The 72,089-nt window shown below is 41.4% G+C and overlaps 1 protein-coding gene and 1 pseudogene across 1 annotated transcript; one reads left to right on the top strand and one right to left on the bottom strand.

Annotated features, from left to right (window-relative positions):
• The first annotated feature begins 30,064 nt into the window (after positions 1–30,064).
• Positions 30,065–30,451, top strand: LOC109697176 (small ribosomal subunit protein eS12 pseudogene; annotated as a pseudogene).
• Positions 30,452–36,979: 6,528 nt separating this feature from the next.
• Egln3 (egl-9 family hypoxia inducible factor 3) lies at positions 36,980–63,350 on the bottom strand. The gene is made up of 5 exons (XM_020180612.2): positions 62,675–63,350; positions 43,241–43,360; positions 41,486–41,622; positions 39,763–39,836; positions 36,980–38,598 (listed from the first exon to the last, which is right to left on the bottom strand). Exons 1-5 carry the CDS (start codon positions 63,029–63,031, stop codon positions 38,567–38,569), a joined length of 720 nt encoding a protein of 239 aa, XP_020036201.1. The 5' UTR covers positions 63,032–63,350; the 3' UTR covers positions 36,980–38,566.
• Positions 63,351–72,089: the final 8,739 nt, after the last annotated feature.

The raw sequence follows: 72,089 nt of genomic DNA, 5'->3' as shown, positions 1-72,089 counted from the left end.
GAAAATATAGTATATATATATGTATATATATGTGTATATATACATATATATATATTATACAATGGAGTATTATTCAGCAATAAAGAAGAATGAAAATACGTCACTGCAAGAAAGGATGAAACTGGAGATAATCATCTTGAGTGAGCTAAGCCATGTTCCCAAAGACAGATATTACACATTTTCACTCCTATGCAGAATCTAGACCCAAAAGTAATGATAATGATGGTAATGATATGATTGTAAAAGGGAGCCAGCTTGGGAGGGAACGCACGGGAAGGGGGAAAGGAGAGGATGGTGGGAGCCTGGACTCTCCTAGCCATGTCTGCTCCCCTGAGACAGCTGTACATGCCAGAGCCCTGGCAGAGTTCCATACAACACTGCGGTAAGCTGGTGAGAGAGCCAGAATGATCAAGCGGACCAATATCCAAAGCATCAGATGCCCCAAACTGTTTATACCCTGCTGTGCACCAATGCTCCCAGGAATGGCCACAGAGTGGTAACTGGACTGCATCCTTTTGCGCTAAGCTCAGCTGTACTCAGTGGATTGGGCTTCGGAGACTCTATCTTTGCATTGTTCACCAGACTGAAATCAAGATGCCACCAATTCCAAGACTTTGCATTTATATTACATATATGAACTGGGAGAATTACAGTGATCCATGGTGACATGCAAATGATCTTTCTCACACACACACACTCTGTACCCTGTGGAAAGTCTTACGGTAGTGGCCTGCAGTGAATCATGCCTCCTGGTACCCAGACCCCTACAAAACCCTTCCAACCTTAACTCTGGCCCTTGCCATGCCACATGCTTTGGCCAATGGAACACCCAGAAAGTACAAACCGGAGCACTGCAGCTCGCACTCTTGCAACCCTGAGGCCAGCATGCAGTGAAGAAGCCTGGACTTGGAGAGGGAAGGCCTCAGTACTTCAGCTGCCTCCACTCCTGCCTGACCACAGAGCTGAGTGCAATGGCATGAGTAAGTCTAGGTGAGAGCAGCAACAGAGCTCCCCAGAATGATAAGAAAGAAAATGATGGTTTTTAAAGTCACTAGGTTTAGGGCTGGTTTAGAAGCTGACTGCAATCCCTGGATTAGGTAGACATGTTCTCTGCCCTCAAAGGCTTATGTGCTTTTCTGTCTCCCTTCAGAACTGGAATAACAGGGAGTGAGGTTAAAGTTAAGCATTTATTAATTAACAAAAATGCTGTATATGAAAATGCAAATGTTAATATAAATTAAGGTTGATTATCTGCTTTGCATAAAGTTATTCCTTTTCTAATACTGAAAATGTGTAAAGCATTGGGTCTGTAAACAAGTTTTCATGACAACACATTTATTGACTGAGGTAGCCATGAGCTTAGTCTATGGACTGTGTGAACTGCTACAGCAATATCAAGTTTGCCAATTTGTTTTGTTGTTGTTGCTTTGTTTTTTGAGACAAGGGCTCACTATGTAGCTCAGACTGGCCTCGAACTTGTGACCTCCTGCCTCAACCTCTAGAGCCATGGGATGACAAGTGTACACCACCCAGCAGGTTTGTGAAATGTTAATCTTAAAACTGTGTTTTAAAATTTGTTTACCTATGAGATGAAAAACATTGATTCCTAAACATCTAAGATAATCATTCCAATCAACTTAATATCTAGTCATAAAAGATCAGATCTACACTTTAAGTTTGGGAGATGAGCTCCATGCAAAAGAGTGTTAGAAAAAAGAGAAACTGGGCTGGACTAGGCTCTAAGAAAAAAAAGCTTCTAGTTAAATGTAGTAAACTGAACACATTCATTCCCTCCTGATACTGCCTTAAAAACGTAAACAGAATATTTTAAAGGCAAAAACAAATGACAGAAAAAGTTGAAAAAAAAAAAAAGCAGTATGTCTTTGTCCATTCATACTGCTATAACAAAATACCTAAGATTACAAAATTGATACACCACAGAAATGTATTTCTCCTAGTTCTCAAGCCTGGAAAATCCAAGATCCAGTTGCCACCAGACTCAGTGTGTGGTGAGGACTTGCCACGTGCTGTACACTACAGAAGGGGCAAAAGAGCTTCCTCAGTCCTCTTTTTTCGTAAGGGTACTCATCCCACTTGTGAGGTTAGAGACCTCATGACTTCTTTGCTTCCCAAAGGCCCCACCTCTTTTTCTTTTGGTGGGGAGTTACGGTATTGGGGTTTGAACTCGGGGCCTCTCACTTGCTAGGCAGGTACTTTACCAGTTGAGCCACTCTTCCGGACCTAGGCTCCACCTCTTGATACATTCACATTGGATGTGAATTGGGGGGGACACCAATGTTCTGACCATAGCAAGACAGCAGCAGCAATTTGTATAAATAACTTCTGACTTGGCAGCAGAGAATTGAAGCACAAGCTACAAGTGAGAGACTTCCAAAGGCAAGCCAATCCAGTTTTCAGGACCACTACTCTGAAAAGTATCTCCAAAAGTAGAGTGGAGCAGGTATGGAAGGCAGGGATTGTTTTGGGCAGTACTGAGGTTTGAACTCAGGGCCTTACACTAGATCTATATTTCCATGCAGGATTAGGAGGAATAAATACATGTGATTCAAAGGCAGGGATGTTTCCAGGTTGAATGTTTACCCTCTCCTCAGGGCTGATCATATGTTACTGTTCCTCCTAACCCTGCCGGTGCCTGGAGCTCTGGAGGCGGGCACACCAACCACAACTGAGGCCAGAGAAGCACTCTGGTAATAGGAATATTATGGGAAAAAGATCCTCGTATCAAATCAGACTTCATACGCCCCTTGTCCTTGTCTCCAAGATAACTAGCATAGAAATGTATATTTTAAAAGCAGGAGATGGATGATTTCTTCAAAGTAAAATATTTAATAAAAAAAAAAACAAAAACCTAAAGATACTGTCAGTTAATGAGAACAGCCTACAGCCTAAAGCTAAGGCCTATAAACACAGCTTCTGAAGCTTTATTTATTTATTTATTGGTTATGTTAAGGATCAAACTCAAACCCAGGGCCTCATGCATGGAAGAGAAAGCCTCTATCACTGAGCTACATCCTCTAAAATCTTATTCTAAATAGGAAGAGACAGCTCAAGAATCACCAGAGTTTTCTAGGTTTCTAACATGAAAGAAAGACCATCAAACCAAGACTTGAAAGAACAAGAAACATTGCAAGGAGCTAGAAAATGCTTAAAATAGTATAATTAATATCCTCAGGCAACCTCAGAAAAAGACTTCACATCTATTATGCTGTAAACAAGGTGGTGTTAAAAAAATAAAGAACATTTAGATTAAAAGATTAAGAGATATTTTAAAAGTTCAGTAGAAGGTTGGGAAGACAAAGTTGAAACAAGGGCCCAGAAAACAGAACAAAGTTAAAAGAGGTGAAAAATAAGAAAAATAAAAGTTAAAATTAGTTTCAAAGATCAATCCTCCAAATAAAGGAGAGGGGAAATGATGACAGGAATAAGAAATGTTTGATAATAAAGAAGTTTCCAGAGTGGGAGTGCATATGCAATTGCAACAGAGTAAGTGGGAAAAGATTCAGTGTGAGATTTTAGAAAAGTTTTGGACAACCACCATCTTTAAAACCTTCTAAGCTGGGCACAGGTAGCTCACACTTATAGTCCTAGCTATTCAGGAGACACAGATCATGCTCAAAGTCAGCACAGGCAAACAGTTTGCAAGACCTTATCTTAAAAATAAACAGGGCTGGTAGAATGGTTCCAGTGGTTAGTGGTAGAGCTGCCTAGCAAGTGTGAGGCCCTGAGTTCAAACCCCAGTACTACCAAAAAAAGTTAGAAATTAAGATAGTGTCCAATTTTTCTACAACCCAGGAAGTTATATAAATTGTACTAATGCCTTTAAATTCTGAGGAAAAGTGACTTTCAGCCTAGAATTCTATACCCAGGCAAATTAAAAGCTTTTTTCTGATAAGAGAGGTCAATGTTTTGAGACCTCCCTTATCAGTTTCCTCAGGAAGTTACTAGAGTACGCATACTAACAAAACAAGGGAGTAAACCTACAAAAGAGGAAGGTGTGGAATATGGAAGGAAGGGATCCAGTTTAGGGGAGGAGCACAGGGAATCCCCAGGTCAATGGGGGAGGAAATGAGTCACCTAAGGAAGCCCTCTGTGCTGCTAACCAAAAACTCAGGCCAGCTGATCAGAGCCCAAGGACAATGACTTTCAGGGGCACTGTTTTCAAGAGAGAGAAACAAAAAAGATTATTTTAGGATTTTCATACACATTAAGAGTAGATTTTTCCTTCTATGGGAATATTTAGAGATTCATAGAAAATTAAAAGTAGGAATTATTAACCCAAAGGAAAACAGGTATTGTATGAACATGAAAATATTACCGTAGAATACTCACGGGTCAGTTCAAATAACATTTTCATAGACTAAAAAAACCCTGAATATTTGGGCTAATCAAAAGGCATGATATTAATTTGTTGGGAAGATGGGGGACAAGCGGGGGAATGGTGGTGATGATAGATGGGAAGCAACAGGATATAAATCTTCATTTTTAAAGCCTTAGGCCAACAATATTCCAAACTTAAAATCAAACAGGAAATAACAGTATAAGCAAGCCATCTAGAAATATGGAAGTAACTAAGAAACAGCTTAGTATCAATTATTTACTAAGTGGTTTCTAGATATTTTAGAACATAACTCTGCTTATGTTCTATAAATAAAACTTTTCAATAAAAGGTATCCAATTTTTAAACCACCATAAGACCTTTATTTTTTTCACCCCAAGGCCTTTAACCAGTAATGGCATGAAATAATCCAGAACTAATGCAAAGATTCTCCTAAGAAAATTTTGTAGAGCTATGCGTCTGCTCTGATAATCTCCATTTTCTCCCTTTTTTTCTTTTTCTTTTACTGTGTTTACAAAGACTTTTGTCAACTTTAGGAAATAAATATCCCTCCAACTTCTAAATAGTGGCAATTGAATAGGATGAATTGTCTATAAGAAAAGCTGTGACAGTCATGATTTCGAATGGCAAGTTCTCTTGAGGCAGGCTAAATTAGGATCTCAGAAAAATATTACATTTTAGATTAACCATGCTTTCCCTCAGGAACCACCCACGCCCCTCGCCACTCATTGATTATTAGCTGGGAATCTCCTTTTCCCCTTCCCATAGGTTATGTAGGTTTTAAAAGCACCTGAAGAGCAGAAACACACCCTCTCTCTCGGCTCCCGGCTTCCACCTGAGCTCACCTTGCTTCCCTTTGTATTTCCCCTCCCTAACTTTTAATAAACTCCTCTTACACCCATGTGTCCTGCCATGGATTCTTCCCTGAGGGACAAGAACTTGGAAGTCTTCTGATCACAGACTGAACCTGTGCCATTAACATTTTGCCATTAAAAAGGGTCTAAAAAGAAAAAATGAAAGAAATAGCTTAAAAAGTAAAAAAATTATAATTACCCGTTGGAAGTATGAATGAGAATGGGGAACAGAAAACTAAATGACTGAAAACTATATCTACAAAATCAATATAGTTGTATTAAAAAAAAAATTTAGGAGGAATGGAGCAAGCTAGGGTCTGGCCAGGTGACAAGAAGGTAGTTCTGCTCAGTCCTGTTGCATTGAAGGTAGAATGCCTGAGCACGGAGCTTCCAGCTCAGGAGAGAGATGTCTCCTTTTGCAATGATTCCTGAGTGACAGAGCAGAGAGGTCTATTTGTTCAGCCTTAAAGAAGCAATTGGATTTCAGAAGGCTGGCAGGAAGAAGAGGAGAAAGCAATTATGGAAAGAAAGGAAGGACACAAAGGAAGGAACGACTGAGCAATCAGCCTGGCTTGTGGCCAGACCCACCAGAGTTTCTAACCTCGAAAGGGGAAATAGAACCAGACCCCTGTGCCTGGAGCTTGCAGCTCTGCACATCACAGCCCACGCCCAAAACGTGGCTGCTGATCTGTCTGAACCATGCTGACCAAAAACTTTATCACTAAGTCTACAATGAGACCATGGCAGACACTGCACCTCCCCTTCCATCGCCCTTGGTTTTCCGATCTGCCTCCCTGCCCGCAAGGTCCTAGCCTACTTCTCCTCTTACTCTGGGGGCTCATGAGTGCTGTAAGCATACCCTACGTTGTTCAAATGGCTGTCAGGATAGCTGGGACCTGGTCCTAGCCTGTCAATAACAGTCTGTTTGAGGGCTGGGGACATGGCTCAAGTGGTGGAGTGCCTGCAACTCAAGGCCCTGAGTTCAAAACCCAGAATAGCAAAAAAAAAAAAAAAAAAAGGCATTTTGCTGAACGTCAGTGGCTCACACCTAGCTATTTGGGAGACTGAAATCAGGAGGATCACCGTTCAAGGCCAGCCTGGCCAATCTCCAAAATAACCACAGCAAAATGGACTGGAGGTGTGGTTCAAGTGGTAGAGCATCTACTTTGCAAGCACAAAGTCCTGAGTTCAAACTCCAGTTCCACCAAAAAAAAAAAAAAGTCTATGTGACCTTGTGCAGCAAGAAAAACCAAAGTTTTACTTACCAAGCTCAATCAGGAGCTAAATAGAGCAGTCCTTGAGTAAAATCTGGGTCCACATTCCATTGAACAACAGCTGGCTGCAGAAACAAATGCTGCCTGGGCCTTTAAAGGTGGGGTGCTTCATGATAAAAGCGAGAGCACACAAGGGAGGGGTGAGGATAGGTAAGACACCTAAAAAATTAGCTAGCATTTGTTGCCCTTAACACAGAGAAACTAAAGCAGATACCTTAAAAGCAACTGAGGCCAATAGGAAAAGGGGACCAGGAACTAGAGAAAAGGTGAGATCAAAAAGAATTAACCTAGAAGGTAACACCCACGCACAGGAAATTAATGTGAGTCAACTCCCTGTATAGCTATCCTTATCTCAACCAGCAAAAACCCTTGTTCCTTCCTATTATTGCTTACACTCTCTCTTCAACAAAATTAGAAATAAGGGCAAAATAGTTTCTGCTGGGTATTGAGGGGGTGGAGGGGAGAGGGAGGGGGCGGAGTGGGTGGTAAGGGAGGGGGTGGGGGCAGGGGGGGTGAAATGACCCAAGCCTTGTATGCACATATGAATAATAAAAGAAAAAAATAAATAAAACAAAAAAATAATAAAGGTGGGGTGCTTTCTGGCTTACTGTAGTCCCTGCCACTCTCCATTGCTCCTAATATCTAGGCTGTCAACTGTCATTCGTTATAGTGTATATATATATATATATTTATTTATTTATTCTTAGACAGGAAACTTTACTTATAGTGGAATGTTGAACCCATTGAATTTCATCATTGGAAACCTGATGGCTTTTTGAATTTGCTACCCCTGCTCTATGATTTATGAACTTCCATCATAAATATCCTATTTTGCAAATAAGGGTTTTTACTAGGTTAGTTCTCCTGTCCTAGAAAAGGTTAACCCTACTGCAGGGCAGGAACATAGATCTTTAACAAGTAGCCCAGGTATAATAGATATTACAGTTGTCCTATTCAGATTCCCCAAGTATGGTATTGGTTATTTGTGGCTCACAACTGCCTGTTCCATGGAAAATTGCCTTTAGGGCATACCAAGGAATTAGGTTCCTTACTCCAGCTCAACCTGCAGACAGTAGCTGACTGATACAAGGTAAAAAGGCTCTCCCCTTATCTCAGTGCAAGACATTTTACCATGAGAGGCTTCTCCCTTCCCCTAAACCAGTCCAGGAATAAATTTGCCTGAAAACAGATCCTTTTTTTTTTTTTTCTTTTTGAAAACAGATCCTTGATCATCTCTATCCCACTTTTCTCTTTTTCCTTTTTTTCTGGCGGCACTGGAGTTTGAACTCAGGGCCTCATGCTTGCTAGGCAAGTGCTCTTACTTCTTGTATCACTCCACCAGCCCAAACCTATTTTTCTTAAAGAAAGCACCAATAAAATTCCTATCTCAAGTTCTGTTTCCAAGCAATCTGGCTGAAAGAGTTGGTATCAGCAGTGGTCTGAGGAAGCAAACCTAGAGATGAAATCAGCGAGACCCCACCACACGTGTCAGAATATCGACACAGCTCCTGGCTTGATGTTACAGTAATGTTATTAAAACTTTCATAGCTAGGTGTGGCTATACACACCTGTAATCTCAGCACCTGGGAGGCAGAAGCAGAAGGATTGTGAGTTCAAGAACAGTCTAGGCTACATAGCAAGATCCTTCTCCAAAAAAAATTTCACAAAGAAAATAGTGTCAGCAAGGATGTAAGGTAGGAAGCTATACTACCCATTCCTTCAAACACATACCAAGTTAGCAACAATGTTTGGATCAGAATACCTCTGTGAAAATTCTGAGAAACTTCAAAACTCAGGTCAACATAAAACTAAAAAGGGGTTTCAGCAAAAGACACAGAAAAATTCACACCATTTTACATACCTATCCGTGCCCCTTACCCTAGAAGTAAGTGCAACTAGGAAGAAACTTCCCATACCAGGCTAACTCTCAGCACAAAAAAGAATGGACTGCATTTAGCAATTGGCTAGTCTGGAGGCTGCCGGAGGGATTGATTTCTGCCTGGACCAATTCAGAGCAGAGTTTGGAAGATATTGAAAACAGCTAAGCATCACTAAACATTAGAACAGCAGTTCCACAGGGAGACACTAGAAGAGTAAGAAATCCAAAAAAGATTTGAGAGTTTCAGCTAGAACTTTCAGTCTTCCCCTGCATGAAAGCAGTATGCAAAGACTTGGAGAGGAGGTTTTTTTCAAATGCTCATATCTGAGCAAAAGATTATAAAGTATACAAAGAAACAGAGAAGCATGGTCCATAGGGTCTATATAAGAACTAGAAACTGACCCTAATAAAATGAAGATCCATGAGCAACCTGAAAGAGAACTTAAACTATTAAAGATTCTCAATGAAAATGAATACATTCTACTTAGCCATGAAGAAGAATGAAATCTTATCATTCATTCACAAGTAAATGGATGGAAATGGAGAACATCATTCTAAGTGAAGTTAGCCAGGCTCAGAAAACCAAAAATTGTATGTTCTCCCTCATATGTGGACTTTAGATCTAGGGCAAATGCAGCAATGTGGTTGGACTTTGGTCACATGATAAGGTGAGAGCACACACGGGAGGTATGGGGATAGGTAAGAAACCCAAAAAACATGATAGTATTTGATGTCCTCAATGCAGAGGAACTAATGCATAAATTTTAAAGCAACAGAGGCCAACAGGAGAAGGGGATCAGGAGCTAGAGAAAAGGTTAGTTCAAGAAGAATCAACTTAGAATGTAACACATATGTACATGGAAGCAATGCAAGTAAACTCCCTGTATAGCTATCCTTATCTTAACTAGCAAAAATGCTTTGTCTTTCTTATTATTGTTTATACTCTCTCTTCAACAAAATTAGAGATAAGGGCAGAACAGATTCTGCCTGAAAGCAGGCGGGGCGGGGGGCAGGGGGGCAGAGGGAGGGGGAAGAAATGGCCCAAACAATATATGCACGTATGAATAAATGAAAAAAAAAAACAAAAAGAAAATGAATACAGACAGGAAAATAATACAAAATGAGAATATCAAAAGAAGGATAGGAACTATCAAGATGAGCCAAACAGAAATTCTGGAGTTGAAAACCAGGATAACTAGTCAGAAAAGGTCACTAGAAGGATTTAAGAGCAGACTTCATCAAGCAAAATAAAGTATCAGTGAACTTGAAAGTAGGTCATTTGAGACTGAGTCAGAAAAAAGAATGAAGAGAAGTGGAGAGAACCTAAGAGACTTGTGGGATATCCTTAAGCTGATCAATATACACATTAGGGGAACACCAGAAAGAGAAAAGGAAAGCCAAGAGCTTATTTGAAAAAAACATTACGGCTAAAAACCTCCTACATTAGATGAAAGAAATGAACACATGAATTCAATGATTTGGAATTGGTAGCTGCTCCTACTACTGTAAAGAGAGAAAATGGTAAGCTCAGGATTACCAGTTACCAAAGTATAAAAGCTGGAAAACTCCCTCACCTCCCACAGCATTTAAAGAAATCCTCATCTCTTACAGCCAGAGGCTTGGAAGTGAAGTCAGAAGTTCATTTTAACACTATTACAATTCCAGCAGGATGAATTCTGACCCCAAGCAAGTCTTCTACACCAAATGCAAGGTCCTGGTAGGAAGGAAGTGGAAGTCCAAGACTTGGATTCTTTTTTTTTTTTTTAGTTTTTATTTTATTTTATTTTTTTGCGGTATTGGGGTTTAAACTCAGAACCTCAAGCTTGCTAGACAGAAGTCTGAGACTTGGGATGGGACTATTTGGGTAAATACACTTGCCAACATTGAACCCCCAAATTACCCTAAATCCTTAGAGCCTGAAAAGGTATCCCCTTATTAGAGGATAGAAGCTATCTCTACCTTGCCTCCAGGACCTGTTCCTATACCCCACTTGGACCAAGAACTATAGTCAAAACACTGCACGGCCCAACTAGAGTCGTTGAGGCCTGCTAAAAGATGAGGACTGTACAAGGAAGGAGCTGCAGAAGCTGGCAAAGGTGTACCAACAGGAAAAGGAAGTTGCCTGGACATGGATCTTGAGGATCCTGAATCAAGGGGGAAGAATATACAGCTAGATGAGGGGAGCTGTCAATATGGGGCCACCCTTCCATGACACAAGATTTACCACCCTGACAAAGCTTCACACACTTTTCCTAATCCACTGGTGGAATGGATCTTGGATGCTTAGGAAATTTAATGGCCTCTATTAAGTGAAAAAGAGAAATCATTACTATCATGGATGATTGGGGAGGAATGATTAAAAGGTCTGAAGAAATGTTTTAGAATGGATTCATTATAATCATTTGTACCAGAAAACCCATGAACTGACTAGAATCCTCGGAAGAGCCCAAAGGCCATTCTGGTCATTGAGACAACATAAAGGACACTGGTGATGGTGTTTTCCTAGCATCTTAGAGAAGCCTAGACATTTCTGTGTTCTATAATGTGTTCTCTACAGGAAGAGATTGCTGTCTAGTAGTGGATACATCACTAGCCATAAGAATCATAGAACCCCAAAAGTAGCAGAGGCCTGGTAGCAGCACTTTAGTTGCCAGAAGCTAGGTGGTCATAATTACAATGGTCAGCAAGTCAGGATGATAGCCAACAGCAGCCTACACCTGCAGAGATCTAGAGAATATGGTATTCCTATATATAGGAATATATAGAGATGATCAAGGGGATATTAATTTTATGAAGAAACTGAGAATGTATAGGCAGAGGGTTGAGGTCAGCTCCCCTAGTAGAAAAACTTCTTACTCTCCACAAATGCCAGACCTGAGAGAAGGAGGAGGAGGAGGAAGGAAGAGGAAGATAAAGGAGGAGGAGGAAGAAGAAGCAGAAAGAAGGAGGAGAAGGAAGAGAAGGAGAAGGAAGGAGGAGAAGGAGGAGGAAGAAGGAGGAGGAGAAGGAGAAAGAAGGAGGAGAAGGAGAAAGAAGGAGGAGAAGGAGAAGGAAGAGTAGGAAGAGGAAGAGGAGGGAGAAGAAAGGAGGAGAAGGAGAAGGAAGGGAAGAAGGATAAAGAGAGATGTATTTTAAGTGAACTTAGCCCAAATGCCCTCAGGCCTTAACATCGTGTGGCTCAATTAATAATGTTGAGAAAAAAAAATACCTCAGCTCCCTGGGTCATCATCACCTTCTCCTGCTGACACAGTCTGCCCACCTCATCTTCCCCATTCCTTCTTGGCCTAACCCCAAGAGAGGTTTGTTTGTGCCCAGGGATAAGCACTCATGTCCTCCTGCCTCAGTGTCCCTGCTGATGTCTACTTTCCACACACCACAGGAGGCTGCTGCCTCAGTACCGATGCTCTGAGGCTCCCAGATGGAGTGCATAGGATCAGGGTAGAACGGTGCTTGCCAGGGCTGGGGAGGGATGGGGAAACATTGATCAAAATTAGATGGAATGAATAAGTTCTAGAGACCATTGTTCAGCAATGAGGTGATAGATATGTTCATTGGCTTGATTTAATCATTGTTTACACAATGATTTTATATATATATATATATATATATATATATATATATATATATATATACACATATAGCATATATCTGCACAGTATATTATAAACATATATATTTCCCACAGTATAGTGTATTGTAAACCATTCATAATACACTGTAAACATATATAGCTTTCATTTTCAATTATGCCTTAATAAAGCCAGGAGGAATAAATGAACACTGCTGGAGTGTGTGGACATATAGACCACACACAAAAAATCCTGGGCTACATAGTGGGTTTAAAGCCAGCCCAGACTATGAAGCAAGACCCTGCCTCCAAAAAAAAAATAGGCCAGGCATAAGAACTTACGTCTGCAATCCCTGCTATTCAAGGGGCAGAGATGGGGAAGATCAAGGTTCAAGGCCAGCCCAGGCAAAAAGTTAGTGAGATCCTATCTCAACCAAGCTAGTCATTGTGGTGTGTGCCTGCATCCCAGCTACATGGGAGGTGTAGGTAGGAGAGTCACAGTTTGTTTGATACCACCCTGGTACAAAAATATAAAACCCTACCTGGAAGATAACCAAAGCAAAAAAGACTGGAGCGTGACTAAAGTGACAGAGTGCCTGCTAGCAATCATGAGGCCCTGAGTTCAAACCCCTGTACTGCCAAAAAAGAATAAATTAAAAAAAAAACTTCTTTAAAAAAAGAGGAAACTCTCATATATGACAGTAGCAGAGTGACTATAAGTTCAAGTAGAGTCTGTTAATTAATATGCTTGTATGATTGTTTGGGGGCTATAGTGATTTTGACAGAGTTAAACTAGAAATAGAATAGAAAATGGCTGAGACAGATGGTCAAGGTGATAGAATGGGCCCTTGGGCCCATACAAGGTGATTACACAGTCAGTAGGTATTTACAATCTAGCAAAAATAACCATCCATCATCAAAAACAGGTAAGCTATAAAAACAGAACAGGGTGAGTGCTGGCGGTACTACTCCCAGGCCCCAGACTACTGGGAGATGGACTCCATATCATGTATTACACACTCTCCCTGAGAAGGAGCTAATGAGCATACACACTTAGTGCACATGGCAACAGTGCAGCTTTGACTACTCCCTATGTAACTGCTGTAAGTGACTACTTTATAAAAGGCATTCTGTTTGTTTCCTCAAAGACACATGCAAGAACCAAGAAATATAAAACATGTTTGTTGGCAGCTACAAAAAAGCAGTTTGGGAAAAGTTCCTTGAATTTCCTAACAGAATAATGAGAAATTAAAACAAAGGATTAAAAACAGAAATGGCAATTCAATTTGTCTCCAAAAGACAAAAATTTGGCAGGTTTAAAAAAAAAATAGGAGAGTGAAACCCTGCTAAGATTTTTCCTCTTAAAATAGCTGGCTGGTTTTCAGATATTCTCTATTGATTGCTGGATAAAGAGTAGGTGACAAGAACAAAACTGTCACCACTACCAGATCAATAGTTCAAAAGACAAATCCAGCTGATGGCAGACCGTGGGTGTCATAGTAATACAAAGAACAGAGTCCATGTGTGAATGAACGTACGGAGCTGTGCAAGAGACTGTCTGGCAGAACTCTGCACTGAGCACCTTCAAAGTCCTTCAATGGTAGGGGAAGGTACTCAAGGCAGGAGGCGACAGAGGCAGCTAAATGCAAGGGTTTTGCTCCCTTGATTTTTGTCACCATGGAAAACGGGGCCACTCCATTACTACTAATAATATAGGCAGGGAAGCAAAGACAAGAATGCTTTGCTTTTGAAGGTAAATCCCCACAGGAACACTGCTTCGCTCTATGTAGGGAGAAACAAAGAGTTGCAAGAAAGTGTTCACATCCTCCACCACTTTCATCTCTTGGCTGCCTAGCAACTTCCATAGGTAGAGTGTGGAGAGGGGAATTCTGGAAGCCTGAAAATAAGCAGGTAGCACATGTACAATGGAAGCTCTAGATGCATCAGTAACACAGCCTCTGAAGAGCTGCCCTAGCAGGGGAGATTAGGTTGTCCCCTGGCCAGTAAAGCGTGGGACAGGTTCCTACCTTTTCCCAGAGAATCTGATTTGTGGTTGCATCTGCATACTTTTGTGTTGATGTGACTTTTGGGCTCATCAGTCTGCCAGCAGGCAGGGGAAAGTTGTACTAATTGAAGCCAAAGGAATATTCTGATTTAAAAATAAACAAGAGCAGGCTTTCCAGTATCTCAATATGGCAGGCTCTGTCTGCTGATGCCAAGCCAACGCCAGCTTGCTTCCTCCATTGTGGGCTCCTCTACCTCTTACAAAGAGTGTCCTAATCTTAAACCAAAATTTGACTCTCAGGGGTTCTGAGAAAACAGTAGTATGAGAGAAGGAAAATGATAATTGAATAGGAAACATCCCCTCAGCAGAGACAGAAGTATCTACCAACTACATAGCAGGGTTTAAGTTTCCTTCTTGAGAAATCTGAATTCAAAACACAAGTTCCTAGAGTTATGGAGAAGTTCTTATTTTTAGATCTAGTAGACTAAAAAGTGTAGAGTATTAGAAAATTAACACTAACAAGAATGATTTAAGGGCTGGTGAAGAGGCTCAAGTGGTCAATCACCTGCCTAACAAGCATGAAGTCCTGAGTTCAAAGCCCAGTGCCACCAAAAAAAAAAGAAAAAAAAAGAAGAAAGAAAAGCCAAGAATGATTTAAAAGAGATCTACGTGCATATAATATTTCTCTATTCTTCCAAAAATAGACATTATTAAATAGTCTGGAATAAAATCTATTTAGGTATTATTAAATATTGAAATTCTTTTAAAACCTGGTTTTAAATTTTTTATTATTTTTCTGTAAAATATGCACTGAAGCTGGAAATAAGTAAAAACAGAAACCAAAGATACTAATTATTTGGAAACTTTAACAACAACAAAAATAAGCCTAAAGTTAGAGACTATTCAGAAATAAGTATTAATCACTAATATTAAACATTCAACTGTTACCTGTGTATCAAACATTGTTTTTAACTACCTTATACCCATTCTCATCTAATCCTCATAACAACACTATAAGATAAATGCTGTTATCCTCTTCATTTTCTTCATATGAGAAAACTGAGGCAGATAGTGATCACTTAATTTACCCAAGGTCACACAGCAAATAAGTGATAGAGTCAGAATTTGAACCTGGGCAGTCTGGCTCTAAAGCCCAGATTATTACTCACTATAACCTACAACTTCATCAAATCCTGTTAGGAATAAGCAAAGCCTGAAAGAAAACTCACCAGTATTAGCTTTTTATACTTAAGAAGTAGATTGCAATGCAATCCAAGACTGTGGTGTGATAGCAGACTGTCAGTGAGCCTGTTCCTTAATTCTGCAGGAAATGTGTAGCAAGAACAAGACAGCAATGGTATTGCCCTAACTGATGACTCGCCAGTATCCTTGTTGATGGTGTCAAGACAAGAGTAGATCCGTGTACACACACAGATGGTTGGATTGCTGGAATCATGGCTTTGACTAGCAATGCCATGAGTATTAAAGCATCTGTGCATATTGAGTCAAAATTATTATTTCTGTGTATATTGAGTCAAAATTGAGTTCTAATTGAGTTCTAAGTGATTGCATCACTAATGATTTTAATTATGGTTACTTGCTAAATCTCTACAAATGTGAACTGCTAGGATGCAGCAGTTAAGAGCCAATACTGTGGTGTCAGAGCTTGGCTTAGGGCTATGGGTTGGCCTCCTGCTGGTTTTATGACCTTGGTGAATTACTTAACCTCATTTTCCTCTTACATAAAATGGAGAAACAATAGCCACTACCAACTCTACCGTTTCCTGGGGTTGTTGTAAAGACAAATTATAAAGTACTTAGTGTGTTACCTAGTGTGGAACAGCTTCCTTCTCTCATTTTTATGTACATAATATACACACACAGCACCGGTAAGTTAGAAATTACTACTGGCAGGCCAAAAATGAAAGAATACAAACCCTCCAAAGTCAGAAAGCAGGCAGAAATAAATGGTTAGAGGAAAACATAAAACTTAAGTCTCGGTTATAATAGTTTAAGGATATGAATAAGTCCTTGTGAAAATAAAACAAACCAAAATGAATTTCAACTCTCTGATTAAAATGTTACAAAATAAAGACAAAGACTTCTTAAAAGTTAAAGGAGCTAGCAACATAGTTAGAAGTTACCAGAACAAAAGGAACTCCAGAGGTAAAAGAACACAGAAGCCATTTTTGTCTGAGGGTATTTGTTGTTCCTGCTAGACTTGAACATGCATGTGAAAATGACTTTGGGCTGAAAAAGAGCCCTATATTAAAGCCCAGACCCATACAAGACAGGAGTCTAACAGGAGACTCTTTCCTCGATAAGCTGGGTGCCCAAAGATACAGAGGGATACAAGTTGCCTGTTATCCTATATCCTAGATGGCCCCAGAACTCAAGCTCTGAGCCAGGATTAGAGTGGTCTATACTGGCATTGCCCTCATGTGCCCAACAAAAGCAAACTCAAATACTCTCCAGAGAGCTACTACTTTATTCTAATTATCTACTGTTCCTAGAAATATTCCCAAGGCAATAGTCAGTAATCAATGATGAATGCACACCATAAACAAATCACTATGAGGGAGAAAAGTATTAGCAGGTGTGTATGCACATGGGCAACTCAGATTCTGACTAACTATAAGAACTCTGTTATGTTTAAAGAAATAGAAAAGATATATCTAAAAAATCTGTAGGCAACAAGAAACCATTGCACCATGATTTAGCAAATGGAAAGAGAACCCAGTAGAACTTCTAGAATTAAAAAAAATATGATAACTGAAGTTAAGGAATCAGTGAATAAGTTAATGGCAGATTAGGTGAATTTGTAAATTGAAATAAAAATCAAAAGAAATTATTCAGAGTGTAGTCTGAAGAGACAGAGAGAAAATGCGGAATAGCCAGTAAGAGACAGAAGGTACAAAAGGAGGTTCAAAGGTATCCAGTTCCTGAAGAAGAAGGGAATGGAACAGAGACCGCAGTGATAATGGCTGAGTGTTTCCCATAACCATCGGATCTCAATGAAGTCCAATAAGAATAAAGAAAAGTAGGTTCATCCAAAGACATGGTATAATGAAACTTCTAAAAGCAAAGACAAGGAAAAGACACCTAAGTGAAATAAAAGAAAAATCAAGAGTTTGTCTTTAAAAGAGTGCCAGATGACAGTAACAAGATAGAAAACAATAGAATCATCTTTTCTTTTGGTACACTGAAAATGTTGTCAACCTAGAATTCTATGCCCGGTGAAAATATTTCTAGAACCAAGGTGAAATGAAGACAATTTCCTTTCCAAGTATAATGAGTATTCTTAAGAGATAAGCAACTCTCCTACAATTCACAAAATTTACATGTATGTATACATATGTATCTGTGTATAGGCATGTATAGAGAATAGCAAACTGTTACTGACTGGTGAATCCAATTGGTGTTTACTATTCTTGAGAGTTTCCTGCAGATTTAAAACTTTTCAAAATAAAAAGGGAAAATTTAACAGAAACATTTATCCATTTAAAAGATAAAGATTGCTATAAAAATTCAACTATATGGAATCTACAAGAGCCACATTTAAACCTAAGGGTACTAAGATACTAAAAGTAAGATTAAAGAAAAAAGTTGAGGTGGCTCTCTAAATCCCAAACAAGGGAGATTTTAAACAAAATGCATCATCAGAAAAAGGATCATCTCAATGATTTTTCAAAAAGTCCGATTCATAAAGAGGTTGCAAAATTGTGTGTGTCTAATAAAATGTCTTCATATACAAAGCAAAATTGACACAACTATAGGAGACATAGAAAAACCAATACACACAGAGAAAGATTTATCTCAGTTAAGCATAGACTACGCAGCCAAAGAAGCATTCAAATAAGAGGATCGTCCAAACTTGTAAGGACTTGAAGTTTCGCATATATGGATACCTTCTAAAATATTGTTTGAGGATGTTCGCTTCCAAAGGGGGGAAACATGAATCCAAGAGAAAGACATGAAATTTTAAAAACCTGACAGGCTAGGAATGTAGCTCAGTGGTAGAGCACTTGCTTAGCCTGTGGAGGCCTTGGATTTGTTCCTCAACATTGAAAAACATAAAAATAAAAAAAGACAGCAATCAAGAAGGTAGTAAACTGTCCTCTAGAGATTCTTTATTATAGAAAAATCACCCCAGAATTGAGATTGAGATTAGTTTAATCTGAGGTAATTGGAGACTATGGTCATGTGAGATAGATGGAGTCTACAAAGACGAAACTGAAATCAGCAGACATTCTTATGTCATACAAGAAGCTATACATTCTGATTAAATCTAGAAGATAGGAAAATGCTTAGACACACATCAAAAATTTAAGATGGGCTACTAGAAGATGTAAGGGCTCTCTGGCTGTGACATCTGTCACCCCATTGATCACCAGAATTGATTTGGCTGATCTGGCTGGCTGTGTGGGTATCCCCTTCCTCCCAAAGTTGCTTGGTGGAAGAGGAAAACCTTTCCAGATAACAGGAAGACCATTCTTCCCACAAGGGTATACTAGTAGCTGTACTCCTCTGCTAGGCCCTCCAAACATGATTAACTCAGGATTAACTACTAGAAAAATGTAAGGCATTGTTTCTAAACCACTAGGGTAAGAAACAGGAACAAGTTGGTGGAGTGACTCGAATGGTAGAGCCACTACCACTAGCAAGTGTGAGGCTCTGAGTTCAACCCCCAGAACTGCCTCCCCACCTCCCAAAAAAATCCAAAACTAGGAACAAGGATAAAAGAGTATGGTAGTATACACCAGTAATCCTAGCACTCAGGAGGCTGAGGCAGGAGTATCAACAGTTCAAGGCCAGGGCTGGCAGAGTAGCTCAAATGATAAAGCACCCAACTAGCAAGTATAAGTTCCTGAGTTCAAACCCCAGTACTGAAAAAGAAAAAAACTTTGAGGCCAGTCTGGACTACATGGTAAGCCCCTGTCTCAAAACAAAAAGAACAAAAGCAGCCAGGTGCTGGTGGCTCACACCTGTAATCCTAGCTAATCAGGAGGATCCTGGTTCAAAGCCATCCTGGGCAAATAGTTCCAGGCCCTACCTCAAAAATAATGTAAAAAAAGGGCTGGAAGAATGGCTTAAGTGGTAAAGCACCTGCCTAGCAAGTATGAAGGCCTAAGTTCAAACCCCAGTACAACTAAAGAAAAGAAAAATTGAGCAAACATAGGAATAGAACAAAACAAACAAGAAAGACATGGTAAAACATGGTATATCAACCCAATGTATCAGTGACTACAATAAATGGTTTACACTAGGGAAAGAAAGCATTGGACTATTTACAAGAGATGCACCTAAGATGGCAGCTAGAGGGAGGAAGCAGAAAGCGTGCCTCCTAAAGTAAAATCTTGGAGAGACGCTGGAGACACATCTTACAGGAAAAACCACCAAGAAGAGGCAAAACTTGAACTCCTCCACAACTCCAGCCTGTGCAGAGCATCTCCACTTCATGTTAAATGGAGAAACCAGGAGGGATCCCGTGCCGCCGCCAGACACAAGCGCCCAGATGGCTTGGGAAGACGCGGACCAAAAGGTGAGCTTAGCGGTACATGGTACCCCCACAAACAACCCTGGGCCAGATCAGCATAGCCCCCTGGACAGACCGACCCCCACCCAGGGAAAAAAAGAGAAACTGAGTAATAAGCATGGAACTGTAAATAAACAAGCCAGGCCAGAGAAGGCAGGAGGGGCGGCCCCCGCCCAGCAACCTTGGAGCGGGAAAGCTTGTAAAAGTGGCAGAGGGAGGAAAACTCCACAGGAGAGGGGGGGAAGACCCACATTACATGTGAACTGTAAATAAACACACAGGCCTGAGAAAGCGGGTACAGTGTCACCTCCCCCAGTGTGCTTGGAAAGGGGAAAGCTTATAGTAGTGGGTGGCGCACAGAAGAACTCTGAGTAAACAAAGCCTACAGGGCCAGGTGAGTGTTGAGCTCTCTCCTGATTTCTGCATAAATAATGCCTCCAGCAACAGCAGGCTGAGGGCAGCGGGCAGGCAAGGCACAGCTGCAGATAGCCATTCACAGACCTGTCTCCAGACTCCTTTTTTTCTCTCTCCCTGCCTTTGATGAGAAAACAACTGAACTATACCTGCATGCTAAAAAACTTACTGAAACTGTATTGCATTTGAACTTGGGACACTTTGTGTGGTTTTATTTTGTTTTGTGCAATTTTCTTTTATTTTGGCTTTTCCAGTCTTTTTCCCCTTTGATGAGACCACCACAGAACTACTTTTGAGTCACCATCTCCAGGACTGGAGGCTAAGGGATGAATACCAAAATTATTAAGATTTAAATTTTATTGCATTTGAACTTGGAGATTTTATATTTTTTTTCATTTATTTTTTATTTTTATTTTTATTTTATTTTATTTATTTAGTTTTTGTTTTCAATTGTCTCTCTATCTCTCTAATGCCTTTTCAGCTTATGGTTGATTAGTACACTGTCTCTCCCTGTTTATATCTTTGAAACTTTTTTTGTTTGTTTCTTTGTTTTGTTTTTTTCTACTTGTTTATTTGTTTTTCCCTTTTCCTTTAACTTCTTTGCTTTCCATCCCCTCTCACCCTTCCATTCTAAATATCACTAGTGCTATTATTACAAGCTAGAAAATACTTAACTGCACACAGTACAGGGACAATAACAACACCAAGGGCAATGACAGGAAGACAGAAAAAACAGGGAAACCAGTTTCCCCACAGCAAAAAATTAGTACAGGAACCAGAGGGAAATGAAGAAAACAGATTCTCAGATCCAAACTCCAACAAAATGAAGATAAACTATGCCAAAGAACCCAATGAAGCCCACAAGAATAATTTAAAAGGACAAATACTACAGGTACTCAATGAGAATTTTATAGAGATGATACTGTATAGGGTCAACAAAAATGTACAGGAGACACTCAAGAAATTCCAAGACAACAAAAATAGAGAATTTGAAAAACCACAAGAAGAAATAAAAGAAAACATAGAAGCACTGTATAAACACCAAAGTGAAACAAAGAACACAATTAATAAAGAGATAAATGAACTCAGGACAAAAATAGACAACATTAAAGAGGAAACTACCCAGGATATGAAAAACCTCAGAAAAAGAATGAAACAGAATTGCAAAACAAAACGGAAGGTCAATCCAGCAGAATAGAGCAAACAGAAGATAGAATCTCAGAACTCGAAGATGAAATGGTAATTAAAGGAAAAACCGAAGAACTATTAGTTAAACAACTCAAGACCTGTGAAAAGAAAATGCAAGAACTCACCGACTCCATCAAAAGACCAAACCTGAGAATCATGGGCATTGAAGAAGGAGAAGAGGTGCAAGCAAAGGGAATGCGTAATATATTCAACAAAATAATAACAGAAAATTTCCCAAATCTAGAGGATAGCTTTCTATTCTAAGCAAGAGGCCTCCAGAACACCAAACAGACAAGATCAAAGTAGAACTACCTCACGGCATATAATCATTAAAACAACAAGTTCAGAAACTAGGGAAAGAATATTGAAGGCTGTAAGAGAGAAAAAACAAATAACATACAAAGGTAAAGACATCAAAATCATAGGAGACTTCTCAACAGAAACATTAAAAGCAAGAAGAGCTTGGGGAGAGATCTTCCGGGCACTGAATGAAAATAACTTCAACCCCAGGATACTCTACCCAGCAAAACTATCATTCAAAATAGATGGAGCAATAAAAGTCTTCCATGATAAGCAGAAACTAAAACAATATGTGACCACAAAGCCACCACTACAAAAGATTCTTCAAGGGATTCTGCACACAGAACGTGAAACCCAACGTAACCATGAAAGGACAGGCAGCACCAAACTACAGGAAAAGAAAAAGCAAAAAAGTAGAAAGTAACCTCAACTTAGGTACACACAATCAAACCTTCAAGCAACTAAGACAACTAAATGACAGGAATCACCACATACCTATCAGTACTAACACTGAATGTTAATGGACTTAGTTCCCCCCATCAAAAGGCACCATTTGATGAAATGGATTAAAAAGGAATATCCAACAATTTGTTGCTTACAGGAGACCCATCTCACCTACAGAAATAAGCATAGGCTTAGGATGAAAGGCTGGAAGAAGATTTACCAAGCCAGTGGCCCCCAAAAACAGGCAGGAGCAGCAATACTTACCTCTGACAAAGTAGACTTCAAACCTACATTGATCAAACGAGATAAAGAAGAACATTCCATACTAATAAAAGGGGAAAGAGACCAAAAGGAAATAACAATTATCAACTTATATGCACCCAATGTCAATGCACCCAATTTCATCAAACATACCCTGAAAGACCTAAAAGCATATATTAACTCCAACACAGTGGTTGTGGGAGACTTTAACACCCCATTATCATCAATAGATAGGTCATCCAAACAAAAAATCAATAAAGAAATCCAAGATCTAAAATATACAATAGATCAAATGGACCTACTTGATGTCTACAGAACATTTCATCCAACTTCTACACAATATACATTCTTCTCAGCACCCCATTGAACCTTCTCCAAAATAGATCATATCCTAGGGCACAAAGCAAGCTCAGCAAATATAAGAAAATAGTAATTATACCGTGCATATTATCTGATCACAATGCAGTAAAAGTAGAACTCAACAACAAAAGTAAAGACAAAAAACATGCAAAATGCTGGAAACTAAATAACTCACTACTTAATGAACAATGGATCATCGATGAAATAAAAGAGGAAATTAAAAAGTTCCTGGAAGTCAATGAAAATGAAAACACAACCTACCGGAACCTATGGGACACAGCAAAGGCAGTCCTGAGAGGAAAGTTTATAGCCATGAGTGCATATATTAAAAAGACTGAAAGATCCCAAATCAATGACCTCATGATACATCTCAAACTCCTAGAAAAACAAGAACAAGCAAATCCCAAAACAAATAGGAGAGAAATAATAAAAATAAGAGCTGAAATCAACAAAATAGAAACCAAAAAAACCATACAAAGAATTAATGAAACAAAAAGTTGGTTCTTTGAAAAAATAAACAAGATCGATAGACCCCTGGCAAACCTGACTAAAATGAGGAGAGAAAAAACCCAAATTAGTAGAATCAGGAATGCAAAAGGGGAGATAACAACAAACACCATGGAAGTCCAGGAAATCATCAGAGACTACTTTGAGAACCTATATTCAAATAAATTTGAAAATCTTAATGAAATGGACAGATTTCTAGATACATATGATCATTCAAAACTGAACCAAGAGGAAATTAATCACCTGAATAGATCTATAACACAAAATGAAATTGAAGCAGCAATCAAGAGTCTCCCCAAAAAGAAAAGTCCAGGACCTGATGGATTCCCTGCTGAATTCTATCAGACCTTTAAAGAACTGATACCAACCCTCCTTAAACTGTTCCATGAAATAGAAAGGGAAGGAAAACTGCCTAACACATTTTATGAAGCCAGTATTACACTTATCCTAAAACCAGGCAAAGACACCTCCAAAAAGGAGAACTATAGGCCAATCTCCTTCATGAACATTGACGCAAAAATCCTCAACAAAATAATGGCAAACCGAATTCAACAACACATCAAAAAGATTATTTACCACGACCAAGTAGGCTTCATCCCGGGGATGCAGGGGTGGTTCAACATACGAAAATCAATAAGCGTAATAAACCACATTAACAGAAGCAAAGACAAAAACCACTTGATCATCTCAATAGGTGCAGAAAAAGCCTTTGATAAGATCCAACACCATTTCATGATAAAAGCTCTAAGAAAACTAGGAATAGAAGGAAAGTTCCTCAACATTATAAAAGCTATATATGACAAACCTACAGCCAGCATTATACTTAACAGAGAAAAACTGAAACCATTGCCTCTAAAATCAGGAACCAGACAAGGATGCCCACTATCTCCACTCCTATTCAACATAGTACTGGAATTCCTAGCCAGAGCAATTAGGCAAGAAGAAGGAATAAAAGGAATACAAATAGGTAAAGAAACCGTCAAAATACCCCTATTTGCAGATGACATGATCCTATACCTTAAATACCCAAAAAACTCTACTCAGAAGCTTCTAGACATCATCAATAGCTATAGCAAGGTAGCAGGACATAAAATCAACATAGAAAAATCATTAGCATTTCTATACACTAATAATGAACAAACTGAGAAAGAATATATGAAAACAATTCCATTTACAATAGCCTCAAAAAAATCAAATACCTAGGTGTAAACCTAACAAAAGATGTGAAAGACCTCCACAAGGAAAACTATAAACTTCTGAAGAAAGAGATTGAGGAAGACTATAGAAAGTGGAGAGATCTCCCATGCTCATGGATTGGTAGAATCAACATAGTAAAAATGTCGATACTCCCCAAAGTAATCTACATGTTTAATGCAATTCCTATCAAAATTCCAATGACATTCATTAAAGAGATTGAAAATTCTACTGTGAAATTTATATGGAAACACAAGAGGCCACGAATAGCCAAGGCAATACTCAGTCAAAAGAACAATGCTGGAGGTATCACAATACCTGACTTCAAACTATATTACAAAGCAATAACAATAAAAACAGCATGGTACTGGCACAAAAACAGACATGAAGACCAGTGGAACAGAATAAAGGACCTAGATATGAAGCCACACAACTATAACCAACTTGTCTTTGACAAAGGCACTAAAAATATATGATGGAGAAATAGCAGCCTCTTCAACAAAAACTGCTGGGAAAACTGGTTAGCAGTCTGCAAAAAACTGAAACTAGATTCATGTATATCACCCTATACCAATATTGACTCAAAATGGATCAAAGATCTTAATATCAGACTCCAAACTCTAAAGGTGGTACAGGAAAGAGTAGGAAATACTCTGGAATTAATAGGTATAGGTAAGAACTTTCTCAATGGAACCCCAGAACCACAGCAACTAAGAGATAGCATAGATAAATGGGACCTCATAAAACTAAAAAGCTTCTGTTCATCAAAAGAAATGGTCTCTAAACTGAAAAGACCACCCACAGAGTGGGAGAAAATATTTGCCAGCTACACATCAGACAAAGGACTGATAACCAGAATATATAGGGAACTTAAGAAACTAAATTCTCCCAAAACTAATGAACCAATAAAGAAATGGGCACGTGAACTAAACAGAACTTTCTCAAAAGAAGAAATTCAAATGGCCAAAAAACACATGAAAAAATGCTCACCATCTCTAGCAATAAAGGAAATGCAAATTAAAACCATACTAAGATTCCACCTCACCCCTGTTAGAATAGCCATCATCAGCAACACCACTGACAACAGGTGTTGGCGAGGATGCGGGGGAAAAAGGAACCCTCTTACACTGCTGGTAGGAATGTAAACTAGTACAACCACTCTGGAAAAAAATTTGGAGGCTACTTAAAAAGCTAAACATTGATCTACCATATGATCCAGCAATACCACTCTTGGGGATATACCCAAAAGAATGTGACACAGGTTACTCCAGAGCCACCTGCACACCCATGTTTATTACGGCACTATTCACAATAGCCAAGCTATGGAAACAGCCAAGATGCCCCACTACTGACAAATGGATCAAGAAAATGTGGTATCTATACACAATGGAATTTTATGCAGCCATGAAGAAGAGCAAAATGTTATCATTCGCTGGTGAATGGATGGAATTGGAGAACATCATTCTGAGTGAGGTTAGCTTGGCCCAAAAGACGAAAAATCATATGTTCTCCCTCATATGCGGACATTAGATCAAGGACAAACACAACAAGGGGATTGGACTTTGATCACAAGATAAAAGCGAGAGCACACAAGGGAGGGGTGAGGATAGGTAAGACACCTAAAAAACTAGATAGCATTTGTTGCCCTCAACACAGAGAAACTAAAGCAGATACTTTAAAGCAACTGAGGCCAATAGGAGAAGGGGACCAGGAAGTAGAGAAAAGGTTAGTTCAAGAAGAATTAACCTAGAAGGTGACACACATGCACAGGAAATCAATGTGAGTCACCTCCCTGTATAGCTATCCTTATCTCAACTAGCAAAAACCCTTGGGCCTTCCTATTATTGCTTATACTCTCTCTTGAACAAAATCAGAGATAAGGGCAAAATAATTTCTGCCAGGTATGTAGGGGGTGAGGGAGAGAAGGAGGGGGAGAAGTGGGTGGTAAGGGAGGTGGGGGGAGGGGGGAGTAATGACCCAAGCATTGTATGTACATATGAATTAAAAAAAAAAGTGATACACCATAAATCTTGAAAATAGATATAAAAGAAGAAACAAAAAAAAAGTCCTAAATGGAAGTTGAGTCTAATAATATAATTGCTTGAACTTTGTTATTAGTAAAACAAAGAGGATTTTCTTTTGTTACAACCTACAAAAACTGTAAGCCACATGAGTTGTGCATTGTCCCCAGAACTTCAAAGTACATAAAGCAAAAAGCCATGTAAGACTATAAGGAAAAAAGCCATAACGGCAGTAGGCCTAGCCATCTTAGAATCCATTCCCATAAACTTCACCACGTTTCTCCTCATATATTAGCAACATCTTGCAATTCTTTCAGTGTCTAGGTTATTTCTTCCCAGCCATGGCATAGACCTGTCCCTGGAGTATGCCAAGAACTGACCCTAGTCATAGAAAAAATGGCAACAGGAGACAGCTATGGTGGGTCTTAAAAAGGATGACCCTTTCCTTTCGAGGCATCTGCTCCAAAAGGGATCTCTTCAGACAACAGAGGCAAGAGACTTCTCCTGGCAAAGGAAGCTGGGGTGACTTGAGGTTTCAAGATTATCAGTTTTATCAGAATCTAACCAGATATTCTGAGTTTCAGAATTCCATTCAACACTCTAAATTTTAATGTGAGAAATTTGGAACACTGAATTTATTATATTTCAACAACCCACATGATTAAATTTTATCTTATTTTCAGTAGTCTCAGCTCCATGGCCATCAGAAATAATTCTTTAAGAGCTGAAATGGAGGCTCAGACCATGACCTTGTCATTTACTCTAGTAAACTCCTGAAAATTCACCCCATGTAGTCATCAACAACCACAGCAGTCAAGTCAAGCCACTGCCTAGGCTTCCAAGAGATTTGTATCCAGTGACACTTTTGTCACAATTAACCACAAGTGACGAGCTTGAGTCCTAGTGACCATTCCCATTGGCAAGCAGGGAGTACCGCCCTGAAGCCCAAACAAATCTCCCACCACCACACACACACATTCACTCAATCTATGTGTGCTTGTGCACCTGGGCAGGGGGGAAATTTATGTTCTGGGACTATTCCCAGTACCAATTCTGTATCAGGCAGGAAACAGAAACTAGTAATTTGAACAGGGAAGGTTTAACATGTAGAGATTACATGCAGAGATTCCACTCTTCGCCCTAGGGCTGAGGAAGAGTAGCAAAGGAGCAACAAACATGGAAAGGCAGCTCCTTCTCAAGGCTGGCATTGAGAAGTCTGAAGAAGAGGCTGCAGCCCACAACATGACGGTCCAGAGCTGATCCAAACTCCAAGCACTGGTGCGACATCAGAAGGCCTCTCAGTGGGTGCTGCAGGATGGGGCAGTGGCATTAAGACTTGCTTAAGTGCCACCTGGTATCCTACATATATGCCTCTCACAACCACTGAGCAAGCAGAAACAGGTGCACACTGGAAACAGGAAGAGGGGCCCCTTTCTCCTGCAATGTCTCTGCAGCGCCCCCCACTGACAAAGTTTAACATTGGGCAACTGGCAAAGGAAAGAGGTTTATAGAGGCCAACTCCATAATCAAATCAATGAGGAGATTTAGGGCTGAGAAGTTGTGAGTTGGTCACTTATTCACTGCCCTTTGCAATCCTCTTTTACTTCCACAGCTGTGCAACTGTCCAGGGCTCTTTATCTGGGACAGCAACCTGAACCCTCATTCCCAATGGGGCTGAGCCCTGGACAGTGCTGCCCAGGGAATAGCACAAGTGTCTGTCAACCTTGTTTATGGGGCACCATAGTCCAAGGACAGACCCCAAGCAAATCCTTGATATTCCACCCACATTTCTCTGAGTCCTCCTTGGGCAGGATTGACCTTGACACTAACTCTCTCTTGATAGTCTCCTCAATCACTCCAGATGACTCTGGGTTTGGTGGTTGTCACTCATTTGGTAGAAGCAGTCCCTCTTGGTAGAAGGAGTTGTCCTTTGTCATTAAAACCCTAAAACTGCAGAGCCCAGATTCATAGGGACAAGAAATACTTTGTAAGTAGGTTACCATGTCATCGTTAGAGGGAATGAAGACAGTTACAGAGAAGGAAACTGAGGCACATAGATGTAAGATAACTCGCACACAGGTTGCAGAGTGAGAGGCAGCTGACCTAGAGTGGTTTGACTGCAAAGTCCACTTTGTTTCCAGTACAAGTTGCTTCCTCCTCCCTACCTTGCTGCTCTGAAGTATTGGTGATTAACCATCAGATCAAACACCAGTGCTGTCTCTTGCTATCTAAGCAAATGGTCCCCACCTCACAGACACACCTGATTGCTGCGTTAGCTGCCTGCAGCATTCTGTGTCCCAATGTGTGGCTCACCATCCAAAAAGCAGCACAGTTAGCAATGTGAAAACCAAGTGCCCCATCTTCATAGTTACAGTGTCTTTACCTTATGATGCAGCTGAGCCTTTTCCCAACTTGAAATGCCACAGAGCTAGCTTGTTGGCAGCTGAATTACCTCACTTCCTGAAAAGGCGGCAGTGGGCACAGGGTTAGTCTGACTTTAGTGTGATGATGATCGTGGTTTTGCATAAAAGGTGCACCTGGTGAGGAGAGGGCCACGCAGGCTGATCTTTAAGGACCTTTTCCAGCCCAAGCAGGGCTGTTTGTACAGCAGAAGAGGAGCAGCTAGGAAGGATCTTGGTAAAATGCCCCCTGCCTTTCCTCTGCAGCCTTGACATGGCTCTGTTTGTGGTCTTCTCTACCTCCATGGTACACTAAAGGGGAAGAAAACACATGGCTGGAATTTGGGGAAAACATTAACTCAGACCTACAGTAAATGAAGAGACTTTTTATTTTTTTCCTTTAGGAGGCAGCTGGCCATAATCAAATCAGGAAAGAAATGGCCATGATGTAATTATTCTCCTTGAAGATGAAACTTTGTAACAACATTACTTTCATTTGTGTAGGTTACGGCCAAGGCCAGGCTCCCACGAGGGTTTTAGAGACATGATTGGATTTGTATGACTGTAAGTGCTTCAGCCGATCAGGTACTCCTCATGAGTCAGTTCTCTTCAGCCTCAAGTCCAGGAGGCCTGGAAACAGAGCCCACCTGGGAAAGGAGGAAAAGTTCTTTCTGCTGCTGCCACCCACGATGGTGTCCCCTGACATCTGCTCTGGTCCAAACTCCCTGGGCACCGGCTTTAATCAGCTCAGCTTGGCACTGACCAAGTCCTGTTTCCTACATCTGTCTCCTGCTCTGAGAGCCCAAGTGTCAAACCAGTGCAGACATCGCAGTCTTTGGAGATAGCGTACAGTGAGCCTTACTCACATTTATTACATGCATTTTTGACCAAGCATGGTCAAAAAATAATATTTTTTCAAAAGAAATTTTCAAAAATTTAAAATTCTCCCGCGCATTCCGCAGCCCAGTGGCAGCACAGAAGCTCAGTCGGCCCCACATGTCACAATCGCTGGGATCTGCTGAGTGTTCCCTGCCACTCCTTTGGGACAACTCTGTCTCCCCCAAAGCCAGGTAAAACATTAATGTGCTGAGCTGAAGTGATCAAGTGCAAGTTTCAGATTTGCTTTAAGGCCCATGTCTTTCTTTAGTGGAAGTTGGGCTGCAGCCTTATGGAAAAATGAATCCAGCACAGCGCAGCACAGCGCACTATGCTATGCACCCTGAGCATGCACAGGTTTTCCATGCCGGGTCCTCTTGGAGCCACAGACCTGCTGATGCCATGGGTCTACTGTACTTCACTTTTTCCATCAGGGTGTAGTTATCTCGCTTTTCTGTTTATTTAACAAATGTGAGTATGGCATCCTTGACATAGCTGCAAATACTCCACAAATACTCACTGAACAAGCCTTATAATAAAAAGCCTTTAGGAATCTTTTTTGCAGCCTCCGTGGAGTCACGCCGAGGCTGGGACCCACGTGCGCTCAAGATTCAGCGTCCCGTGTAATCCACCGCCCTGGCAGAGGAAGGCATTGCTGCAGGTGTAGTGGACGTTAATACTGCTTCACAAGAGGTGCTGAAGACTGCCCTCATTTACCATAGCCTAGTACGTGGAATTTGAGAAGCTGCCATAGCCTTCGTTAAGCACCAAGCTCATCTGTGTGTGCTCGCATTCAACTGTCATAAGCCTTTGTATGTGCTGAGCACAAGTCAGCCTCATCAAGGTTGATGACAGTGAGACACTAGGGGAACGGGCAGGCCTCTGCAAGACTGATGAAGAGGGAGAATGCTGGAAAATGGTTGGTTGCAGTTGTGTGTGGTCAAGGACTAGGGCAGAGAATCTCAGACCAAAGATGTCAAAGAGTACTTCAAATACAAAAAAATGAACAAATGAAATGTTTGGCTCAATTTTTTTTAAAAAAAAGCCTTTTGGAAATAATGTCCTATTATACGTTGCCTCATCTTACAGGCAAGGAAACAGAAGCACCGAGAAGGTACGGAATTTACCCAAAGTCACACAGTAGGAAGCTAAGGCCTGTTTCAAAGGTTCAGTACTTTCATGCATTATACTCACATAAAAGTTTGTCTCCCACCATTTGAAATGCTTGGAATGGCAAGTGTGCCCTGCATTCACAATGAGGAAAAGCTCCCTATTGCAACCTCAAGAGATGAGAGATGTTTGGACAGAAACAAAGTAAGGATGTATTGCTTCCTTAGAATCTACACCTTTCTATTCTGTTTGTTTTGTTCCAAACTAGCAGTGACAGTGGACAATCTCAGACACCCTCCCTGTCATCTGAAGTCAGTCAGTATCTGACACCACCATCTTCCCTTCATTGCTAGTAATGAACAAGGTGGAACTGACTAAATCAAGATTGTTATCCTTCAAGTTCAGCATGAGCTAGAAACTTGACCTGAGGGATGAGACCGGAAGAGCTATAGGGTCAGGAATGGTCCTCAGCTACAGTCTGGGTCCCTGGGTCCCTTTCCTCTCTGCATTCTACAACCACAGTCCAGGTAGCTGTGCAGATAGCAGCCCAGAGACAAAAAGAGAGGGGAACTCTGAACCTCAGCTGAGACTTCTACTGGCTGGTGTGACAGACTTTGTCTTCACCAGTGTTCAACACTCCTTTAAGGAGGAATAACAAAACAGAGCTATTTACCTCTTAAGAGGCAACAAATTGGACTTTGCTTCTGTTTTTAGCAAAGATTGAAAGAATGAAAGTGCCTGCTGCGGTTTGGATGTGGTTTATCCTCTAAGCGTTCATGTGTTGGAACCTTGGTCCTGGCGGGGGGGGGGGGGTGTGTTAGAAGAGGTCATTAGGTCACCAGAGCCCTGCCCTGCAAGGGAATGTGTTTCCTGAGAAAGTAAGTGGTTATAAAAGAGGGAGCCTGACCCCTGAGTTCTCCCTGACTTCCTGTCTTGCAATGTGATCTCTCACTTTTTTTTACATTGCCCCCATCATCTCTCCTCTTCAACTCCCTCCCCGCCCCACTTAAAGCACTTACTAGAGGTTTCTTAGTTCTGTTTCATATAGGTATATGAAATCCATCTGCCATATACTGTCACCTTAATCTCCTTCATTCACCCTCTCCCTCCCACTAGTACCCTCCCACACACGCACTGTACCTATTGTACAGTCCTGTTTTCATTTTTAACATTTAAGTTGATTTCTCACTCTTGAATTCACTCCCACCATGTCATCCATCCACCATTAGGACCTCAACATCACTAGACTCTGGGCCACCTGATCTTGGGCTTTCAGCCTCCAAAACTTAGAGCTAAGTAAGCCTTCTTCCCTCATAAAGTTAACTTGCTTCAGACATTTCATTATAGTAATGAAAAATGAACTAAGACAGTGCCTCTACGAGATCTGGAGTGAATGGATCAGGTTTGCATACTAAGACCTGGTCCCAAGCCCTGAATTGCTACTGACTCTCCAGTCAGCAAATAAACATACTAGCCCTTCTATGACTTATAATGGAGACTCAAATCAGGTACTGCCCCAACAGCCAGAAAGATATTTTGGGGGCAGACAGAATTCTTGAAACTCCCCCATCACAGTGCTGGGGATGGAACCCAGAGCCTTGTGCGTGCTAGGCAAGGGCGCCGAGATGCACCCCCAGCCCTTAAAACTTCTTGTTCATGTCAAACAGAGAACATCTTGTCTACTACTTTGTCGCACTAGAAAGGGGACACTTGTGATTGCCTGGCCTACCCGCATCCCTTGCCAAGAAAAACAGACCCAAACAGCCTGTTAGCCTACCACTGGTTCCACCCGTCCACGTCTGTGATAAGGTATGTTACTTGCTTCCAGTATTCTTAAGTCCTTCGATAGGAGTCTCCCATTCTGTGAAGCTGTATCACAGACTGTTCTTTAACTTTTGTTACAGTGAGTAAAAATGCTTACTGGCCATATACATGACCACATCCATGAGGCACGACAGAGCCAAGTGAGACGTGCGAGATAACAGGTCCATTGAGAACAAAATGAAGTTGGAGGCCGTGAAGTTCAAATCCCGAGCAGCAACATTCCCATACACACCCCTCTCTGGGGAACGCCGCCAGTCGCTGCAGGCCCCAACCCCTCTCCAGGTTAAAAAACGTCCTCCCCACTCCAGTGTGCACTGGAGAAGTTTCAGCCATAACCATATTTAGTCATATTCGGGGAAGGGGAGTGGTGGGTCAAAGGCTAAAAAAAGAAAAAGAATGTATATATACTTAAGTAGCTGAGATAAGTTTATTCCCAACCTACTTGTCTGGGAAAGCCATGGTCAGAGTCATATGACACCAGAACAAATCACAAAACCCTTTCCCTTCATTTAAGTGAACCACTGGCTACTTTGATTAAATCTCAGTGAAACATCACGTTAACCTCCCAGCATGGTTGTCACACTGTGGAAGTCTTAGTGGCTACAGGCCACTGCTGCTGAGAGACAGCACCAGACAGCACCGTGCTAATAATCATTGCAAGTCACAGCTGTCTTGTTTTTTTCAAGAGGGTGTCCTTCATCAAGATAACATAAATTTACTGACAAAAGGAAATTTTAGACAGCCCAGGGGGGAAGCAGGAGGTGAGAGTGAATGGCATACCATGTTCACAGGAGAAAGTTTCTCTGGCTTTGAAAGTCAACTGGGGTTCCCAGCACCCTGATTAGCTGCTCCCCAAGTGGAAACAAAAGCCTGGTACAAGGGAGTGTAACCAGACATTCCGCTGATCCCTTCTGAGAAAGCCAGAGCAGGCTGTGAAGTGTGTGGGCCTTTGAAAATAAGAAGCCAGAAGAAAAGGATGTAGGGGTTGGTTAAAAATAAAACTTATCAGATGAGAATTAAGTCCTGAGAATGTTATCTCTCCCCACAGGAGGGTGGAAGAAAAAAATAGGCATGTCAAGAACATAGGCCGCGGGATGAATAAGCATAAAAATAGGAGGAAATGACCAAGCAAACGTGCCAGGCGTGCTGGAGGAGGACTTTTCAAAGGTGCTGACTCTCCACGATCCGCAGCTCCATAGACTGGACAGCTGCCCAGAATTAAGAACTAGGGGAGGCAGAAATGCCTGGAGGCATATGTAGGAAGCTAGCAGTGCCTGTTTCTGGGGAAAAGAGACAGTTATTTTTTTACGCTAAGCCTTTTCAGACTTGTGTGTTTTTCTCCATGTGCACCTATTACCTTATCAAAATGTCTATGGAAAAAGTTCTTGGGAAAGTCCTACTTCCTGGCATTTTATGGCAGGTAACCTGATTCCCAATAAATTTTCCAAATCCAGATAGTTGGTGAGTCTACAGGTCTTCCCCAGGTGCTTGCTCCTGTTGCCTCATCAGCACCACCTCTGAAGGGAAGTGGCTTGCTAGGAACAGCTCCCAAACACTCAAGTTCACAAGACTGTGAAGTTCTCAAGGTTGTGAACTTGAGCTACCCCAAAACTCTCTTGAGTACCTGAACACTGCTCCTAGACCCCGTTCTCTCATAAATCCCATTTTCCCATAAATCCTCAAATGACAAATGTCCCTCCCACTCCTTAATCCCAAATCAGCTTTTCACTTCTACATACACCTATTTCAATGCTCATAGTCTCTCATACTATTTAAGTAAACCAAAGAGCTAAGTATTTTAAAGAAATTAAGATGGCATCCTTCTATAAGCCCCATTAAAAAGATTAGGTAGAGCCAGCTGGGCAGGGTGGCACATACCTGTTATCCTAGCACTCCAGTGACTGAGGCAGGAGAGTCTCAGGTTCAAGGCCAGCTTGCGCTACATAGCAAGAACCTGTCTAAAATGGGAAAGAAAGGAAAGGGAAGAAGAAACGAAAGGAGAGGAGAAGGGGGAGGGAAGGGAAGATAGAATGGAAAGAAAGATTAGGTACACATAGCACCAGTGCCTGTGAGAATTAAATATGTTTTTAAGTCTCTACTCAATGTCATGGAGAGCTGATAAAAGTACTCCACTCACTGTCAGGAACAGCAGCAGCCCTGCCTCAAGCCCAGCGTGGGAAGTTAAGTGTACCAAAAAGAAAAGGAAATAATTCTCTTCTTCTTAGCACAGTTTATTTGACACAGTAACATTTGGGCAGCAGCTTGCACATTGTCTAAAAGTGCCTGATGGGAGGTGTCCAAACTGCATCCTGGAAATCTATTCCCAATGGCCCACACTACCTAACTCTGATAGAAAGGTGAGGGCTCAGCCTCCAAACAGCTCACAGCCACCTCATTGGCCCAACAGGCCAATGTTGGATGTCAACCCAAACTTACTCCACAATCCTATGAGGCATGCAGAGAAGATCCCGCTTCAAAGTCAACAGAGAATTCAACATGAAGCTGGTGTTTCAGCTTATGTGGTTTCTATTGAGTAACTGATCCTCCCTTAAGAGGTTGGGGCTGGCACCCTTGTTAACAACCACATCATTTTGTAAAACATGTCAAGTAGCCAGCACTTACTGCTCTGCCTCTTCCAACTCCGCTCACTCTTATTCCACTCAATTCCTCACTCCACTCATTCCTGTTCTTTTGTTTGGCATCTGTTATGCAGGAAGGAGATACCAGAGACAACAAATACCAAGGAGCTGGAAGTCTTGAGTCAAATCCTGGTGCGCTGTCCACCACTGCGTAATCTTGGACCAGCCACCTAACCGTTCAAGTCCATTTCCTCAGCTGTGAAAGAGGAAGAGCAGTCTCACAGTGGTACAAAGAATAAACATGGGAGAGCACGTAGCACAAGCCCCAGCACATAGGTGTCCTCTCAGTACCGAGTCAACTTACCCATTGTGCTCAGCTTCTGTACTGTGACTCTTTCACCTCTGATCTTGGCATTGCAAATGTAAAGGAGGTGAACCATGGGAAACCCAGCCTCTCAAAGGACCTACTCTATACACAGTGAAAAGCAATACCGAAAATCACATTTGGATGGGCAGCAGATTATGTAGACTGTGGTTTTAAAATAAGCCAATGCATTAACCCATTGAGTTTAAGTATAGAGCGCTTCATCTCAAAAAGAACTGCTTATTTTCACTCTGTTCTGGTAAGTCTCCAGTCATCTCACGAACCAGTATTTTTTTTCATGCCATTCAAGATTTAAGACAGAATCTAAGCCAATGTACTATTTTTATTGATCATAATTTTAGTAAGGACATATCTCGTGCTTCTTCTCAGAGTTGATCAACTGTAAATATACCTGACATGTCAAGTCCTGTCTGATACAACCAACCAACCCAGGATGGCATTTCCCATCACTGTGTTCTAAAACAAGACAGGAACTCTTAAGACTGAGGGACCAAAAGAAATAGGATGATCTAGCTCTAAAAAACCTGAATTATTTAAAGAAGAAAAACACAATCATGTCTGAATGGATAATTCATGATTCAGATGGCCCCAAAAGTATTTGGTATTAACTGTGCTATAAAAGATTTTTTTTAATGCACTTAGGTTAAGACTTTTTATTTCAATGAAATTGGATCTTCAGTTCAAAATTTAATCTCTTACCAAGGACTCTGAGTTATACAGATGATGTAACAGTGAGGTAGGCTCTTAACATTTCATTGCCAGGAATATAAATGAAATTGATTTGATTATTTGCCAAATAATGTTTCTTCAGGAGGATTACATCCTCCCCTAACTAGGCTGTCAAAGAGAAGAACAAAAAGCAGACCCTGAGTAGAAAGTTCTGCTTTCCAGGTTCATCTTATAAGACTCAAACTCAGCCATGAAAAATCAGTGTGCATGAAAAATGGATTATGGTATAGTCTATTTGTTGAGAGGACCTTTGTCTGGAAAGAATAAGCAAAGCCTAAGGGGTCAGATCTTTTGGCAAGTAAAACTATCGACCAAAATAAAAGACAAAAAATATAAGACATACTATTGGACATACTATTCCTTCAGAATATTTTCACTTTCATTCTCATGACATTAGTAATTATGAAGATGTGGTTACAATTTTCTAGAATATAAAATTCCTAAGCAATTCTCTTTCCTTCCTTTCTCATTTAATTGTTCCAAAGGAGGAATGTGCTCCATCTTATCTGAAACTACCCTTCCGTTACTCCTACTATTTATTATACTACTACTAAACTCCAGTGAATGACCTACTCACATGGAAACAACTACAAAGTGGCCCTGTGATCAAAGCTTTCTAAAATGCTCATCCTAAATGATACAGGCTGGGGATGTAGCTCAGTGGTACAGTGATTGCTCAGCATGCACAAAGCCCTAGGTTCAAACCCCAGCACTGCCAAAAAAAAAGTTTACTGGAAAATTTTACCCACTGGTGAAGCTAAGAGGAAGAGCACTTGCCTAGCATATACGAGACCCTGGGCTCAATCCCCAAAATAAATAAATAAATAAAACAAAAATTATAGAAATACGTGCATAAAAATTCTACTAAGCCCTTCCTGCCAAAGACAGCAAAAATGAATCAAACCATTGCAATGCTAACAGAAGAGATTCAGTTTATTCAGCAAATGTTTACTGAGCCCTTACTATTTGCCAGACACTATTTTATGTGCTAGGAATATATTGCATTGATTAAAAACATATACAAACTCCCTGTCTTCATTGTGCTTAAACTCTAGAGGAAAGATACAAAACATAATAAATAAGTAAATTACATAGTAAGTTAGGAGGCGAGAAGTATTACAATAAAACAAAATAGAGACTGTGTGAGAATAAATGACAAATTTTATCTGGAATTTTTCCAAAACCATAGAAGGAAAAAGTTCATGCATCTGTGTAGGACAAAAGAAATTATTTTTGGCTCTCTAATGTTTGTGAGATTTTTCAAGCAAGAAATTAAAGGGTCTTTCAAAATATGAAAGTAGAATTGAAAATGTTTATAAAATAGGCATTCAGTAGAGTTCTTGAGGCTGTGAAATATGTTTACTGTAGCAAGACAACCTTCCACAGTTCTAGCAAATTCTATAGTTCTGGCACACTACCAACCAAGGGTCAAGTGAGCTGAAGAAAGGCTGGCAGGAACAGACAACATGAAAGAATCAAAAGCTTTGGGGTTTTTTTGTTGTTTTATTCACATTTCCTTTAAAAAATACAGCACCCTTTTAAATTTTGTTAAAGTAGGGTGAGCTCATTAGAAAGGAATACTGAAAAAAACCAGGCAAGCCCACACTTTCAACTCCATCTTCCCTCCAAGGATTTACATGCACATTTATTGTTTATCAGTAGGTCTAGCTCTTTCCACACTGTTACCAGAGGCTGACACTATGTTACCAGACAGATTTTTATCTTTTTATTTAAATTTGACTTCCATTCCAACAAAGCAACCAAAACCATCCATATCAAGTTTTAGTTCTCTGGGTAACTAGGTACTCCAAGTAAGAAGTGGAAATAGAGAATAAATGATGCTACATCTTCCATCAGAATTCATTACTTTTAGCAAAATGGGGCAGAACGTCCAGGTTGAAGGACCAGGAGAAAAGTGTGTCCACCTATGAGACACTTACAAATTGATCACTATGACAGCAGCCCTTTTCAGAGGTAATAATGTCATTAGGTTGTGGTAATTCTCTAGAGACCCCAACAGCCCTGGATTAGCAACATCTGGACATTGTTCAGATGACACAAATTTCTGCTTCCTGCTGTTAAGGCTTCAAGTGATGCCTCTCTGTGATATCTGTCAGCAATTTTTTTTGTTTTGTTTTTTGCCATCCTCCTTTTAAATCAGAAAGTGTTCATAAAGTGCAAATAAGATTCACTCCTTTGCTCCCAGGTTATTGTTTTGATAGTCAATATTCCCAAATTTCTCAGTTAAACCGCTGGCCAACAACATTATCTGCGGGTATTTCTGGAGTCAGCAATCAAGTTCATCTGGTGAAGAGAGTGTCTGAAGGTTGATGCAGTCCTGGCAAGAAAATGTGAAGTACCACACACAAGACAGGGATGTGGATGACGCAAGCAGTGGAGCGGGGAATTTATGCTCATGGAAGAAGCCGTCTTTGGATCTCAACTCATAAAGAGTTCAGGACCGTTATTAAAATGAACCAGGCCAGCGGATTTCAGACATAGTCAGTCTTCAGCAAGGGCAGATTCAGTTTTCCCTAGTTGGAGGCAGAAAACAAAATAAGATAGGGAGTGAAATTTAATGAGTTTTATGCCACAAACATCACCCAAAAAAGATAACAGGAAGTGCTTCTCATTTTATAAAGCAAACTAAACCTCCTGGTCAAGCTTTTTATTTATCCACTTATTTATTTATTTACTTTGGCAGTATTGGGGCTTGAACTCAGGGCTTTTCACTTGCTAGGCAGGAGCTCTACCACTTGAGCCATGCCCCCATTCTCTGATAGAACTTTGCAAAAAGGTTTTATCTTCAGTGTTTGACAGGTAAATAGTTGGTTCATGGGCTAGGCAGTGTTATATACGTTTCTTTACTGCAAGACTTTTTCTTCCCAGCGTTGGGGATTAAACCTGGGAACCTTTGCATGCTAGGCAAGTGCTCTACCACAGAGCTACACCTCCAGCCATTGCTACAAGACTTCTTAGAGTCTTAGTTTAATATGCTAATGAGCACTGTCATTCTTCAAGATGGGGATACAGTATGCAGCATTTCCCACATTTGGGAGGCCAGAAATTTACCTTTTCATAAACCAATTTGGCAGGATTTATGTTTTAGTGCGACATTTTAGTTTTGCTTTGAGAGTCTTACTATGTAGCCCAGACTGGCCTCAAATTCACCATCCTCCTGCCTCTGCCTCCTGAGTGCACCATCATGCCCAATTTAGTGCAACATATTTTGGGAAATGTTGCCTTACAATACTGGTTAAAGGTGACAGGATTGATGTTAAGTAATACTCAATTTATAGCACATGAAACCTGCTTTTAAATTGAAAGTCACAGCCCCACACCGATATAATAAATTAGCCATTGTAGCTGGGTTCCATTATATTTTCTTTGCCATGTGCCAAAATCTGGACAAAATTTAATATTACATGTGACTGGTTAACATTAATGACAAAAGTTAGTTATTGCCATTTATTGTAAACCATTGCACAATCAGTAGGCATCCTCAGGGAACGCCCTTTCCATTTGTTCTGATTTTTCTGAAAGCATGAAGGCCAAGGTTTCAGGACTGAACCCGTCAAAATGTCATTATGTATGAAGCTAAGATGCAACTCAGATTAAGCAGAGTGAATTACAAAATATACAAAATTAAAGTCATAAATTGACTTGATCAAAGGCATGGAAAATGATTAAATACATACTAGTTAAATTCCTGAATTTCTTTTTGGCTTCTGCCCTTTCTTCAGCATCAAAGTACCAAACAGTCATAGCGTATCTGTGAAAGAAAGAAAAGCAGATAGAAAAGACTTCTATGAAAATAATCCAACTTACTATGAATCTCACATTAAAGTCATTTGTAAAACCACCAAATGAAAGTTTTACCTATTATTTAATTTAAAATTAATCTCTCTAGCTTCAACTCTGTGTCGATGCAATACGACACAGAAAGAATTCCAGTTAGGTTCCAGGCGTGATCCTGAGCCCCGAGAACTCAAACCATCCTATCGAGAGGCTCTTCCTCTTCCTCAAGGATTTTAGGCTCTCACAGAGAACAACTGATTCAACAGACAACGCAACAAGGAAATGTGACCTAGACAGAAAGGAACGAAGGAAGTCATGCAGCTAAAGACCGAGATACTCAAGTTGATGGTGCGAGAACAGAGAAAGGAGATGACACTTGAGAGAGCCTTTGAAGACTAACATTTAAATCACAGAACACTTAAAACTCATGGCTTGCTTCTTTAGTTTTGAACGTATGAGGCAAAGATACAAGTGAGTAATGATGCTCTCTGGCATTCCAGTTCCAATTATTTGCTTTATCCCATTCATGGGATGGACTGTAATAGGAGTCATTTCATGCTTGATTTTTTTTTTTAAGTTTCTTTTTATAATTACTAGCCCCAGCAATTTCTACAGCACTTGATTTGTTCCTCCATAGGCTTTGAACCAGCCCTTGCTAATGTGTACCCAGTGAAGTTGGTCATGGTGAGACTGGGACATAAACAGAGAGCTCAGTCACAAAAGGCAGAGTCCAATATTGAACCATGTAATACAAGCCACAAACAGGCTTCAGTGGTAGAATTGGTGACCTGCTCGCCAAGAGCATATTACAATTTGGCACTGAATATGAAACTCCATTTGGGGCTCAAATCAGTGGGACACATGTAACTTTAATGGAATTAGTCTTGTTAAGGTTTAGTCCCAAGGCTCTGCCCCTGACCTCAACTGCTCTTTCTAGATAAGCTTGCTCCACATCACTCCACTCCTGCCTGGTTTACAGCTTTGGCCACAAGACAAAGGTAAGTGAGAGGCAGAAACAGGAATTAAGACTCTTATAAAGAACTCCTAGATAAATATTAAACAATACCAAGCTGCTCAGTGATTTAGAAAATCTTCACATCCAGGTGCTTAAAAAAAAAAAAAATGTAAAAACTCCCAATTCTTGAGACATGGCTACAGCTAGCCCAGGGCAATTTTAAGCTAAGGAAAGGGTAAAAAAGGAAAAGAGAGAACAAATTACTCTCTTTTCTCAACATTACTTCTTTGTTTGTAGCTGTCACCTGGTAAACTCATCTAAATAAATAACCAGACAGATTTCCTAATATGTGAGAGCTAACATTCTCTACATTAAATGTTGTTAAAGGGAGGGTTTTAAAAAGGGAAGGAAAGAAAGTAGAAAAGAGAAAACCACTGAGAAATTTAGAATCCAATATGCTCACCTAATAGAAAATAATTTATTTTTTAAACTGAGTTAGAGCTGTATACTAAAGAAACCAAAGTTTCCCCTTTAATTTTTATCACTCCAAGCAGGTTTGCCCATCAGCTTTGGGGTGTGAACAGCCGCCATATGAACATGAGTTTAGAGAGTTCTCTAGGAATTGGCCTTCGTATTACAAGCTCCTACAGAGGAGCCTTGGCTATTACCTGGTCGCATAGGAAGGCTGGACTTCATGTGGGTTCCTACGGTCTGACCAGAAGAACAGGAGTCTGTCAAAAATGGGCTCCACATCTGCTATGAATGACTTCCCTTCTGGAAATATCCGCAGGATACCGCCATGTAACTGAGGACCAAAGAGAAGATGGATTATTTCCTGGCTTTACAATCTAGTTTATCAACAAGGATACTTTAGACCTATCTGGAAACAATGTTACCTTCTAACTCTACCCCAAGTGTGTTTTACCTTCAAATCTTTCCTTCAGCCTTATACTTTGTACTAAATTTTATTTCAAGCTTAACTAGAGGTAACTCCTTATTCACTTCATACCAAACAAGCCTTTTTACCACTACAATGATGAAGCAAGCACACAAAATAGAGCACAATTAGACTGCATCATACAAAATTGCCAATATCTGTTTTGACTTTTTAAAAGAAAAGTCCCCAAAAAACCCCAAACCAAAACCAAACAAAAATCCCCAAACCCTAACAATTTCAAGTTCCAGCTAATATTAACAGCTTCCTAAAATACTCCATATAATCCCCTCTTCAATTACAATTAATTTATTGTTTTCTTCTGAACTCTTCTTGCTCTTATCTGACTTCATTAATTGAACATTACATGTTCTCTTTCCTGAACTCTCAGACTACCTCATCTGAGCCTTTTATGACATATATCACTCTCTCTCACACCTTTTTCCTCTTTTAACATGTATACAGAGTCTGTCCTACCAGAATAACATTCCAAGTGGAAATCAGGCCTCACACATCGATGTTAGCCCACAGCACAATGCCTGGCACTAGCAGGAACTCAAATAGTTGTTGATTTTCATTCTTGGTAATTTACTATTTATTATTCACCCAATAACTACCCATCTTAGCATCCCTAAAGATTTTAAAAGACACCCAATGGAGGTATTCCAGTCATGTTGCCAAGCAGGGTAAAGAGGGTAAGAGATAAGCCTTTTTACTGATTCACTAGTTTCTCAGATTTTATTTTTCTGACCCTGATAAAATACTGCTTTATGATAGCCAGAGTCTGCCCTAATGAACAGGAAATGGTGATGCAGAAGGTTCAAAAGCCAAATAAGCTTGTAAAGTTCTCTGACTTCCTAGCTCCTAAATCATTCTTAATTTTCAGAGCATGTACAAAGTCCAGACAAATGTTCCTAAGTACAGAACCAGTCTTCACATTTTTATCTATCTATACATCTAAAATAAGAAAATAAGCCACAAGGCTCTGCATTCACAAACCACAGAAAGCCATGGCAAGAGGCCACCGATGGGACAGACGTATTGTCCTGACAAAGAGGACTGTGTGGGAAAGCTCTCTGGGGGATGGCTTTATATCCTACAGTTCTATTTTTGCAGAATTTTTTCAGTGTTGCTGCTGGAAGGGAAATGCATTGAGAGTCACAGTAGCTCTGAATTAAGACTAAAGTCTTGGTTCCTAATCCTAATATTAAATTATCTTGCCTCTTCAACCATCCCCTTCATACCTTAATAATTATCCACCTAAGCCCCTCACCAAACTAACTTCATAGCCACTGTTTTCATCTCATCAACTTTGGTACAACTCTATAGGTGAGGGAAAGAGAAAATATAAATTCATCTGGGGGAGACAGGACTATTGGGAACTCAAACTCTCCCCAAAGTTACCTGAATTCTTTCCCTAGTTGGAAGTGACACGCTCTTTATTTGACCTGTCAGCCCACTTGTCTGTCCTCCCATTACTCCACAGTACCTTGGCATCCCAATTCTTGTTCAGGTAATAGATGCAGGTGAGGCAACGGCCATCACCATTGGGGTTGTCCACATGGCGAACATAACCTGTTCCATTTCCTGGATAGCAAGCCACCATTGCCTGCAAAGAAATCCCAAGAAAGCTGGTTAACAAAGTTGAGACAATCGTCTCCTCGTACTGGTGAATAGGCAAGTAACAGTCTCCTTGGCCGCCATGTGACATTTACAGGTAGTTGCTGGCTTCTTAATTACATGCACAATACATAAATTTGGATTGTTAACATAACGTAAAATTAACATAAATTAATCTTTAGCACGAAAGCTTAACGGGCAGGTCATGCCACGTGGCTCAGCCCTTGGGAAGGTCGTTCAACAATATTCTAGAGCATTTTAGATAGTTTTTCTTAAGATAACCCCTCTACATCAACATTTCCTTAATACTGCTGTTTGAAAAGACAGGCTCTAGGTTCCCATCTAGATTTTGATTTCGCAAAATCACTAGGTGTGAAAGACAGGCATGGTGGTACACACCTGTAATCCCAGCACTCTAGGAGGCTGAGGTAGGAGCATGGCAAGTTTGAGACCAGCCTGGGCTACACAGTGAGATTCTGTCTCAAAAAGAAACAAACCACCACCAACAAAAAACTCAAGAATCAGTAAGTGTGAGGCTTAGGGACAGTGCTGTTTAGACAGAACAATTTCTCCCAATTGTGGAGTCATGCTGTGTTATTTACAAAGAGACACATCCAGTCACAAGGAAGAAAAGGTCTGCCTTACTCATCAAGAGAAGCTTAGAAGGAAGAGAGAAGGGTCACTAGGAAGCTGTGCTCTAACTTGTTAGCACACACAGCACGGACAGGAAAAAGCCACACACATATCTTAACATATTTCTTAAGTGTGTTTCTTAATGCTTGTCGGCTTCCTACCTGATATTTAGCAAACCAGGTGATAATCTGAAGTTCTTCTCTTCCTTTGTCTAAGTGCTACCCATATCAAGCAGGTGGGAGAATAAAGCAGAAAGCCATTTCAAAAATCCTACTGGAAATTACTATTTCAAGCTAACAAACTTCTCATTATTCCATGGAAAACTTATAACAGAAAGTGAAAAAAAAAAAACCAACAAAGTACAAAAAGCCTTTCTCTTTTAGGACACTGGCATGTTTTTAAATATTTTTAAAATACTCAGGTCTCTGCGGTATGCTTTCTCTTTTAGGACACTGGCATGTTTTTAAATATTTTTAAAATACTCAGGTCTCTGCGGTATGCTCAGGGAAGTTTCAGAGCTGTTAATGTAAAGTGAGGGCAGAGAAAGTTTTTCCTATTCTGCTCACTGATGTGATCTTAGCACCTATGATACATAGGTGGACTGAAAATGTGATAAATAAATCAATGAACTACTAAATGTCTCTTTGTCTAAAGAGTTAAGTTCACATTCTACCTACATCGATAGTTCTGTCTGCCATTTCATACACACACCTTCAAACACACATACGGGGAATTAGGGCTGTAATATTCCCTGATCAATGGCAGGTTGCTTCAAGGAAAGAACAACCAGTTAGGTAGCCCTGCACTAATGGTCCAATGAATCTTCTTCAATATGATTGTAAGGCCACTCCCAACAGTAGCCAGAAAACACAGCTAAGGCGTCACACACTTGGCACACTAACATGTAAGGCCTAATGGTGATCTGGCTTTACAATGATCTTAAATCTTCAACCACCATATAGCTCATACTTTATATCCTCATACAGCTGGCAATCCCCATACCGTGCCTTTGAATCTTGAAAACGTCAGTGCAATGGCATTCTTAGAGCCAAAGTTAGACTGTGAGCTTGAACAATCTTCCTCAAAGTGGAATTTTGATGTGATTGTAATAAAGACTTAAATAGTGGTCCACTAAGCAAAGGATGGCTTGGAGAAAGGTGACCGGGAACAGACAAAAACAATGAGTAGGGCATTATCCATCCCTGGAAGCAGCTATTAGGATTACAAGAACCACCAGTGAGTCAATAATGAAAGTCACTTAGGCCACAAACAATTACTGGCTGGACTCCCTACTGTCTCAGCCTTCCCCCAATATGTATGTCTGAATAGAAAAAACACCCCAAAGTACTATAACCTTATATTCCTAAACAACTCTACTCCAAGGAAAAACTCCGTAGTGTGAATGCCTGCCATCTAGTTCATTTTGTAACTAATCATGTGAGCCTAAGCTCCTTCTTTCCTATAACAAAGGGGCTTGAGTCACCCGGCCTCCAAAATCCAAGAAGAGCTAAGACTTGATCTAAGCCTCAAACCCAGGAAAGGCAACAGAGTTCTTCAGGGCATTATGAAGTGCTTATCCACCTCAGAACTCAGCTTATATTAACATATTGAAAAATAGAAGACAGTTCACAGAAGTACATCTCCTACTTGTTGCTGCAGGTATAAAACACACTCATAGAGAAAGAGTTAGCAAGATTCCAAATGACTAACTGTGAAGATAAAACCCCTAAATACAGAGTACCTGACTGCTTAAGGGAGAGGAAGAGAACATTTTTCTGACCATTTTTTCTGATTCATCCTCTCTTGTGGTTCCAGAAGCCATGTGCACCAAGTTTGAAACAATGGGAGGAAGTCATTGCGAGCCTTGGTGGGCCTGTTGAATGTACACTGGCCAATTGTGTCAGTGAGTTTTCTGGATGAGTGCCACAGGAGATGGGTCTTGACTTGGGCACATTCCCAAATATTTGCTGGTCTTTGAGATAGCGCCTAAAACCATGAGGCTAAGGATGCCCTGAGACACAGACCTCACTTAGTAAGTAGCCATCACTTCGATGCCAATTTGTGCACGGGGCAGTAACAAACTCCGGAAACTGATCAGGTCAACTGGAGTTGCTATCTACACCTCATCAAGCCTGGGAAGGGATCTGGAGTGTACAGTGGAGGAAAATGCCACCACGTGTTATTGTTATAAGCAGAGAGCCGGAGTACTTTAATGATCATGTAATAAACATGCCGAGCAATAACGTTGACACTTATCAGGAGGAGGTCTTATTTATTACAGGCTTTTTATTTGGTAAAACTTCCTGACTGGACTAATATTTGGAATTTACAGAAGTTTAATAACACATAAGTGTCACCTACAACAGCACATACGGATGAATCCATGCACCCCCTTAGGCACCACCATTCCCTGCACTGGACCTCAGTGGGCCCCACCATCTCCAGAGGCCTCTCCACAGCTCAGGAAATGAGAGGAATAAACCAGGTGTTCCCGGGCTGGCTCTAGCCCAGAGATGTGCTGTAGACACCTCGGTGGCCACATTCAGCAGGAAACGGATATGGCTTCTTTGAAGATGTACACGGACATATACAGCCAGAGCAGCCAAGCCAAGCATAAAATGTGTTTCCCAATGCCACGAGCAGAAAGAAAACAAGTGGTACTGTTAGAGTTGCTGGTGAGCTGACTTCATCTAAACAAACTATCTCATCCAGTCCAAGGTAAAGTTGAAGAATAAAAGTCTAGGATTTCCATCCCAGTCCCTAAACACAACTCAACCACAGCGTCGCTGCACGTACAAACCATTTTTTAAGACTGGCATCAACAACCTCCACTGTCTAGTCAGCAACCATGAGCCACTCCCGGTGACTAGGGAGGTACAGCGCTTACCAAGCATGCATGAAGCCCTGGGTTCAAGGGAAGGGAAGGGAGAGGGAGGGGAGAGGGAGGGGAGGGGAGGGGAGGGGAGGGGAGAGGAGGGAATCCAACTATGCAAATTCAACTCAGCAAATTAAAATGTTTATCATCTCGCTTTACAAAATTTGCAATAAATTAAAATCTATTGTCTAAATTTTGTCAAAAAGCTAGGTATGGTGGTACATGCCTGTCACCCCAGCTACTCAGGAGGCTGAAGTGGGAGGATCACAAATTTGAGACCATCCTAGGCAACACAGGGACAAGCTACTGAGGAGAAAAATAAAGACGTTCTTACAGCATTACTTCAAAGCTATTTGGTTGAATGGCCTTTGCACTGGTATTTTCATCTACTAACAAGTATACCGCTTGAGCCACGAAGCAGGAACACTAGGTAACTTCCGTAAAAATTTGTTTTGAATTAAGAATGGTCTTTTAGTGAGACGCTGCCTCAAAAAAATAAAGGAAAAGAATGATCTTGTGTAGAGCACATTGTGAATAAAATATGACCTTAGTACAGAATAATCCATATTTAATATCATTATTACCTCAGTTTGTTCACCTGCACTATGGATTTATAAGGACCCATAAATGGTAACAATAACAATAAATGACTGACGCCAATCGGGTACGTGTGTGTTGGACTCTGAAGGGTGTGGCGTGCTGTACCACTTGCACTAGGGGATTTGCTGCCACTTGCAATGAGGACAAATCCTTAGGTTTTATGCGACTAGCAAGCAATCAGATTTTTATGGAAACTCTCCTAAATAATGTTGATCGCAAATTTCTAATCAGGGTCACAAAAGAAATATTGCAAGCTTTATGTTGAGATTACTTACTGTCTAAGGTCTCCCAAGAAATGACGTTTCATTGAGATAGCTGTAAGTGAGTGCTTTCCTCATCTCTCTTCACCAGCTCAGACATATCCCATCCAAAGACAAAGCCACATTCTTAAGTGTCCACATTCCACCTGACTCCTACTTACTCACACACCCAAGTCCTCCTTCCCCATGTCCTCTTGGTACAGAGCAATGGTGACCCATGAGACTTCCACTTTTCAGTCATAAGGTACAACTACATAGAGAATGAGATGTGTAAAGAGGCTGGAGATGTGGCTCAAGCAGTAGAGCACCTGCTTTGCAAGTTCAAAGCCCTGAGTTCAAACTGATGACAACAACAACAAAAAGATGGGGAGAGGCCAGGCATGGTGGCTCATGCTTATAATACTAGGGAATTTAATTGGAGACCAGGAGGATCATGGTTCGAAGCCAGCTGGGGCAAAAAGTTCGTGAGACCCCCAATCTCAACCAATGACTGAGTCATCCCAGCTTCCTGGGGAAGCCCAAAGAGGAGGCTCCCAGTTCCAGGCTGTCCAAGTATAAAGCAAGATCCTATCTCAAAAATAACCAAAGCAAAAAGGGCTGGAGGCATGGCTCGAGTCGTAGAGCACCTGCTTAGCAAGCAAGAGGCCTTGAGTTCAACCCTCAGTGCCACCAAAAAAAAGAACTGGTGAAAAAATACAAGAGACCACCACAACTTCTTTAACTTGGAAAAACAAAGCAACTCATCACAGTGAAGAAAGCTTAGCAGAAGTTTTCTAGCCAGGAATAGGTCTCGTTTGTATTCAGGTGGCAACAGCCTAGGTGACAAACCTGCCAGGGTTTTCAGTGGTCTGTGGATAGAGGAACTGAAGGCTACACTTTCAGGGAAGGTTTTCTGGGTGATTTGGTTCCACACCTATTTTAGGCACATACTGAATGTGGGCAGTGAGCAGGGCTGTCCCTGGCTGTCCACTTCATGTCCTGATTTGGAAAGGCACCATGCTGAGAAGGAGCTCGGTGGCATTTCATGGAGATAGGGGAGGGAGCTGGAGACTAGAGCAGAGGTACTAGTTGCACTAGCTTTAAAACTGAAATTCTCCTATTTAAAAAGAAAAGAAAAGCTTGGTGCTGCTGGTGGCTCACGCCTGTACTCCTAGCTGCTCAGGAGGCAGAGATCAGGAGGATTGTGATTCAAAGCCAGCCTGGGCAAATAGTTCGAGAGACCCTATCTCAAAAAAACCCAACACAAAAAAGGACTGGTGGAGTGGTTTGAGTGGCAGAGTAGCTGCCTAGCCAGTGTGAGGCCCTGAGTTCAAACCACAATACCACAAAAGAAAAGAAAAGGAAAACCTTTTAAGTATCTAAACTGTTTCTATTCAGGCATCTCTTGGGAAAAGAAAAATCATGAAAAATTCTGAAAGAGGCATGGTCTTTGCAAGTTTTGTTTAAAAAAATAATTAATTAATAAGCCAGGCACCAGTGGCTCATGCCTATAATTTAGCTGCTCAGGAAGCAGACATCAGGAGGAGTGAGGTTCAAAGCCAGCCAATATAAATAATTCAGGAGACCCTATCTCAAAACAGGAAAGGGCTGGGGGAGTGGCCTGCCTAACCCCAATACCAATAAAATGAATAAATAAATAAATAAATAAAAATTACGCCAAATGCCAAATTACATTATTTTCCATTTGGCTGTGACAAAGTAAAAGAAGGGAATCTAAAAATATTGTTCAAATTAAATGCACAGGGCATGAAAAGCTAACTGAGAATTGATTCTTTGGTTTTTCTTTGGTCACCTTCCTTGTTCAGGGCTTTGTGATCTTCAGGACACCTTAGGAAATCTATTATTGTCACTTAGATTAAATTCCTAAAATACAATGGTCACAAGGTCATTGCCAGTGGATCCAATTCATTATTGGCTAATTTATGAACATTAAAAATGCTTTAGAATTTTTTACATTCATTCTAACCACCTAGCCTGGAATAAAGAGATGACTTGTAATTGAGATAAGCACGTTAGAGGAAAAGGTAGAAAACTGCTCAAACTGTCATTAGTTATCTTGCTGGGCATCTCCTTATGATCGACTTTGCTGGCTACAATCAAGCCTAGCTAGTTCTTTCCTTCTAGTGCCTCCAGTTATTGTGATGTAACAAAATGAGGGAGAAATAGGAAATTTTAGTGTGTAATTCACACCAGCTGCGTCCCACATTTCAACATTTCAACATCTGACCAGACAATTAGAAAGATACAGAATGCCAGACAGTCAAATATCTATCAGTTCATAATCCTTTCAACAAACCCCCAATTATTCATGAAAATATTTTCTATTCTATTTCCATCCTGAAAACTACTTCTGCCTTCCTCATTTGCCCTAACTCCACACTAACAACCACTCCAATCCCCGAACCTAATACTCTAAACACTACACATTAACCTGAGCTCCCAACGTAAAACAATTAACGGTCGTGTTCTTACACTTGAACTGTGTAATAACTAGGAACTTCAGTACTCTGCAAATGAAAAGAAGTCCTACCAGTTCTTGGTTGTTGTGGTGAAGCAGCACTGCCTGCCCTTCCTGGTCAGGTAAAGGTACCATGCCTGGAAGGCAGAGAATTTACCATATTCACTTAAAACTCTGTCTTCCTGAGAACTTGGCCCTAGCCTTGGGATTATGCAAACAAGCATCAACAACTATCCAGACTCTGGAACCTTCGATTTAATTGTTCTGGGTCAGAGATGATAGATCTACCGGGTACCATAACAGCCCCTGGAGATTTTTTCATTAAAGAGACAGGCTCCTATCCCATCCCCAGAAAACACACAGAGAGTCTGCACAAAACTACAGGGGGTCCACAGCCTGTAAAATCTAACCGTACTAGGTCAAAATTTCATTCCAGGGGATCTTCCACTTCATGCATGAACTTCTGAATCAATCACCCTTCCCCCCAACAAGTCACTGGAATGCTCAGAGACCCAGGAATGTAAGAGAGTATTGTCATTCCTTTCTGATTGTGGTTAATTCTCCTTGGAGGAGATTCAGCCAGAGCCCTGCAATCAGGCACAGTAAACAGGCCCAGCAACATGGACATATCAATACAGGCTGTTTGGGTTTGGGAAAGCCGCCCTTCCCGTGGAGGCCTGGCTCACAGCCAGCTGGGTGACGACTGAGTGACAGGGCTACGTGCGCTTCGTGAGGGTGGCAGCCAGCCCACACCCGAGCACACAGCCAGGCGGCCTGAGGAGGGGACAGACAGACGCTGGGAGCCCTGGCTCCTCCCCATCACTATCCCAGCCACTGGAGAAGTGTTTTCAACAGGGGCTTCCTTGCAATTACCAAATCAGCAAAAGTCACTCAAGCCCAGGCCCCGGGCGTTAAATCCGGCAGGCAGGCGTTTAACTGTATCCTTTCTGCTGCCTTTCACCAAATCCTAACAGCTGCCGCTTCCTGAGAACCCATGTGCCCAGGTGGCACTCCCACATTGTCTGGTTTAATTTCCTGGTTCCTGAGAAGGTGAGCAGCAACTCCTGACTCACACTGCTCCCAAGTCCAGGGGGAAAGACAGTCACCCTGCAAGTTGTCATATGGACCTAGAAGTGACCATATTTTTATAGAGAACAAATTCAAGGAGTATAGGGGCTCATAACACTGAGCTTCCTTTGATGTGAGCAAACAACCTTATTAGAAAAATAAAACTTTACCTGTAGCTCTCTTAAAGCTGACTTAATACAGGGAATGCTGAGAGCAAGACTGGCAGAGAATTAGTACGGTCTCTTTATATTTTCATCTCACATTTATCCTGAAATACTTGAAGGAATCCATGATAAATACAACTGGTAAGACAAGACTTTATTCATGGATAACATGTAAAAATGTCGTTGCTGATCAAAACATGTCGGGAAAAATGCCTTGAAGTAATATTCATTAGATGACAGAAACCCACATTTGCATTTAAGCACTTGGAAAAATGCATTTGCTGAATGAAAGAAAGGACACGCAGTAAAACCGTGTGGAATTAGAACTCATGGGCTTCGACAGCCATGTTTATTCACCAGGAGTCTGACACTTCTGTGTGCTTCACTCCGTGATAACCCTGTAATGGGAACATTTTCTCCCTTAAAGGTGAAGAAACAGAGGCACAAGGAGGTTTAGTAACTCCCTTTTCAAACTCAGTTGGTCTGGCTGAAGAATGTGAGGCCTAAATCATCAGCTTTCTAGTGTCTAACATTACTCAATTTGCCTCCATCTTTTTTTTTTAGGAACCAAGATCTTCTGTTCCCCTTAAAGCATGGAAACCTCCACACCCCCTCCACCAAAACCAAAATCCACTGCTCAAGCCTTCATGTAAAAAGGTGGAGTACTTCATATAATCTATACCTACCCTCCCATACTCTCAAAATCCTTCTAGATTACTTACCATACCTAATACAAGTAAATAGTTGTTTTACAACATCATTTAGGGGAAAATGACCCAAAAAATCCTGTCTTCAATACAGAACCAATTTTTTTCTAATATTTTCCATCAAGTTGGTTGAATCTGAAGATGCAGATACACATTTGATTCACCCTTCCCTAGTGATAAAGTCACAAAATGAAAAAAAAAATATGAAAAAATTAGTATACTTGAGTCCGTGAACTAAAAGCTTCAAGGGGGAAATTTTATCAAAAGTCAGAGACAAAGGAAATTGACCTTGAATCCTGTGGCAAAGCACCAGTGTCCAAGATGTCTTTATTCCTACTACAGAGCCAAGGTCAATCCCACCACATCAAGTCTTTATAATCCCTGCAGGACCCTCTCTGCTTCGTGATCACCAGTGATCACCAGCCTCCATCTTATTCCAATGCCACCCCACAGGCTGGGCTGTTCTAAGGAAGTCAGCCCCTCTCTCTAGAATCTTCCTTCATTAGGTCAGGTCAACACTAGCCACACAGTTTCCAGACTTGTTTCTAAGTCAGATGATAAATGGCCAATGCAGAAAAAATTTAAAAGGATACATACAAGTGTGTCTCCTGGAAAGAAAAGGCAAAGTACCTGGTAAAAGAATCCCAGGAATATCAATTTTCCCTCCTCAGGCACACACAAAGCTTGCTGGGGAGGCATCTGAACTCTACTACGACCACATTAATTAGAATTCACGGGAGGCAGAACTTTCTACAGTCACGTTAATTAGAATTCACAGACTAGACTCGCTGGCTTAGAGGAAGGCTGACATCCAGAAGGCCTATTAAGAGGGTAGAAAGTAGAAGACTCTGGAGAGAAATGTCTTAAGTATTTTGGGAAGTGGAAAGGGAACCAGAAACAAAGGAGTGCCTAGCTCTGAGACTGGGGGTGGTGGTAGGGGTAAGGAGGTGATTAATTGTCCCCAAGCTCCTTAGAGACACACATAAGGCTTTCAAATGGAAACAGAGTCAGACAAAGAGTGACTTGTAGGATATTTTAGAACCAAGTAGGTGAGCCCACATTCCAAACCCATGTCTTTCACCACTACACACTGCTCCCAAAATAACCAGAAAAAAAAAAAGTTATCTGAAAACAGGTGCTATCATCTCCAAAAGGACCAGGAATGAGATTGCCTTTCTTCAACTCCAAGATAAGCAAAAAACGAAAGGATTCACAGACAGTTCTTCTGACTTATTAAACACAGGCTCAAATCCTTGAATGAAAAATCAAAGTGCTTCCATACCCGAGCAGGAAGAGGCAAATAGTGGCCACTCACCCACTTCTGCTTGATCACACTGTTGATTCCAACACAGCTGGATTCAACTTATTTGTTAAATTCCCCCCTCCCCTGCCCAGCCCCAAACCTCAGCCTTCTCTGGCTTCCTAGGGATGGCCATCTGGCCTGGGGGGGCTAGAGGTGCTATTTTCCAACTTACACTCATCCAGTCACTATGATTTTTTTCTCATTCTTCCTGGAGCCTTTGGCTCACACTCCTAGCAAGGCCACTGAATAACATAAGGGAGCAATAACCTGTGGTTATCACCACAACAGAGGAGAGTCAGTTCCAAACCTCACTCCAATGATAGTTCTGGAAAATTCAGCTTACTGGTACAAATAAATGAAAAGTTATAGACATGTATGTTTAACACGTGCTGAGTTTTTCTCAAAAAATTCACAAATGAACTAAAAATACCTGTATGTGTTTCATTTTAGCCACGCATAAGTTCAGATTTGATCAAATGAACTGACTTTCTTGCTAACAGAGAAACTAAAAAATACAGAACCATCTTACTGAACTTTACTCAGTTCTCAAACTTTAGCATGAAAGAGAATCATTTGGAGAACTGGGTGCATTTCTGATTCAGTAGGTTTAAAAGAAGCCCAACAATCTGCATTTCTAGAATGTTCCCAGCTGACTGTGATACTGCTGGACTGGAAACCTCTGACAACCACAACAATTCTGTGCCAAAACCAAGAGTTTTTGTTTGATGCTTCACCCAACTACACTGGTTAATTTGGGGCCCTGGAAGCAGGTAGGTAGAGGAGGAAGTGAGAGGAACCCCTCGGCAGTTCTGGCACAGGCTCTGCGGTGTCATTCCTAAAGCAGGAAACATTGCGAATGTCACCTTCTAGCATCTCTGTTCCGTGGTGGGCTCTGTCATGTTTGTGCTGGGGATGACGATAGGTGTGAATCTACTCCCCAGGAATCAAATAAGAAGCACTCAAAACATCTAGTTCCCTTCTCAGATGGAAATTCAGTCTCAATTTTCATTTAATTCTTTATAATCCTGGAAGTAGATATAGTATTGTACCTAGGTTATAGATGAAGAAAGAAAGTGAGCTTAAGATCACAGTGAGATGCAGTAAAATGTGAATGTGCATCCCAGTGCCTAGTAGTAGGTTCACCAAATCCAAGTTAAAATACATAAATTAATATCTAACTCACCCATTCAGAAGTAGTCATCAAGCCGGGCATGGTGGTACACACTTGTAATCCCTGCACTCTGGAGGCTGAGGCAGGAGGATCTTGAGTTCAAAACCAGACTGGGCTACATAGTGAGACCCTTTCTTAAAAATACTAGAGAGAGAGAAAGAGAGAGAAAGAGAGATGGAAACTGAGGTCCAGGACCAGAACCTGGGGCTCTAAGCCAGACCTGTATGTATGAGCTGTCAGGATCTGGGTAGGACTCAGGTACTTCCTTGGGGAAGCATAGAATTGTAGTCTGAAGAAAAGAACTTACAAAGGTAAAATCTTCCTTTGGAATGGTCTCTCATAGCTTGACAAATATTTAACACTTTGGCATCCAATTAGGAACCATGCTTCTCTTAACAAAACATTTATAGCTTTTTTTTTTGACACCCTGGCATCCATCGAACCCTAGTTGCCTTCTGAAGATTAAATTAAGCACCTATGAGTCCTTTTTTTTGGTACGGGCTTTGAACTCAGAGCCTACACCTTGAGCCACTCCACCAGCCCTTTTTTGTGATGGGTTTTTTTCAGGATAGGCTCTCTCAAACTATTTGCCTGGGCTGACTTTGAACTGCGATCCTCCTGATCTCTACCTCCTGAGTAGCAGGATTATAGGTACGAACCACCAGTGCCTGGCTGCACCTCTGAATCTTAAGAGTGATCTAGGCACTAAAAAAAAGTATATACAAAGCAAAACAGTCTCTGCATTCAAGGAACCCAAATCAAAGGGGGACAGAGTAGGAAGCCAAATAGATGTCCTAGGGAAGCCTAAACTGAGCCACCTGGAGAGTTCTGGGAAATGGGTGCAAAGAAAGCTCTGGAAATGGATTCCGTAGAGTAAAAGACAATGGGGAGTCTGGCTGTGCTGTCCCTGGCAAATCCTTTCTAGCATTTCAGGGACTGGAAGGAAAGGAAGGCAGTCAGCAGGAGATCAAGCGTAGAAAGGTCAGATGGGGTCGGATGTGAAAGGCCTTCAATGCCTCACCAAGTTCACTAGGTTGTACAGTAGACAATGGGGAAAGAGCAGAGTTGGTTTGTATTGTTTTTAAGAATGGAGCCTGAATAATTAGCGTTGGTTTGGAGTACTACATTCTAGTAAAAGCAAATAAGATGTGTTACAGAAAGAATGGGAACAAAAGCCAGGTGGATTTATGGTTAAACTGTTTCTTAAAGCCTTTCTTCCTCAAAGATTTCTACTGACAAAGGGAAATTTTAGTTGAAAAGAAAAAGACAGGAATGGGGAGATGGCCCAAATAATGTATACACATGTAAGTAAAGGTAAAAACAAGAAAATAAAAATTAAAAAAAAAGACAAAACTTGAAGTTCCATAAAGAACCTAAAAATCAAAACAAAACAAGCACAGTAGACCAAATTTTGACGAATATTCCATGTTCCTAAGTGTTCAGTATTTTGTTTCTAAAAGAGGGGTTTGTTGACCCACTTCAGTCACTCAAATTAACTCACAAAGCAATATGAATGTGGAAAAAAATCATTAAAAAGATGCATCATTGATGGTGGTGGGGTGTTGAAATTTCTGAGTAATAATCCCTCAGGTTTGTCTAGGCGGATGAAAAAATATTTAATATGAGAAAGACACATTCACTCCGAAGAGTATGTCGAGAAATGTTGGTCACCATCCTTCCAAAGGACCAAAAATTGACACTGTTCTGAGCCTAGAGGACACTGAGCAAGTAGGTACCAAATAAATCCAACGCGGCATCTGAAAAGCCTACATTATACAATGGCAAACCCAGGGGTCTAATAAAGCTGTGATTACCTGGGCAGGGAGAGAAAAATATATACACATCATTACTACCAGCTCAACAAAAATACGAACAGAAACTCACCCACAAATCACCATCAAAAGAATGTAAAATTAAAGTAAGTGCCATTCGGGTTTAAGAGAGAAATAATTGTGAGAAAGGAGGTACAAATTCTATGTATAATTAACCAAGCTAGCTAATCTTGCCTGGCAAACAGACACAAAGCTCTGAATCTAAGCCAAATCTATGGTTCCTGGCAATCTGCCAAAGCTGAATTCCTTAGTCTGGCATCATAAAATGATTTGTCTGTTGTATTTACAATTGCAGTGCCTCTGGATTCAGCTACCCGCTGGGCACCCCTGGCAGTTACCCAGCGGAATACATCAGCACTATCACTGCTGTCAGAACATGTACGTTTGACAAACACCAGAGAAAAGTGACACTCGTTTCTTAGAACAATATTAGTTAACAGCTACAAAATGCTGCTATAAAAGAATTATCAAGTCTGTCGCTGTCATAACTAATAATAATTAATAGCCTTGTCCATAGCTACTCCTTGGTCTTCAACAGACAGATCATTTATTTATTTAGCATTTATTTATCATGTCATTTATTTACCCAGGGTCAGGGAGTCAAGCCAAAAGCAGAGGCCTTGCCAAACTGAATAAATGGGACCCACAGGTGAGCAGCCCCCTCTGGGGTTCGTTCGGAAGGACCCAGGATACTGGGATGCTTGAAGATGCTTGCCAGATGGGCTCTGCTCAGTACGGGCGGGGTCGAACTCCACCCCCACCTTGAAGCCTCATAGGTGGCCATATATGGTATGTTCTCAGGATGGAGAAGTAAAATGTAAGGCTGATTGTTACTGATGAAATTCTAAGTTTTTCTAGCCAGATTCAGGAATCAGGAAAGAACTGACCAATTTTGCATAAGCTGGGTAAGGTCAAAAAAGGGAAACCATTCTTGATACTCAAAAGGTAAATACAGAGATAGGCTCCATAATTCCACCTAAGGGTGTTTATCAATTTTCAGTCAGAATGATAATTAAAAGTCCCAAATAAAATGCTGATGCAATTGAATTCACCCACCACTCCTGGTCTACAGTCTACCTGACACATATAGCAACACTAGCCAGTATAGGCCTCCCTGGGAAGCACTTGTTCCCAGGCCTTTCTCAATGACCTGCTCAAGGTATCTTCTCTCCAAATAAAAAACAACTGCCCAAAGATTGAGGGATTGGATGGATATGATTTCTGATACCTCTCTAAAAACCCGTATTACTAAAGTCCTGAATATACTGGTCACTTGTATTTGTTATTTAGTTTTAAATAATAGAGAAACGAGAGAAAGCCCAAAGGAAAAAAAAAAAAAAAGGATGACTAATGAATGCAGTAGACCTTTATTATCAGAAAAAAAAAGAAAGTAAATTTGGAGACAATGACTGTCTGGAGATAGCTTTCCTCTTCAGGTGGTTTTATAATCACTCTCTCCCTTCCCCCATCCATGTGCATATCTACCACAGTGCAGAGTATCTAATGATTTGTGAATAAATTAATTAAACTGATATCCCTCGTTTCTGGCTTCACTACAAGTAAATAAGGTTTGGTTGAGTGGACAGTGGTCCCAAATCAAGTGAAAGAAATACATAAACACACACCTACACACACACACCTCCTTTTTTTGCTGTCAAGTGACATTCAACAAAGTAGACAACACTTTGAAACCTCACCCAGTAAAGAGACTTCCCTGTCACTAGGACAGTATTCTATAAATCACTTTCTTGAAGTAACTTCCTTCTTCCAGAAACTAGGTTATGTTTAACATAAAACTTCTCACAGGAATTCCTTACATAAAGACATTCAGTGCTTCAGACTTTGCCCCCCTCCCTACAGCACCGTACTCACAGGTAGATTTTTAAGATTTTAATTGCAGAGACACCATGCATGCATAGTGTCCAGTCTACAAACTCTGTACTTGAAGAACTGTACTTCCCAAGGACTCGAGCAGCCATATTTGTGATGTATGATTCTACATGCCTTCTACTGTCCCAACTCATAGGTCTCTTGAGGCAAGAGACAACCAGAAAATAGGGATTCTGGGATGTTACTCAAGCCTCTGCTCATCTTGAACTGAAGGCTGAAGCAGCCTTTCTCTTTCCCCTTACCCTCCTCCTCCCCTTCCTCCTCCCCTTCCCATTCCCTCCCATCTTGAGCCATATACATAGAATAACAACAAAAACTGGATTGGCAAGGGGGGGGAGCAGAAAGAAGCAAAACTGAAGATCACAAAACTCAAAGAATGAATGAGCCAGCTGGCCTAGATATGAAGGACTTTCTAGCTCATGGCTCCAGTGTTCTGAGAACCTGGATTGCATTTTCTGCACTTGGGTCCTGAGAGATATCCTGATCTTCACAGTACAGTACCCCATTTTTTACTTAAAGTAGCTTCCAACCACAATATAAACTCCAGTAAGCAATGGATATTCCTGACATCCCATGAGAAAGGAGGGCCAAAAGTCGTACTGCTCAACAGCAGGGGAATCTACCCACCACCCTTATTCACAAACTCTTTGCTGTTTCATCATTCCTCTGTATTGTTTCTAGGAAAGGACTAATTTGCCTGTTGACAGTGGACCCACTTCCATAGGTGTTTTTTCTTCTGTTTTTTTGTAAAGCTTAAAGTGTGAACTAGAGAATCCTGTAATTCAAGTGTATATGAGGAAGTGTGGCTCAAGCAGTAGAGCGCCTGAGTTCAAACCCCATTCCACCAAAGAAACAAACAAAAAAACCCCAAGTTGTACACAAATGTAAGCTCATCCTCAGTCGTACCCCCCAACCCTTGCAGAGAACCCCAGAGAACTCTCCATAGGACTTGCTGAATACAAGAAAGGATGACAAATAGAAGAGCATCAGATTAAGAACACAGACTCTGGAGTAAGAGTTCTCAAGTCCCACTTGCAATGGTGATGAAAGCTCAGAATTCTACTAAGAATTTTATGTACTTTATCATATTTAATGTTCCTTCCCCTTGTTTTATACTTGGTGAGGCCTAAGCCACTTACCTAAGGTCACAAGGTTTAGTAACTATCCCAAGCTTTCATAAACCACTTCTTACTACTGACTTTGAGACTTTGGGCCAATTACTTCAGCACTCAATTTGCTTAGGATTGTGACTCTAAAGATTAAGTAAGATAGTATTTGTACAGTGCTTAGCACTGCGCCAGATGGAACAACTGCTCAATTGAAGCTATTTATTATTACTAGAGTTACTAACTGGTGAGCCTACAGTGAAATGCTTCAAGCAGGAGGACATTTGGTTCTATAAATTACACGTTCTCTGGAAAATAGCCATTTACAAGGTCTGGACAGCCAAAGAAAAAGGAGCAAATTATAACAGTATTTATCTTGGATAAGGTCTAAAATCTCCAAAAGGGAGTAACAGATAAGAAATCCTTTGCCAGCTCTGAAAGCAATGACTATGTGTGAGGTAGGGGGCGCCACACTGCTGTACTTTATAGGAAACTACTTTCCCCAAAGGGTCTTCAGCACCCTGGATTTGTCTCCAGCAAAAATGAGGCAAATACACTCTGACCAGTATCAACTTTTTTTAGCAGAGAGAGGGACCACCTAATATTTTTTTCTACACTCCTCCACAATCTCAATTTTAGGTCCAGTATACTCCCTTGGTTATTTCTAAATGCCTTTGCTACTGCTTTGTTGAGACAAAGGTCATTATTATTCAATGACCTTTAAAAGTTCAGCCAAAAAAAATCATTAGGGTATATGCATTCATAAGCATAACCCCAAGAAATTTAAAGTACCTAAAAAAAAATTGTTCTACACTAAATGTTTATACTAGCAATTGTTCAAACTGGGTGATGGGAGTTTATTATACTAGCCAAATGTTTGAAAATTTCCTTAACAAAAAGTTATAAATAAAGTTTTAAATATATGTACCAATTCTCTCCTTGGAAAATTTTATTTTTTATTGAAAACCTGTGTAATAAAGGCTACATCAGGAACCTGGGTCTATATCTTACCACCCTGGTAAGCAGCACAAACACAGGACTCCAGAAGGAAGAAAACCAGCAAAGAAGAAGAAAAAAAAAAGTTAAATTAGGGTAAAGCTGATATAAATCATACAGAAATGGGATATGTTCTGCAATGCTTTAATAACTTTGGATAAGAGAATCAAGGACACAGACATCTTTATACAATCAAATCAAATTTTAAAAAAATTTTTACTATATCAATTTTTTGCTCAAGCTTGGTTTGTTTTCATTTCTTAATTGGTTAGGGAATATTCAATCTAGAGGGGGTTTTTCTCAAGCCAGGAACAAAGAACTTTGTGCCAAAACAGCCAAGGTAAAGCCAGAATCTGGAGATGGACAGATGTCTCTTCGGTGGACATGGATTTCCTCTTTTTCAACTCATAGTCACCTTCTGACAGCGTTAACTAAAAAGTTAACAACCCCTAACTAAAGAATCCCATCTAGAAGTCTTGTTTTCCTTATCCTAACTCACAGAGTGGCTTTCATTCCATTTGAAATCTAGCCTGAAACCCTATGCTCACCCATTAAATCAAAACAAAATAAAAATTTTTCAATAATGTTAGTGACATCTTTCTAGTAATTAATTCTGATCGCCATCAGAGCAAAATGTGTTCCTAGAATGCTGGGGAAATGCAAAATGGAAGGTATGGGATTCCTAACACCTGAGTTTAGAAGCCAGAAGCCAGGTCGAAACTACAAGTCCTTCAGCAACACTAAAGCTAACCTTCCCTCCCCCACCCCTGGAGATAAGCAAGGTCATTTAGTACAAAAACAAATCTGATCAAAAGACAAACGACTTACCAGGAGTGGTAGTTATTGCCTATACTCCCAGCACTGGGGAGGCAGAAGCAAGAGGATCGAGTTCAAAGTCAGCTTGGGCTACTTAGACCCTGCCTCAAACAAATAACCACAAAAAAAAAAAAAAAAAGACCAAACTGATGAAAGAAATTCCCTACTATCAGCAGTCTTCTACAGAGTTCAGCTAATTGAACTTTTCCCAAAGTAACATTTAGAAAGCAGCATTTTCTTCTAAGATTTATTTCGTGTCGTTCATAGCAATGTTCAGATAAGCTATCCATGACCTCCTGGTCTTCAACCCCTTCACTCCTTTCCAGTCTTTACCACTTGCCTTTCACAAGAGTGTTCCTCTCCATTTGTAGAACAAATGAGACAATAGTTTATCACAAGGTCAATCCTAAATTGAGAAACATTACACTTATTGTCAAAGAATGTACATAGGTGAATGTTCCGCCTCCCACACATGCTACCATGCTCTGCCTCACTGTGTTTCCATGGTTCTGAGTGCTGCTTGACCAGAACACAACACAAGGGCAGATCACTCCCAACTACCACTGGATAACTGGCCAGACTATCATTTGAGGGAAGAAAGACTGAGTAACAAGACTATCAAAGTAATGAATCATGGCACGTACATGTTCCCATATTTCTGCCAATCTACCTGTAGATGTTTCCAAGATAAATTACCACCCAGGGAGTCATTCCCTGCTATGTGAACAAAAACAAGGTCTCTATCTGGAGGTGCTGTCTACTCTCCTGAGTCCTTATGTGGTTGTTTTGGGCGAATTTTGCTTGAATTGACAGTAATGAAAGGAAGAAATTTTTTAGACAAGTACATGGTCCAACAGTGTCCTGGATCCAACCGATCAAGGACAGCACTCAGAAGTGAAGAGTTTTACCTTTTCACACGTCAAACTCTTCCTTCCCACCCCTGCCAAACTCCACAAACCAATTGCCACGATGCAAAATCACAACTGGCTCCAGAATTAAGAGTGCTTTTGTAGGAAGCCCCTCCGACCACAGTGAGGGGCAATTTGGGGTGACTCTAAAGTAGACATTTAGGATCATGAGTGCGTGTGTCTCAGACAGTGTTTCTAATATCCTTTCCCTCGTTTGGATCTTTGAGAACCTCCAGGTTTTAAAATCGGATCGAAAGTCATAGTTGTCCAGGACCATTATTTCAAAGGCAACAGAAGGTCATCATAATGATATACCTGAGCCCCTTCACGTGGACTTTTGCTTAGAGGAGTTGGAGCGGGCGCTGGAGGGGGTGAAAGGGGACAGATAAACCAGGTTGGCTTCTAGGTTAAAAACCAAAGTTCGCTGCAGCCCAACGAAGGCGACCTGCAACAGACTCCGAACGCTTCCCGTCCCCGCCAGCGGCAGCTACGGCTGGGCGCCCGCGCGCGTCCTACCTTGGACCTCTCCTTGACATAGTACTTGCCCAGCCGGCTACCGCAGTACAGGACCAGCCTATCGATGAGGGACAGGAGGAAGTTGATGGCCTCGCAGCCCTCCTCGTTGCCCCCGATCCACGTGATCTGGTCGCCCCTTAGGTGACGCTTGGAGACGCCGGCGCGCGGCCCCGCCAGCTGGCCGTCCCGCAGGACCCCGTTGTAGTGCAGCTGCTTGACCCGCTCCAGGACGCAGTCGCCCACCACCTCTCCCAGGAAGTTATCCAGGTAGCAGAAGCCGACCTCGTGCAGACAAGGCACGATGTACTCCAGGGCGATTTTCTCCAGATCGAGTCTCATGATGCGTCCCAGAGGCATGTCGCCCAAAGAGCCGAGATGGGCAACCCCGGGTGCACGCAGAGCGAGAGAGAGCGACCTACGCGAGCGCGGGGAGCGGGGTCGGGGTTCAGCAACCTGCGGCGGCCACGGTCCCCGAGCCACCGTAGCGCCAGGGGCGGGGGAAAGTTGTTCGTAACTCAGGGGAGAAGAGATTCCCCCCGTTCAGTGACCCGCGGGAGCTGTGCGCGAACTCCACGACCCAGCGCCCCACTGGCCTCGCGAGGAGTCGGAGGGCCCCTTTTGGAGATGCGGAGCAGCCACAGTGGCTGCGGCGGCCCGAGGCGGGGAGAGGCTGAGGTCCGGCCCCTAAGCCGGCCGACCCTGCGCGTCACAGGCCCCGCCCCCTGGGCGGTCCCGCCCCCGCCCCGCCTCCGCCCCGCCTCCCCGCGCCGAGGATCCCGGCGAGTCCCGCGCCAACCTCAGTTGTTTGTGACCAGAGGAGGGGGCTGGACAGAGAGGGAATTTTAAGAATGCTCTCGATTTACATATTGTTCTACATAAAATCCCATAACAAACTTGAAAAACCTGGATCCCGACTCTGACATGTTTATGAAATTAACAGCGCGGTTTCCTGCCTCATTCTGGGCTCGTCACTTCTCAGGCTTTTAGTCAAATGATAGGGCGCAAATGTACTTCCTAAACACCTAGCTTTACCAGGTGCCTCACTCCCCTTTCCTCTGCCGTTGGACCTGGATCAGGAGTTCAAGTCACTAAAGAGAGTGCGAGGAATCCAGTTGTAAGTAAGATGGACACACTGCTCCTCTTGCGCTCCTACTGTGTGCACGGCCTCGTGTGCTTCCATGGGGAGGCGGGGCGCACGGTGAGGAAACGCTGGGACCTTGTCCCAGCCAAGGTCCCAGCCAAGGTTCCCACGGTATTGGGAACCCCGCCAATACTGTGTTTTGCTTTGTCCGTTTCTTCCACCCATTTCTCTTTCAAGCTTTATTAAGGGATGTTCTGAAATTCTGTCTTCAAAATTAATCACAGACTTATGTAACAGTAGACACTGGTTTGTATCCCAACAGACACACTGCATTCCGGGTCTCTCACTTTTTCCACCAGCAACTTGCACTCCAACACTGCCTACAAGACTTTATAATTATCCACAAATCAGCTGTTTGCTTCATAAATTTTAGATTCTCCTACCTTCTGAACACCAGAGATCAGAATCGTGGGGGGTGGGGAGAGTTTCATAAATTGCATGCAAATCCATTTCCATTTTTTTTTTAGTTGGCATCATTGTGCACTCTGGTTCTTCATTTAAGTTGAACAAAAGACTGTAATGACTTGCCAGGTTTACCTAACTGCTTTTTCACTTTTATTCTCTACGTTCCTCTGTTGCCGTCCAAGAGTAGAAGAGGAAAAATTGCTACCATGTGATAACAGAAGCAGGGGCCAGTGGCCAAGGAAGGAACTGCAAGGTGCTGGGGAGAGGAAGTCAATAGTGGAGGTTTTAAGGAGCTTTGGTGAAACTTCTAGTTATATTGAGAACGGGACCATGACTAGTGAGTTGACACCTGTGGTAAGACCATCCAGTACAAGATTATATTATCCAGCAGGAGGTGCAGCTCCTTGGGGTAAAAGTTTCTTCCTTACCCCTTGAGGAGCTCAAGGAGCTGTCACCCAAATTCTCCCAGCAGCTCCATAATGACAGGAGCCCATCATCCTTGGAATCTCAAGAGTCTTACACATAGCAGATGTCTAACAGTTAGTTCCTGGGGACCTGAGGTCTGACCCTGAGCCATGCAGCCCCAACATGGGATTCTGCACAGGTAGCATGCAGGAAAAGTACTGGGAGGCCTCCCCAAGGACTCACTGAAGTCTCAGGCAGATTAGCCCCACCCAGAACAAACCTCAGAGGCCAGTGGAGGGGGTAGTTAGGACTTCTGCAGGCATTTTTCTCTGGACTTTGTCTCCCTGGCCAGCAGTGGTAGAGGTTCATGCGAGACCAAAAGCTGGTGGACTGCTTATTTGCATAAAGGAATGAAATAGGCAATGCCAAAAAGGGGGAGGCCCTTCTCCCCTCTTCTACTGGAACCCATGTAGCCAGGAACCACTTCGATCCCTGAAGTGGTCTCCTGTAGGGACACCACAGACAACCAGGTAACCAGAGAAGCCTGGTGTGAGGCAACCTGAACTGGGTGGTGGTAGCTGTTGGCTTGTGGGTCGGCAGCTTTGAGGACTGCTGGAGACATCAGAAGTAGATATCTCTGAAGAAGGCCCGGATTAAAAAAGGGGAGGAATGACAAATAATCTCTGATAGCTGGCCAATATTTTTCTATCTGAAGGTTCTTTGTAGATATAGCCAATACTCCTAGAAGTGATTAGGAGGAAATTTACAAAGGACTGGAAACCTACAGTAGCTGGTAGAGGTTTTTATTGGCCAACAAAATGCAGAAAGTTATATACCCAGCTCCCAGAATGAACATAGTAACCCAGAATCTTAAATTCTAGGACTGGGTAATTTGCCTTTTGGTTTTTGTTTGTTTGTTTGTTTGTTTGTTTGGGTGTACAGTGGTAGGGATTGAACCCAGGACCTTGCACATACTAGGCAAGGGCTCTACCACTTGAGCTATACCCCCAGTCCTTTTGTTTTTGAGACAGGGTCTCACTGCTACCTTTGCCAGGGCTGGCCTCAAACTTGTGATCCTCCTACTTCCACCTCCTGATTAGCTGGAATTATATGCATGTTGATTTAGTATTCAAATAATATTTCCATAATTTCAGAGTAAAATTGCAACTAGTGATAGCTAAGACAATAATCTAAACTGTTCTAAGATGACTTTGGGTACAAAGTGCAGGCAGTATAAGGAGAAATTCAATCCCATGGCACCAGCCCTGCTTGGCAAGGGCACTCATTAATCAGTCAAGGACTTCCCAAGTTCATTAACTTGGTACTGCCAGCACTGCCTTTGGCTGAAGGTTGAGAGATACCATGACTGGAAAAATCAGTGTATGATTACAAAAGGAGCACAGGCAGGCATGGCACTGAGGCCAAAAATCAGAGACAAAATGCAAACTATTGTTAAAGTACATTTGTTTTAGCTATTTTTTTCATCATTCTGTGTCATTTTAATAATGAATATTATGTCACCCAGCTTTCCATTGCTATGACAAAATACCTGAAAAAATCAGCTTATAAAGAGGAAAGGGTTCAGTCCATGCTTACTTGAGCCTGTTGCTCTGGACCTGTGCTGGGGCAGAACACCATGGTAGAAAGCATGCAGTGAAGCAAAGCTGCTCACCTCATGGTGTCTGGGAAGCAAAGTTAGACAGAAAGAGTGGGATCCCAATATCCCCTTCAAGGTCACACCCTCAGTGACCTAACCTCCTTCCAGTAGGCCCTGCCCCCTACCCACCTCCTCCCAGTGGTGCCACAGGTTGCCTTTGGGGGGCATTTAAGACCTAAGCCATAGCAAACATCTTTCATATTAATAACTAAAACAGATTAATTTCCCTGTCATTTAGTTACAGCGTTGTCCTCCAGCATGACTCTGCAGCCCAGCGGGGGGCTTTGTGTGAAGTAGAGGGATTTTAGTGGTCACCTGGTCTAATATCATCTTCTCACAGAGGAGGAAGCAAAGACCCAGGGGGCCTGGACATTAGTACCTCTCCTCAGGAGGAGTCTCAGCAAGTGGAAAGGAAACCTGGATGCTTCTGCCTTCCCTGCTATTACACAGAGAATGCACTCACTCACCTGGTTATCTGAATATGCATTTTGCTTTAATAAGGTGAAATTCACAAAACATAAAATTAGCCATTTCAAAGTGAAAAATTCAGTGGCATTTACCTCATCACAATGCTGTGCAATCACCACCTCCATCTAATTTCAAAATGTTTTCACCATCCTGAAAGAAAGCCCTATACCCATTAAGCAGTCATTTTCTACTCCCACCTCTCCCCAATCTCTGGCAACCACTGATTTGCTTTCTGTCTTCATGGATTTACTCTTCTGGATTTTTCTTAGAAGTGGAATCATATCTACCTGATCTTCAACTTAGCATAAGTTTCATTTTTTTATGGCTAAATAATATTCCATTATATGGATATACCACAATTTATTGATCTGCTCATCAACCTGATAAGTATTTTTTCCCCAACTTTAGGCTACTGTGAATAGCTATAAACACATGTACATAAGTATTTGAGTAAACTTTTCAATTCTTTTGGGTATGTACCTAGGAGTAAAATTTAGGGGATTTGTGGTAATTCTATGTAGTTTCACTTTTTGACAATCCACCAAACTGTCTACAGTAGCTCTACCACTTTTCATTCACACCACTAATATGGGAAGGTCTATCAAATTCTTTTTCAATTCTGATAGAAGAAATGTCTCCATTTTTTCTGTTTCATCAAAGTCCTACCAGGCCTGAAGTCCCTTCTGTTCTAACTGGCCTTTTCTGGCTTTTTGTCATATCATACCATCAGGTTTGTCATTATATAACATGACTTTAGTTAGGGCAAGAGCTATCTCATTTATTGATCAATCAGACACTTTGGTAACATTTGATAGTGTGCCATAAGTTTTGCAAACATTACATTAATGAATTCTTATAACAGTATCAAGAAATAGGTAGTCTTCTCATTTCCCATTGTGAAAATGACAAAAACTGAGAATTCCAACAATAGTAAGATTAGGAGAGGGGCATGTTCAGCCACATGTTTGGCGAAGGGACATTTTTGCCCTTAAGAACTCATCTATATTGTAGCTCTTAACTGGAGCACTTTCACCTGCAATGACAATTGTAATTACTGCTTTCATAACTGGTACTTAATGCCAGTTAAGAGATAAGGAAAATGACTCTTCATGTAGTCAACTAAATCATTGATGGTACATTTTTCTTCTACATGAAGAGTCATTTTCCAAACTACAGATTAAGATTTGCATCTTTCTCCATTCCAAATATGGCCCAGGGTTTTCAGGCATCAAACATAAATTCAGTAACATATCAGTCTGTTGCGGACAATCACTAGCAACGAGCTGTACTTCAGTCCCCTGGGGACACAACAAAAGGGTTGGTTTCAATGCATCAACCAAAGTTGATGGTCTTGGGCTCACTGTAGAAGGTGGGTTTAGAGAAGGAAGGGCCTCTGGATATGTCCTTTTTCCCTGTGCAGTTGAGCTGACCCAAGTCTTTTCTAGGTGGAAGAGGTTGACAAAGGAAGTGACATTCTATACCAGTGCTTAAGTGCATCTCAGCACACAGACAAGTTCAAGCCCCTCTCATATGCTCTTTGATAGCTCTGCCTTGTGCTGATTCTGGGAAGTGTGCCATCAAGAATGTTCAGGAGGCAGAGATCAGGAGGATCGCGGTTCAAAGCCAGCCCAAGCAAATAGTTCATGAGACCCTACCTCGAAAAAACCCTTCACAAAAATAGGGCTGGTAGAGTGGCTCAAGATGTAGGCCCTGAGTTCAAGCCCCAGTACCGTGAAAAAAAAAACCAGCATTCATTAGCATTTTTCAGGCTATCTCTCATTGAAGTTGAAAGAGTCTAAAAAGCCTATACTCAATCAGAAGAATATAGCAGTGTCAATTTTTAATATGGAAGCCAGGCGCCCATGGCTCATACCTGTAATCCTAGCTACTAGCAGTTTAAAACTGGTCCAGGGAAATAGTTCAAGAGACCCTATCTTGAAAATCCCAACACAAAACGGGGGTAGTGAGTGTCTCAAGTGGTAGAGGGCTTGCCTAGCAAATATGAGGCCCTGAGTTCAAGCCTCAGTACTGCTAAAAAAACAAAAATGAATATGAACTACTTTAAAGAATTAATTTTTGTTGTGGTGTTTTTTTGGTGGTACTGGGGTTTGAACTTAGAGCATTGTATAGGCAAGTGCTCTACCACTTGAGTCATACCTCCAGCCCCTTTTTTTTTTTCAGTGTTTATAAGAATTATTTTTAAATAAGTTTTATGGTAGGAATATATTTATATCTTCAGAGTGAAACAGTGATACATACAAACAATCATTCCCAATTCATGCCCTAAAAATAATTCTCCAGCCCTTTTTTAATTTTATTTTTCAGATAGGGTCTCACATTTCCCCTGCCCCCCCCCGCCTGAGGGCCAGTTTCAGACGAAGCTCCTCCTATATAGCTGGGATTACAAACCTGAGGCACTGTACCCAGTGCCTTAATTTTATAAAGGCTTTTCCAAAGGCGTATGTATTCATTAGAATTTTACATTTTATTGTGCCTTTTTTACAGAATAAGTTTATTTTTACAATAGTCTTACATTTATAGGAAAGATATGAAGATTCATACAGAGCTCCTATATACCCCAAAGCTACTGCATGGTGGATTGATCATAATTTATGAGACAACATTGATCATTTTTATTAACTACAGTCCTTATTTTACTCAGATTTCCTTCATGCTTATGTAATGGCCTTTTTCTTTTCCAGGTCCTGCTGAATTGTTCAGAGGTTAGAAAAAATCCACAGTCCTTTCAGGAAACCAAGTCAGCCTTCCCAGCCCTTTAGTTCCTGCAGGAATTGGTCGGGAGAGACCAGAGTAGAGAGGGATGGACACCCACAGAACACGCCTTCTTCCTTCCTATCTTGGTAGTGAGGTTTGGGGGAGCCAATAGGGGATCCTCTCTGTACAGCAAGGGCCTCTGTGGTTCATGTAACTAATCTTGCCATCCTCTCTCCTGATCTGGGGGTGAGAGCAGGGAGTGCCAGGCCCCGGCAGTCCTGGGCTTCACTGTTCTGTCACATCTCTGCTTTTGTCCACCTATTTACTTTCCCCCTCACCTCAGAGGAAGTGTCTGAGGAAGAGGATCTCAAACTTCAGTGTCCCCTGGAGTCTGCTGGCAAGCAAGCTTATTCAAACACAGATTGCTGAACCCCACCCCAGAGGTTCTGACTCAGTGGGCCTGGGGTTGGGGCCCCTAATTTGCATTTCTGACCAGTTCCCAGGAGCTCCTCTGCTGGTCTGGAACCCCGTTTCTCAATCCAATCAGCTCATGACATTACTCTGATAAATGACCTTCATGGTCTAGGGTGGGCAGGTGACCTACACCAGTCAAATCCAAGGGCTCAGAACCCTGGCTGTGTATTAGAAAGACTTGGGGACTTCTAAAAGTGGCCCGCAGCTGGGCCCCACCCCAGGTTAAGAAATTAATCTTTCTGTAGGTTAAGCCTAGGTACATAAGGAGGCAGAGATCAGGAGGATCGCAGTTGGAAGCCAACCTGGGCAAAATAATTCCAGAGAGCCTATCTCCAAAAAAAAAAAGTCACAAAAAAAGGGGCTGGTGCAATAACTCAAGGTGTAGGCCCTGAGTTCAAACCCCAGGACCGCAAAAAATAAATAAATAAGGCAAGCCTAGGTATGGACAGTTTAAAAATAGTATCTAAGAATTATATAACACAGTAAGAATAAAATAACAATTACTATGAATGCACAGTGGTAGTGAGAATTACTGGTTGCTTGAACAGACAAGGATTTATATCAGAGAGAAAAACCTCTTTTTTCTTTCCTGCTGAACATGAAGAAAGGAAACTCAGGCGTATGGCTTCTGGCTGCTGTCTCGTCACCATGAAGGGAGCCTTGTCGCAGGAGAAAGCCAACACAGAGGGAGGCAAAGCAGAGTGTTGAAAGAGTTTAGGACCTTGGTGACATCATGGAGTTGCTTATCTTATAGTTTCTGGAGCCTGCCCTACATCAGGACTTCCAGTTATGGGAGATAATACATTTCCTCATTTTTAAAGCCAACTTAAGTCACAGTTTTCAGCTACTAGCAGTCAAAGGATTCTAGCAGATAACATTGGAGAGATGTGTGCTCACTCTGTAGCAGTCACAGCCTCTCCTCTTGATGACACCTTGCCTGGGCCCACCTCTCCTTCACTACAGAGGACCGGCTTCCCTGCAGAAGTCCAACTCAGGAAAGCCAAAGAGATGGGTGATGGGTGATGGACTCTTCTAGCACAATTGGCAGCCAGAGTTCCTCTCACTCTGCACATTCCTGCCCAGAAGTTCTACAAGAACTCCTCCCCATCAGACACAATAGAGTGGACAAGCAGAGACCTGGCATTTTGCCTTTTGTTTAAAATATTTAGTTTTCTCTTTTGACCTAAGCAGATAACCTCATAATAGTCAAATAGGAGATCGGGATTATATTCTTCTTCTTCTTTTTTTTTTTTTTTTTTGGTGGCACTGGGGTTTGAACTCAGGGCCGCATACTTGCTAGGCAGGTGCTCTACCACTTGAGCCACTCCGCCAGCCCTTTTTTGTATTGTTTTTTCTCAAGATAGGGTCATGGGAACTATTTGCCTGGACTGGCCTCAAACCTTGATCCTCCTGATCTCCTGCCTCCTGAGTAGCTAGGATTACAGGCCTGAGCCACCAGCACCAGTCTGATTATATTCTTCTAGAACTGTTTTCTTACATTGCAAATTCATTTTCAGGCAATAATTCTTTTCCTTACATTTATAATAGGAAAATGTGGTAGAATATGAATAAATCTCACCAATGGAAGGTAGTTGGAACAAAACCAATGTCTATAAAATGTTTATCGTATATGTTTAGTGTACTGAATTATGAAACAATATAAGATAAAATGGTGTGGGGGTACTAGATGTTATTAGTGATTGTTTATGGGTAAGTAGGAGCACAGAAGTTTTTGTCGTTCTATTGTTTGTATTTTCTAATGGGCACATGCTATTTTTGTAGAAGGAAAGATGTGGGTTTGTTTTTCCTACTTCAAAACAAATCTTTAATTCCTCCACGTGCTGGTCAAGGGCTTGCTTGAGCTACCTCTCCTGCTCACGCTGTACACTGCTTTGCCGGATGTGGCCAAAATGCTGTGAATTTCCAGAGTCCCTTGCCAGCTGGACCAGTTGGAAGCTGCCAGTGGAAACTACATAAGATGAGTGAGACCTCCCTTCCCCCTTTTGTAAGGCTTATGGTGGGGGCGAGGACAGGCGGTGACTAGCAGGGGAGGGTTCCAGTAGCCTTTGGCAGGTCCAGCATCGGCGTAGCCTGGGCAATGGCCCAACAGCCTCGTAGCCTTCTGCAAGGTCAGAGGCCAGATGCTCGTG

This window comes from Castor canadensis, chromosome 3 (genome assembly GCF_047511655.1).
Source record: "Castor canadensis chromosome 3, mCasCan1.hap1v2, whole genome shotgun sequence".
NCBI classification, from domain to species: domain Eukaryota; kingdom Metazoa; phylum Chordata; class Mammalia; order Rodentia; family Castoridae; genus Castor; species Castor canadensis.
Note: the sequence above shows the minus strand (reverse complement) of the source record. Positions and strands in the feature narration are given on the sequence as shown.

Bases quoted from the DNA above. Each gene is read 5' to 3' on its own strand.
- Egln3 (XM_020180612.2), bottom strand. From the start codon at position 63,031: ATGCCTCTGGGACGCATCATGAGACTCGATCTGGAGAAAATCGCCCTG. The intron at 43,361-62,674 runs GTAGGACGCGCG...ATTTCTTTGCAG, and splicing joins ATGTCAAGGAGAGGTCCAAG to GCAATGGTGGCTTGCTATCC. The intron at 39,837-41,485 runs GTAATAGCCAAG...TTTCTTTCACAG, and splicing joins CAGCCTTCCTATGCGACCAG to ATACGCTATGACTGTTTGGT.